The 72,089-nt window shown below is 36.2% G+C and overlaps 2 protein-coding genes across 3 annotated transcripts; both read right to left on the reverse strand.

The window, feature by feature from the left end:
• Positions 1–36,724: 36,724 nt before the first annotated feature.
• Positions 36,725–40,017, reverse strand: LOC141667180 (protein involved in starch initiation 1). Its single transcript, XM_074473573.1, has 2 exons — positions 39,742–40,017; positions 36,725–39,167 (listed from the first exon to the last, which is right to left on the reverse strand). The coding sequence occupies exons 1-2, from the start codon at positions 39,787–39,789 to the stop codon at positions 36,945–36,947; spliced, it is 2,271 nt and encodes a 756-aa protein (XP_074329674.1). The 5' UTR covers positions 39,790–40,017; the 3' UTR covers positions 36,725–36,944.
• Positions 40,018–45,857: 5,840 nt separating this feature from the next.
• On the reverse strand, positions 45,858–49,350 carry LOC141667181 (uncharacterized). 2 transcript variants are annotated; one of them, XM_074473575.1, is made up of 3 exons: positions 46,969–49,350; positions 46,331–46,485; positions 45,858–46,246 (listed from the first exon to the last, which is right to left on the reverse strand). In XM_074473575.1, exon 1 carries the CDS (start codon positions 49,313–49,315, stop codon positions 47,000–47,002), a length of 2,316 nt encoding a protein of 771 aa, XP_074329676.1. In that variant the 5' UTR covers positions 49,316–49,350; the 3' UTR covers positions 45,858–46,246; positions 46,331–46,485; positions 46,969–46,999. The 2 variants fall into 2 exon arrangements, with proteins under 2 accessions (XP_074329676.1, XP_074329675.1); XM_074473574.1 differs by having other exon boundaries at positions 46,938–49,350.
• Between the last annotated feature and the right edge of the window lie 22,739 nt (positions 49,351–72,089).

The raw sequence follows: 72,089 nt of genomic DNA on the forward strand, positions 1-72,089 counted from the left end.
ATAAAACGAAATAAAGAAGGGGGCAGATTATTTATCGGGTATAACCCGTTTGTTCATTGCAGTTCATGTATTTCCTTAATCAATCATTCATCTCTCTTGCTCAATCCTCTCTCACGTTCTCTTCAATCTCTCTCTCTATTTTCTTCTCTCTCCCTCTTTCTTCTCTAATTTCTTTTCTCCCCTTCCATTGTTCTTTCTGTCCGATTACTCGATGCTCAGGTACCGCCTTGTTTCTGCGTTTTCCGGCGACGGTTGCCGCCGTTTCTTGCCGCTGTGTTTCTGATATCATTCCTTTTCAATTGAATCTTGCTTCTCAGTCATGGATACATATATATACATAGTTGTTCGTATATGTGCTGTGTGTGTGAATCATATGTGTTGTGTGTGTGTGTAATCAGTCTGTGTGTGCTGTGTTCGGCTGTTCTGGTGCTTCGGTGCGTGTTGTGGTGGTGCGTGTTTAACACGCGGGGGTGTTGCCTGTACGATGTCGCCTGATTTTGGTTCTGGTTGCCGGCGCGTGTACGCGCGTGGCCTGAATTAATTAATTTCTGATTTGTTTTGCTCGGTTATTACTGATGAAAATTATTCAGTGTTTACAGAATTAAATTAAATTAATTGATGGAATTCGTGTCGGATGTCCGTAATAAACAGAAACCCGCGAATTTTATCGCCGTCGGCGATGAGCTTCGGCGAGCCGACGGTGGACAATGATGATTAATTCTGAGTCCTAATTTATAATCAAATAAAAATAATTCATAATCGAGTTGTGTCGGTGATTGGGATTGCGAATGATGGATTGGATTGATTGTTGTGTTGTGATTTGACGTCGAACTGATTCGACGGGTAGGCCGATAAATAGAGGAAACGCTGCCCGATTTTCGGGAAAATTAATTCCGAAAATACGGGAACGTAACCCATAATTATCGGAGACGTCGAACGAAAATAAATAATTATATGAAACCTATTTACGTGACGTGACAAGATATTTCGAGAATAATCAATTACCTTATTTTTCAAAATGATAAATATACGTATTTTCCGAAATTAAATACCGAACCGATTTTCGAAGATGTGAACCATAATTGCTATGTGTATTTCGATAATACATATAAATATAAATTCGGTTATGAAATCGTATGGGTAGAATAGGGTAATGATTTGATGTTAAGCTTAAGCAGTTATTTGAATTAGGGTATTTCAACCCTGTAGGTTTTAGACGGAAGACCCGAGACGTGACATCGGACTAGGAACGATCTAGTGATTAGACGTCGAGATCAACAAAGTTCCAACCGAAGGATCTGAATATTGGGATCGTGTCCAGAATAGAATAGTAGTTTGACGATAAAGCCAAACGATCAAAGTCGAACCAAAGTCAATAGCGGTTAAAACTTATTGAGGCAAGTACCCCTAACATCACTTATTGTTCAAGTGATATTTATTTTAAATTTTATCATGCAAGTATTGCTTTCCCTATTCTCAGTTTAGAATCGATAAACATATCGCTTAATTAAATAATTCTGTTTATGCAAGTATTCCCGAACTTTCTTTTAAATACTGCAAGTATTCCTAACCTTTCTCCTTAAATACTGCAATTATTTATTCGCTCCTATTATAAGTTCAGAATAGTTAACTGTTCTATATTTCGCTGCAATTACTCTTATTATGCCAGTTCTTTTAAATTCTTGTTCCTATAATTTGATTGCTCTCTTGAGCAAATACCCATTCGTTCGGGTTATTTGCGAACCCTAATTTGGGATGTTTTGAAATCAGAATGATTTGATATCAAAATACTCTACGGGCTGGATGATTTTTATGAGGACCAGTGATGAGCTGGATCCTATGGGCCGGAGATGGACCGGACCCTTTAGGCCATAGTTGCCTGGGTGCCCCATATGTTGGTTGGGTCTATGCAGTTGGGTATAGATCCGCACTATCTCCTGACTGATCAGCAGGTTATAGTGCATATGTTGGTTTCTAGTGTTCAGTCCAATTTATTGTTGTTCGCCATTAATGGCATTCCCTCTTGAAGTAAAATGTGATTATGGGTTAAAGTTATTCTTTCTTAGCCCTCAGTTTCGGGAAATTACAGTGTTTATAAATGAATTCGAGGTTCAGAGTGTTGCTGCAGCATTTGTTGCTCAGTGATATTTAGAATCTTGAATGAATTGGGATTTTCTTAATTATTCAACCCGTCCTTATCAGGCTGGTTTAGCAGGCTAAGTCTATGGAAACTTAGTCGATAATGATGGATACTGAATAGTTAGGAATTTCTTGAACGTCGTTTTATGAATAGTTATTGCATCCATTGCTCAATTATGAGATGATACCAGAAGCTATTTGGAAAACACGCGATCTCTAAAGTTCTTACAAAAATGTCATTATGTCCTAAGTGATTCATAGCAATGCAAATCAAATTGATTTTTAGATAACGAGATATATCCTTCAAATGATTTCGTGTTTCGCCCTTCAAAATATTTCAGAGATTTTGTCTGAAAGTTTTCTTTAAAATTAATATTTGAAACTCAAATTATATGCTTGCTGGGCATTTTTGGCTCACTCTTGCTTTGTCAATTCTTATTTCTGCCAGAAACAGATAAGGACTAAGGTGAATAGCTTTGATAGACAGCAGAAGTTAGAGAAGTTTCCGTTGCGAGAGGTTGAAGGTGTTAGAAGAATGTGACAAGAGCATTAGTTCAAAGGTATATATATACTTGTATTATAGTTGAAGTGAGTTGTAGAAGGTTAAATTCTTGTTTCATACCATGACCTGTAAAAGATCCGGACTTAAGGGGTTATTTATTTATTTCTTTACTTTATGTAATAATGGTTTAGTAACACCAAATCTTGACCCCGGATTTGGGGTGTTACAGTTTGGTATCAGAGCCGCAGGTTATTGGTCACTGAAATAAGAATAGATGAGAGTAGGATAGAAATGATAGGTCGTACAAGATAGGAAAGTCCCTAGGCATATTCAGGACAAATTGAGTTGAGTGCGAATTAGGGTTAGCAGATCCGATAAGGAGTTGGTAAGATAGGATTGATGAGAAAGTGTAAGGCGAATATCACAACATCATAGGTATATTGAAACCTCAGATCATACAATAATGAGAAATCGACTGATCGACGGAGACTGGGTATGTTACCCTACTTTTCATGTGATTCGAAGGAAATGCGGATGATCTCGTAAGCATTTGTGTAAGGGAAACTAGGTGAGTTTTAGTACGAGTTGACTTAGGTATTAGGACGAGTTACACGTCGAAAGCAACTAGTGGATGGAAGCTGATAAAGAACTAACGTTGCGCGTTTCGAAGAAACCACCGTTGCGAGAAAATTCTTATCACTTATCGGGAGCTGCATGAGGAATAATATTTACCTTCCTAGATATAGGTAAGATTAGCAAGAAGATGCGACCCTATTCACATACAGAACGTCGAATTACGTGTGTGGTTGTAAGCATAACGTCGAGGACGATGACATGAATATGAAAGACAATGGCAGACGTCAGCGTTGAGTCCAAGTTAGGAATAAAATGGCATATAACGGTGACTGAAGTTTCGTCGGCTAATAAGTGCATGTATAATCCAAGGAAAAGTGGAAGAAGTACCAAAGTAGAGAGACCTTATATGGACATTCTTTTAATTAGACATTTTATTGGTAAATCAGGAAGATAGTAAGTAATTTATACAGTAATAACGACCAAATATTTGATTTTTAAAACTTTAAAATTAGATTTCGGAAAAGATTTTCTTCATCAACTTTCAGAAGATTTTTACATGAAATGAGTTTTACAAATGATTTGTCAAACTACTTATGTTCTTGTTATTATAAAGAGGAAATGATTCAAAAAAAAAAAAAAAAAAATAATAATAATAATAAAAAATAAAATTAGACTCAGTGTTGTTATTCAAAGGGCCAAGTAGACCCATCAGCAGGAAGAAGGTTTAAGGTTGCTGTGAAGAATGAAAGTAAACGTTGAATCAACGTATTAAAATATTATTTCCCCACTTTATAAGATTAATAAAATTTAACAAGATTCGTGAATCGAACGAATGAAGGATAATTGAAGGAAAAGGCAGAATCTTCTAGATGGTGGAAGAGGAATCATTTCTATCAATGGAATAGAGGCATTACGTGATCAATGGGTATTTTACACGACATAGATGAAATCTGAAGCCGTGATTTTAACTTCGGAACAACGCGATTAAGATCAAAGTATTGAAATAGTCAATGTGAAGGCGTTTCCAGGAAGCATTTTAAAGCAATGATGTGACTTGAATCGTGAACCTGTGTCCGCACGATCCTGAAGGCATACGTAAGTGAATCGTGGAAGGTAATCGGCATTGATATTCTTTCTTCTAATATGATAGCATATGTTTTTCTCGAGTTTGAATATGTATGAGCTTCTTCTGTTAATAAATCATATGAGGCGGAAACGAAAGAACATTCTTGTATCCCTCCTAAATTGTTGCTTTTCTTAAATTCTTGATTCCCAATTGAGACAACAGTGTTATGATATGACGCTTTGTCGAAATGACGAAAAGTCGGGTGGGACGCCACCTAATCATGTGCTGTATACCATATAGTATGAAAGACTGGCCATCTTGAGTACGAATATGGTTGTCTCATTCTTCACTCATTTTTCTTCTTTCAATTTTCTGATTTACCAGTTCTCCCGATTATCTGTGGCATTGTTATTTCTTATTCAATTTTCAATCAAAATCATATTCATAAACTCTCCTCTTGCGTAGAGTCTGTTCTCTGACGATTTCAAAAGAAATGAAATAGAGTGATACGTGGAACCATACAACGAACATAGATACGACTGCAAATCGATGAATGGTGGACATCTGCGAACGAGGAAAAATGTATGCACCGATAAATGTGGACATGACAAAGATATCAAGTAAGACAGTTGTTCGTGTTACAAGGATCTCATGAGTACGGTAGATTACGTTAATGCGATACACTTCGAATTGGAAAATTTTGATAAGGAACGAATCGTTAGTGAACCGTAATAATTAGATCAATTATAAAATAAGGAAGTAAAGTTGTGTGCGTCAAACGGAGCGAACGAGTATTGGGACGACGAAAAAAAAAAAAAAAAAAAAAAAAAAAAAAAATCAAGGAAATTCTGAACAATGACTCAGACATGCAATTACGACGTGAAACATTTCTTCGTCGCTGAAAGATACCTATCGTGAAGATTCGAGATGGAATGACGCAGCTTAATTCTTAAAAGTAACTGTACACAATGGGTAATGATAAGAAATAAGTTAAGATACTCGCGAAATAAAATTTTGAAAAACGAGACAAATTTTAAAGTTTACTAATAGAAATTTTATAAGATTTTGAAAGAACTGGAAAGGGAGTGATTATGTTAATCCTTGTTGATTTAAGACCTTAAGTCTTATTTTAAAAAAAAAAAAAAAAAAAAAAAATATATGATATGCCAGTCAGGTGCTGATCAAGATGATAAAATGTGAATGGTGGAGAAATTGATAATTTTGGTTAATAAAAGTGGGTGGATATGAATGTGGATGATCTGGTTGATTGATGATGTCGGCTTGAATCCGACTGGTAGTCAATGGTATTGGGGAAATGCTGCCCAAATTTTCAGAAATTATCCTATAATTAAGAACAAAGAAATATATTATTGTTCTCGTCAGTACTTCAAATAATTGCAATCTCGGTGCTTGAGAAAGTTGTTACGACCAAAACCAACTTTATGTAATTGGTCTTTGATTCCAATTAGCTAGTCAGCACTTGGTTTAAGTAATCATTTAAAGGAGTTAATTGATCCACTTTGCCAACTAATGGTTAGTTAAATGGAAATCGATTCCAATTAGATTGAGTCAAACTCTAACATGATTTCCAGATCCAAAATTAGAGTGATAAGAAATTTGGAGAAAGTAATGGCGTTAACGTAAATTAAAAGGCCTAGTTCAATTAACGTGATGTTATTGTAATCAGGGGTAAGGTGTGATCCAGAAGAATATGCTCTTTTTGATGAATAGAAAGGAATAGGAAGTTATTGATTCATGCTAGTAAGAAGAATATTTCAAGACCGGAAGATATGAGATAAAACCAAGAAATTATATCTTATGTAATAGCATTCCAGGAAAAACTTGGGTGGGTACCCATATCGAATGACGAATTAATAAAATATTTGAATGTACACTTCTTTTGAACGGCGGTTGAATAGAAGTTGTTGTAGAATAATGGAAAGCTCGCAAATTCAAGCATCTAATGAAAGACGGAGATTGATGAAGTCCGTAGGTGAACTCAGGAAAAGAGATGATAGTCAAGGAAGAGAAGTCAAACACGCGATTTGTGATACACCAAGCAAGGATAAGAAACTAGCTACCGAGGAAATTCGATAATTCTATTAGTAAGAATTTAAATAGTACATATAAAAGCCTTCATTCCAGTGTGAACTTCAGAAATGACCTATCTAATAATAAACATAGTAATATTACTAAGAAAAAGAAATTTGTTATGTATGAAAAAGATAATGAATAATGAAAACGAAGAACTAATCAAGACAAGAAGTGGAATCAAAAGGATGATAAAGAAATTTTATAAAATAATCCAGAAAATATATAAGTTGGGAACGTCGGTTGTGCCAGAATTATTAGGAGAATAAGATGGAACGTCGATAGTTGAAAATAGGAGTTCGTTCCAAGAATGCATGTAAGCAGGGGAATGAATAAAGGGATAGGAAAAGTTAGAAATTGAGAGCAGGTTTGATCCGACTTCTGGAATATACTGACACTTATTTTGTTGTTAAATATCAAAGGTGGTATTAATATAGATGATTGGTGTTGACTTCAGTATGGAACGTTGTTAGCATCAAAGTTCATATTTATATCTAATTTAATATGACAATAAAATTAGTATTAGTACCAAGAGTTCGGTTTTGAATAAAGTTATGGTTCATTCTATTACCAAATTAATATTCTATTTAAAGAGTAAAAGATTTCACTTGATGAATCTATTTGTGTAAAAAAAAAAAAAAAAAAAATGAAAATGAAAAATACTATAAAATGGTGAGTTAAATATGATGGTCGAGATTGCTTTTTAATTGTTAGTTTTGATATATTTAAAACATTTCTAAGCATTAAACGCCATGAGTTAGTATATCGGGCGGATACGGAGTGAAAGTACAAGAAACCAACTAAAGGTTCTCGAATACGATTAAAAACAATTATAGGCCAGATTAACTAAACAGAAGGAGACGCGAGAAGTAAAGTTGAACAGTCAGGAAAATAGAAGGTGCATAATCGCAAATTGTTAAAATTAGAAAGAAAATCAGATTGGTATAACTCAAGTTAATCCATCAAGACAATGAGATAGATAGAACGGTTACGAATGAGCTGACCCTTTTGTTATAGGCATAACGAGTTCATAAGACATTTAAAATATATATGGCTGAGAAAGATAATTTCGTTCCCTACGTATAAAAATGAAGGGTGATTCAGGTTATGTGAGTAACTGACAGATTTAATGTCAGTAAAAGACCGCTAAATTGTGATTAAAATAATGAGACCGAGGGATTATAGAAAAGGTGATTGGGGAATATCCTAGTTAACGTCAGAAAGCCAATGCGCCCTAGTTCCCGTGCATCATTTACAAATGAAGAAGAAGATTACAGGAATGATTACCTCCAGTGTGATAGGAAGTGATTACAAATTAGATTATTTGAACGAAGAAACATATGAGGACGAGATTCAACACCGAGTAACAATGGGAAATGCATGTAGGCACGAGATACTAGAATTAGAAAGAAAAAGAGAATTAAGATGTGTTATGTTGCTTCTCCTAAGTAGTAAATAGACATGATAAGTAGAAGTGAGTTGGCTTCACCGTTACCCATACAGCGTATTCATAAGGCGTTTATCTGTAGATATTCGGAAGGAGTAGGTTAGCTCCAATATATATAGGAGATAGAGAGTTGAATTGAGTTATGCAAGCAATAAATAAAATATGATGTTAGCAAGAGGCTATAAAGGAAAGATTGGTGTTATACGTTAAAGTTATAAAAAAAAAAAAAATTATTAATTATTATTATGAGGTTGAGAGATTAACCTGAGAAAATGAAAGTTATATATTTAAAAAATAATGGTATTATTCCTTAGCGTTATTCTGAGGACAGAATCCTTTTAAGGGGGGAAGGATGTAACATCTGGGAAATATCGTATAATTATTTATATCAATATATGATTATTATGTGAATATTATATGAATTTTTGGTGAATTATCTGGTGTTTGATAATAATATTTGAATGTTTGTATGTAATAAAATGTGAGTATGTTAATTTTAATATGTTCAGAATAAAATATAGATAATTAAGGTATTTTTCTGGTAATTTTTGGAATGTTAGATGATTTTATAATAATTTATGAAATTATTAATTATTTTCTGAATAATTACAAAATTATTTTATAAAGCCGGGAATCAGCCGACTTCAACCGTTTTTACGTTTTTATAACCCGCAACTCTTCCGAAAACTCCTTCCTAACCTAATCTGGTAATTCCGGACATTTTCCGTGTTTCGACTTTTTCGATCCGGGTTACGATTTGACTTGTAGGAGTACCGGTATGAAATTTTCGATACGCAAATCATTTCATATATCGATAAGAATTTATATTCTCAAAAGGCGAGACATTATCACTTTAATTTCGTATAAAGTATTTTATAAGAAGCTCTGTTTTGATAATTGTCCAATTTTGATATTAAAATCGTATCGTCTTTTCAGTTACTTAGCGACTTAGTAACCTATTTTCAGATCCAAAAGGTAAATGTAATTATCAAATTATTAAATAAATCCAATGTGTGATGATTCGGTCAGCTATGCGATGTGTAGTATTAATTGTTTGTGATTTGTTGGACGCGAAGATTAATGTCATAATTAATTATCGAATTGTATGAATTTAATTTAATTTAAAATGATTTCCTGACCCCATTTAATTATAAAATCAATATTTAATTCCAGAATGCTGCAAAAATCATGAAAATTTTATTTATTTAAATTTTAATTACTTCGATAAATTTTAAATGTTATTTTGGGGAAAATTTCGGAATTATGATACTCGTAATTACTCGTCAGATATTCCAAATTTTGAGTATCGTGTTGTTCGTTAATTCAATAAGTAATAAAACGAAATAAAGAAGGGGGCAGATTATTTATCGGGTATAACCCGTTTGTTCATTGCAGTTCATGTATTTCCTTAATCAATCATTCATCTCTCTTGCTCAATCCTCTCTCACGTTCTCTTCAATCTCTCTCTCTATTTTCTTCTCTCTCCCTCTTTCTTCTCTAATTTCTTTTCTCCCCTTCCATTGTTCTTTCTGTCCGATTACTCGATGCTCAGGTACCGCCTTGTTTCTGCGTTTTCCGGCGACGGTTGCCGCCGTTTCTTGCCGCTGTGTTTCTGATATCATTCCTTTTCAATTGAATCTTGCTTCTCAGTCATGGATACATATATATACATAGTTGTTCGTATATGTGCTGTGTGTGTGAATCATATGTGTTGTGTGTGTGTGTAATCAGTCTGTGTGTGCTGTGTTCGGCTGTTCTGGTGCTTCGGTGCGTGTTGTGGTGGTGCGTGTTTAACACGCGGGGGTGTTGCCTGTACGATGTCGCCTGATTTTGGTTCTGGTTGCCGGCGCGTGTACGCGCGTGGCCTGAATTAATTAATTTCTGATTTGTTTTGCTCGGTTATTACTGATGAAAATTATTCAGTGTTTACAGAATTAAATTAAATTAATTGATGGAATTCGTGTCGGATGTCCGTAATAAACAGAAACCCGCGAATTTTATCGCCGTCGGCGATGAGCTTCGGCGAGCCGACGGTGGACAATGATGATTAATTCTGAGTCCTAATTTATAATCAAATAAAAATAATTCATAATCGAGTTGTGTCGGTGATTGGGATTGCGAATGATGGATTGGATTGATTGTTGTGTTGTGATTTGACGTCGAACTGATTCGACGGGTAGGCCGATAAATAGAGGAAACGCTGCCCGATTTTCGGGAAAATTAATTCCGAAAATACGGGAACGTAACCCATAATTATCGGAGACGTCGAACGAAAATAAATAATTATATGAAACCTATTTACGTGACGTGACAAGATATTTCGAGAATAATCAATTACCTTATTTTTCAAAATGATAAATATACGTATTTTCCGAAATTAAATACCGAACCGATTTTCGAAGATGTGAACCATAATTGCTATGTGTATTTCGATAATACATATAAATATAAATTCGGTTATGAAATCGTATGGGTAGAATAGGGTAATGATTTGATGTTAAGCTTAAGCAGTTATTTGAATTAGGGTATTTCAACCCTGTAGGTTTTAGACGGAAGACCCGAGACGTGACATCGGACTAGGAACGATCTAGTGATTAGACGTCGAGATCAACAAAGTTCCAACCGAAGGATCTGAATATTGGGATCGTGTCCAGAATAGAATAGTAGTTTGACGATAAAGCCAAACGATCAAAGTCGAACCAAAGTCAATAGCGGTTAAAACTTATTGAGGCAAGTACCCCTAACATCACTTATTGTTCAAGTGATATTTATTTTAAATTTTATCATGCAAGTATTGCTTTCCCTATTCTCAGTTTAGAATCGATAAACATATCGCTTAATTAAATAATTCTGTTTATGCAAGTATTCCCGAACTTTCTTTTAAATACTGCAAGTATTCCTAACCTTTCTCCTTAAATACTGCAATTATTTATTCGCTCCTATTATAAGTTCAGAATAGTTAACTGTTCTATATTTCGCTGCAATTACTCTTATTATGCCAGTTCTTTTAAATTCTTGTTCCTATAATTTGATTGCTCTCTTGAGCAAATACCCATTCGTTCGGGTTATTTGCGAACCCTAATTGGGATGTTTTGAAATCAGAATGATTTGATATCAAAATACTCTACGGGCTGGATGATTTTTATGAGGACCAGTGATGAGCTGGATCCTATGGGCCGGAGATGGACCGGACCCTTTAGGCCATAGTTGCCTGGGTGCCCCATATGTTGGTTGGGTCTATGCAGTTGGGTATAGATCCGCACTATCTCCTGATTGATCAGCAGGTTATAGTGCATATGTTGGTTTCTAGTGTTCAGTCCAATTTATTGTTGTTCGCCATTAATGGCATTCCCTCTTGAAGTAAAATGTGATTATGGGTTAAAGTTATTCTTTCTTAGCCCTCAGTTTCGGGAAATTACAGTGTTTATAAATGAATTCGAGGTTCAGAGTGTTGCTGCAGCATTTGTTGCTCAGTGATATTTAGAATCTTGAATGAATTGGGATTTTCTTAATTATTCAACCCGTCCTTATCAGGCTGGTTTAGCAGGCTAAGTCTATGGAAACTTAGTCGATAATGATGGATACTGAATAGTTAGGAATTTCTTGAACGTCGTTTTATGAATAGTTATTGCATCCATTGCTCAATTATGAGATGATACCAGAAGCTATTTGGAAAACACGCGATCTCTAAAGTTCTTACAAAAATGTCATTATGTCCTAAGTGATTCATAGCAATGCAAATCAAATTGATTTTTAGATAACGAGATATATCCTTCAAATGATTTCGTGTTTCGCCCTTCAAAATATTTCAGAGATTTTGTCTGAAAGTTTTCTTTAAAATTAATATTTGAAACTCAAATTATATGCTTGCTGGGCATTTTTGGCTCACTCTTGCTTTGTCAATTCTTATTTCTGCCAGAAACAGATAAGGACTAAGGTGAATAGCTTTGATAGACAGCAGAAGTTAGAGAAGTTTCCGTTGCGAGAGGTTGAAGGTGTTAGAAGAATGTGACAAGAGCATTAGTTCAAAGGTATATATATACTTGTATTATAGTTGAAGTGAGTTGTAGAAGGTTAAATTCTTGTTTCATACCATGACCTGTAAAAGATCCGGACTTAAGGGGTTATTTATTTATTTCTTTACTTTATGTAATAATGGTTTAGTAACACCAAATCTTGACCCCGGATTTGGGGTGTTACATTCCCAGATATGTTTGGAATCTTTACAATTCATCACATGTCTATTCATCAGGGGATTAAGGGAATCTACTAAGATTAATTGAAGGCTAGCATCCAGGGAAGCTTCTTCTATTTCAGCAGGAGAGAAGTCCTCAGGATCCTTCACATAAGTACTCTTTTACCATAACAATCAAAATCATCCTAATATACAAAGTAAAACTAGGGTTTGGAGACGTTATACCTTCCTTGAAGTGATGTGAGTAGCTAGGAAGCCTTAAGAAGCCTTGAGATGTCTTAGGGATGCTTGGATCTTAAAGGAAAAACTAGAAAAATCAAGTTAAAAATCTTGAAATCACTATTCATTATCTTCTTCATTGATTTCTTGGAAGAGATTGAGAATGAATTGGAGGCTTAAACTTATAGGATAGCCATATCTATGCATAAGGAGTACTAGATAATTACCTTACTAATTAAGGAAGCTTGGAACTTGAACTTTGAAATTTCTTCTTCTTGAAATGAAGAAAAACTGAGAGCAAATGTTGAAGAAGAAAGGAAATGATTTTTGTGTTTGTGATTTTTTTAGCTTAGCTTGGTTGCTTTTGATTTGATTTTGGTTAATTACCTTATTAACCTTGAAAATTGTGTGGTTAAAAACCAACCACACCTCCTCCCCCCTATGTCATGCTTATGTCACCTTTGCTATGTCATCACCCCTTACTTGCCCTCTTCTTATTGGTTTGATGACCTCATCATCCCTAACCTCCTTGATTAACTCCTAATTGTTTGCCTAATGACCGCTGATCTGTTATACGGTTCGCTTAACTTTCGTTCTCGTTTCTCGTTTGAGGGATCATACTCAGGATCTTATTACTTGGGTTTCCTTAACCTTTATCAATACATTATATTCCTTTTATGATCCTCTCTTATAATCCTTTAATTTAAATCCTTTTTATCCTGTTACCTTATACTCAATTCTTTCTGTATCTAGTGGATTCCGGGAAAAATCAAAGTGTTCGGAATTGGATTCTGACGATCTTTACATACACTTATATACAATATAGAGTACCAATAAAATCTCAGAATATCAATAACAGATGCTGTTAGGTCCCAATTTGTTTGTAGAAGGGGGGGTTGAATGCAAACAATACCGTTTAGTCGAATAAAATGCGGAATAAAATTGTGAAACAAAATTCAAGTTAAATAAAACTTTTATTAAACTTGAAAGGTGTTACAACTACGGTATCGGTTACAAGGGATTAATCTCAAATCAATTATTACAAATCTAGAATAAATTCGACATGAACTTTTTCTATTTTTGTAATTAAAAGATCAAATGCTAAATGCGATTTGAGATTAAGTTCTAGGGATTTTAATCCGCTAGATTGATACACAAGAACAAGAGAGTGATTTCTAGTTGATTGGATTTAACTTTACAAGCTAGAAATTGTAATCTTGAATTAGCAGATAAGATGAAATATTTGGCTGCTTGTTCTCTTTTTGTTCTTGGCTTCTGTTTGATTGCTCTCTGTATGTGTGTAAGTTAATTGGATGCTTCTTCTGCTTTTTAATCAACACAGCCGAGATCAAATGAACTGGTATGACAATCCTTTGTCCAATAATGCTTTCGGTGTGACAATCTTTTAGAGCTAGCAAGACAATTAAAATGAACTAGCAAGACTTTCGGTATGACTATTGATTGTCATACCGATTGTCATATTAGTTCAAATGAAATTGTCTTACTGAATTAATAAGTGATTTTAATCTAAATAATAATTCTATCAAGACAATCAACTGAATTAGCATGACTTTCGGTATGACAATCAATTGTCATACCGATTGTCATACTAGTACAATCAGTTGTCTTTTTAGAATTAAAACAGATTTTAATCAATTAAAATTCTGAAAAACCTTAATATTAATTCAGAATTAATTAATCAATTAATTTAATTAATCAAATAAATTAATCTTTGCAGATATAATTTATTTTCATAATTAAATTATATGACTTAATTAATTAATAGAGAATTAATACTAACCCTGAGCAGCATCCATTCTTCTGACAATCTTCTGAAAGTCACTGAGACTTATGAATCAATTCCGCCACTTCAATGCTGACACTCGATGTACTGTCTGGTTCATGAGTGACTAACTTTCGTGACGTTTCTTCATGTCTTGACTTTGTTGTTCTGATTGAATCCTTGTAATAAATGATACCCTGACGAGATCTCTGTCACTTGATTAAATCCACGATCTTGATTTATATCACTGAGGCATGATCAAATTCTTGAACTTCTTCCAGTGAATCACCAAGTCTGCAGATGAACAATGTTTCTTTATTCTTTGACAGATGTTACTTTGTGAGATCTCTCTGATGATTGATCCACTATTTACTTATTACATTCTTATTTGAGTTGAGTTAAATACTCGAATAAACGAGTAGGCTATGACATATGCCTTTCAGAACCCCTACATAGTGTGGCATGAAAAGTTTTCTTGTTCAGAAATATCAGCAAAAACACTATTCATAAGGGTTACAAAAAGTTTAAAATTTTGGGGTTATTACAGTCTCCCCTCCTTAAAAGGATTCTGTCCCGGAATCAAATAGAAAACAATTGGGGTACTTTTCTAGCATTGCGCTCTCTAGTTCCCAAGTTGATTCTTCCATATTATGATTCTTCCATAGCACTCTGACTAGCTTGATCACTTTGTTCCGAAGCACCTGCTCCTTCTTATCCATAATCTTTACTGGTTTCTCCACGTAAGTCAGATCTGGTTGCATATCCACATGCTCGTACTCCACTATGTGTCTGGCATCCCGATGATACTTCCTTAGCATTGACACATGGAACACATTATGAACTTACTACATGTTCGGGGGTAGGGCTAGCTCATATGCTAACTTCCCAATACGTCTTAATACCTCAAAGGGTCCAACAATTCGTAGGCTTAGCTTTCCTTTCTTTTTGAACCTCATCAATCCTTTCCAAGGGATACCTTTAACATTACTAGGTCACCTATTTCCTATTCTTTGTCCTTTCGTGTCAAATTAACATATTTATCATGTCCATCTTGGGCTACTACCAGCCGTCCTCTGATTAGATCTATCATATCCTTGGTCCTTTGGACCACTGCTGGTCCGAGCATCTTGCGCTCTACAACTTCATCCTAACATAAGGGAGATCGACATTTTCTTCCCTCAAAGATCTCATAAGACGACATCTCGATACCTGACATACGATCTATTATCGTGAGAAAACTCAATCCGCGTTAAGTGATCATTCCAAATTCTCTCAAGTCTATTGCACAGACTCTCATTATAGCTTTTAGCATTAGAGCTTTTGCTTCTCAATACCCATTCTTTTCCAGTTTATAATCGCTACTACCTTCCGTTCCTAATATTATACTGGTTATACTTTTGCTCGTTAGCGTTCTATAACCTTTTAATAACCACGTCAACCTTAGTATCACTAACGCGTTAGAATCGGAATACCATCATACTGATACTACTTCCTTTAGCTGCTTCCATCTTCGAAAGCTTGATCCATCATATAGAAGTAAAGGAATTTGTTGAGAGATCACTATGATCATGAACATTTGTTCTATTGCATAGTTAGTACAGAAGGTGGTCAGCCTTTAGCACTTGACAAGCAATTAAACGACATGTGGTATCCTACTAGGCTTCTATCACACAGATAGATAGTCATTCGACAATACCTCCCCTTCTGGAAGGGTTGTTCTTCTCAGCTTACATGAAATGAAAAGAAGAGAAAAGAACGAACTGAAGAGAATTGTATATATGTAAAAAATATTGCCATAAAATATCTGGCTTGGAATCTACCTCTGAACTATAGAGGTTTGTCATAGGAGAACAAAACATATATGTATTTATATCAACATCAAGTATTATAGCATCGTATTTCACATGCCTAAATATTTTTGCTATTTCGTCCATCATTCTATGGACCCATGCTCTTCCTCGAGCTTATACATAATCACCTTTGAAACTCCCTCGACATCAAAAATCGAATCTGGGATCTCATTCTAGACACCATCGTTACTAGAATTCTATGCTTGCATCGCAACCTTCCTCGTATAGTAATACGACTCTCAATTGATAAGAAGGAATAAATATTTAATAGGTAGATAATCTACTTAACCAGTCTATTCAACGGTAACTTATACATCACCACAACCCGATTAGGGGTACCCAATCTCAACATCCATTACACTACAACTCTCACGGTTGTAATCGGCTCATTATTCAAAGAATCGTTGCTGCATTACTATGGTCCACCACTGACCTACTGTCGTCATTCATTTTCCTTGGAATCTTAATAGCTAACCATACGAAGTCCATACATGTCGTATCAAATTCTTCTAAGGAGTTAATATAATTACCATTCATCATTCATGAAGAACACTCCAGATCCTGACGTACTTTCATGACATGAAGCAGATAAAATTGCAGAAGTGTTTCAATCAAAGCAACGATAGCAGGTTAATACCATTCTTAATCATATGCCTTCAATAGAAGACTTAACTCAAAGGTTCGTCTAGTCCTTTTTGAAACATGGTCCTGGCTTATCTCAAGATAGTACCTTCTGAGATAGATAGCCCGCTCATGGCGATTACACGAATTAAACCTTTACCAACTACTATTACGGTTGGGTATTGCACAGTCATCCAAAGGAATGTCAATCTTCCAAACCATAATACAACCTTCACAGCTTTAACCATCATCATTGTATTCCTTTGGCACAAGCGCCTATAATTATCCTCTTATCTTTAAAGTGTCGGCCACCTCTTTGGCCTTTCCTGATAGTAAAATTTCCTTACAGTCAATGTCATTTTAACCACCTCCAAATAAATTTTCTAGCTCATTTCAATCACTGCTTATGTGAAGATGTTTTCCTTAAAATCTGATGAGAAAAAAAAAATATCACCATTTTTCCATAAGTTATTGCCTCAGTCTTTAGAGGTTAATCACTGTCATGACTGACTCTCAATCATACTTAGAACATCTTTTATCTTAGGTCCTAATTTCCCTGAAGAATTTCGACCTTTACTGGTTCGATCCATACTTTCTCGTGGTTTAACACGTGCCCCACTTGGCATCATTATAATTATGTCATATTTCCTTTATCAATATTTCTATTTTTGAGAATTTTGAATATTACCTTTCTCCTTGTAAAACCTCTAAGGTTATCCTTGAATCGTTCCTCCTGTATTCCCTAGATACAGGGCATATCAAAATACCATTTACTAATACTAGAACCATTGTCTATGTACTTCTGAAAAATTTCTTTACTGATCTTTAAAGGTTGTTGTTACCTTGATCCTTTCCAATTCATACTTGTCAAAACTCATGTTATCCCTATTAAGGGTGAAATGCCAATCTTTATGCATTCCCCTAGGATTCGTTTTAAGTTACCGATGTTCTATCCTTAATTCCACCTTTAAAAAGGTACATGCATCCTTCCATGGATAAATCAAGTCATATATCCCTGATGAGGGTGTCTTTATTCAATCATTCCCACCTCGATAGTATATGCCTAATTTCATAATAATATCCTTATCCAAAATGAGGTCAATCCATATGGCCTCCAAAAGACAATAACGGTTATCCACTTTTTTGCCTGATTCGGTAATGATAACAAGGATGTCCTGGAAGATATTGGCCGTGTTTAACGTGAACTTCTTCTTAATAATTCCGTATTTACTTTTGTTGTTTATCTCAACAGTCATCTCAATGTTGGGATATCTCTCATTCCTGGCGTCTTCCTTCCTGGGTATCAAGCCACCGGTCTCACACTCCACCTTCTTGAAGGTCACTTCCTTCATCCAATTTTCCTAATTTCTTACTTTCTTGTCTCCTCGGTCTATCCGCGTCTCATTATTTATCCTTCGAACTATCTCAAGGTTTCCCGAATCCTTCCAACTTGAAGGGGGGACAACATATATGTATCTCTTATGCCTTCAACCATCAATTTAACTCATGGTAAATCACCCTCATCCTGACGATTACTTACTTTTCTATTTCTATTGCTACGAGTCTTTAGGGTTTCCTCATACCCAAATTCCTTATTATTCCTCAAACTCTATTGCCTTTATATTCCTTTCCATTTCAATTTCTTTTTATTTTCCTTTCCCTTATCATTATTTCCTGAACTAACACAACATAAGCATTGATTTCAAACATCCCGTCATTATGGATTCGTGTCCTCAGAACGAATCTTGACAACTTTTACAACTTAGATCCATAATTCATCATACTCGTCCGCCTTTTTCTGGCTCTAAAGCTTTTACACTATCTCCATAACCTTGGGAAGTACTTTCCTGAAAACAATTGACTGAACTGTAATCGGTTTATCATAACCTCTTGCTCCGTGCCTTTCTTGGTCTTTCACCAGTGGGTGGTCTCTCTCTTAGGAGGGTAAGTGACAAAAACACTATTTTCTGATTCGTCAATCATTTAGAATCTCAAATGATTCCTGTATTTCCTTTAGCCAGGCTCTTGCCTCGGCTGGGTCAGCTATTCCCTTGGAACTCTGAGAGCTTAGCGACTTAAAGGTCCTGAAAGAATTTTACACCACATTGTTTCCTCAAGGTGGTGGTTAGGGTAAAAGTATAAGTTTTGTTTTAGGCAGGTCCATGGATTGCCCAATAGGAGTACCATCCTGGTTCTTCCTATCTTGCTCAGCTTCTGTTTTCTCAGTCTAAATATTTCTTCCTACTCCCCATAATTGGGGTCATCTTTTAAAAAAAATCTTCATTTTCCACTTCATTATATTATGGGTTCCTTATATCTTAATTACGACCTCCCTAATTATCACATTCAAGGTTTGCCCCTAATCTTATTCCTCATGGGGGCATAATGCTTGGAAAAATTTTAAGAATCTCTGGATATTTATTTTACTTACTTTGCTTAAGTCTTTCCCTCGTTCTGTCCTTGCATGATTGCAAATTATGAATTCTCAAGTTCTATAAACTTCATGACACTCTCTTAAGTGTTAATAGTGCAATTAACAATATGAACTTATCACAAACAACTGATCTGAACTGAAATTAACGAATATATACATAACCATTTATTCGAGGGTACAACTACTGAACACATTAAAGAGAATTACATCATTTGATCTGATCGCTTATATCCCAAAAGTACTACCATAGATAATCATCTCGTCATTAAAACTAATCATTCATAACTTAGGCTAATCCTCCAAAAGCGGTGCTACATGAAACCCTTGTCTGATCGCTCTGGCTCTGCACACTACCATGGATCAAGAAATGCGGGCACGCACGACATCCCTAACCTGCTCCATCACAGAGGTGATGAGGTCTAAGATAGTGGCAAGTAGAGCTGGATCAATCTGACCCTCAAGATGGCCTCTAGCTGTAACACGGGTGATAGCCTCAATCCTTTCCATGCTATGAGCTAATCCTGCCGGAAGTACCCGGCCCTCAATCCTTGGTGCAGTAAGTCGATCCAACAGATCACTCCTAACATTACGGGCCTCGGACAGGCCACCCAAAGTCATGTAATAATCGGCGATAAGAGAAGCCTGAGTGGTTGCATCTAGCAGTCCATGGGGTGCAGATGGTGCAGGCCCAGGGGATCCAAATAGATAACCAAGCACGGTATCAGGTGACAATGGTGCAGGAGATAAAGGTGGCATTTCCTCAGTAGGTGCTGGGCTCTGTATAGGGGAGGGAACAAGAATTGGTGGAACCTCATGGATGTCTTCAGGAGCCTCGGGAAGAGGGTCTAATACTGGTATAATTGGTGTCATAGAAGGCCCTACTCCTTCTGCCCTCATTAACCTTTGTTCCATTGGTAACTCTTCATTCTCTAGTGCCACCCTCGCGGCCACTCTTGCTCTGGTAGTCGCCCTGACTACGGTCATCAATTCCTCAGCGGTCCTCTCTTCATTCTCGTCAGGATCCTCCACGAGATCCTCATCGGCAACAATCCCTTCTGGGATAACATCATCAACCGCAACATTCTCAATATGAATCTCATCCGATCCCTCGTTAGGGTACTCTATCAGATTCACAATTTGAACTCTAACATGTAATAAAACATCCTCATGCTGATGCTCCTGAACCTCAGGGTTCGGTGCCCCGCTGCCCTATACGAGAACGAACTATGTTACTATCACGATATTTATAAGGGTTCACATAAGGTTTTTAACTGTCCATACTACGTTAGATAGTCCGACTATGAACTTGGCAAGAGTTCTTATTATCTTAGTGAACTTATTATCTTAACGTCACATCATCTCTAAGGTTTATAACGCTTAGCTCTGATACCATTTCTGTAACACCCCCAAATCCGGGGTCGGGGATCCGGGTTGTCACGAGTTCCATTTCCCTTAATAACACCCAATCTTAATAATTAATCAACTATTCTATACTGTGACCCCACCATAAACACACACACCACAAGTTATAGTCTCAGAGATGAATATCCAAAAATAATCACAAGTCGTTTTATTCCACAATTATATGCCAATACACCTTAAAAGGGTTTCTGAATAAATTTACATTTCTTTGCCATTATTACAATTCATAAATATACATAAATCTGGTTCATCAATAGTTGAAAACCTAGCCTATTGGTAGCTCCTACCTAGCTACGGCGGCATCAACACTTCTAGAAAACTGCGGAACATTTTCTAACCGCTTGCAAATTGGAAGTTTGGTCCTGTTCATCTTGTCTAGCTGATGTTGTGTGATGAAAGAAGAAAGCAAGGGTGAGCAACAAGCCCACCAAAATAATATGTATAATGATTTACAATATATGAGCATTCTCATAGTACTCATGAAAGTCTTGGTCAAGAAGAAATGAACCAAGTTTGATATCTTACCGCGACCAAGTCGCAAAATATTCAGTATATATGTACATATATACTTTTCACAATCTTTGAAATCCTCTGACATGTTTAATATACACAGAGTTCCCTTTTATAACTGTATAAAATATCGTTGCAAGGTGATCTCATATATCTAACCTTGTCTCAACGTTTTTCCGAAAATCTTTGACATGCACAAGATAATCATTTACTAGATATAAGTTTAAAAGATGAAGTTACAAGATACTCCAATATACTTATATCCGAATACTACTTGAACTACCACCGTTCAAATTATAATCAGCTTCAAAAGTTCATCACCCAAATGAGACTACAAGATAAGACTTGAATAGATTCAATCCTTGAAATATCATTATAAATAATGAAGTTATGAGATACTTCATTAAGTCCCGATATATATACACACCTATATATATATATACATTTCATACACTCCTTGAAAACCTCTATTATGAAAATTATAAACAGAGTTGCAATATCCAATGAATTTTGGAAAGGAGAAAACCTTGGCATAAACCTGATATCTTGCTGATCAGGCAAAGATACCAATAAGTAACCTTTTCTACTAGTAGATGGACGAATTCCCTACTGGTCATCACCCTGGTCGCAATAGGACCTTATGCTGGACTGCCACTCAGCCACTTACGCATTTGATGGACTCCCACTGAGCCACTTACACTATCATGGACGCCCACTGAGCCCATGTTGCTTATGCCGACTCGATAGATGGACTTACTTCCCGAACTTTGGGTAAGTAATCAATTCATTTACCAAAACTGCAACCTTGTTGCGAATATAAAATACACCACAGAGCCGGATCCCTCTGGTTTTGAGCGAGTATTTAAATCCCCTTTAAAAAGGAAGATCTTAAATATATAAAAAATTTGAGTTTTGGGATCCGCTCTAACTTTTGAAAATCATTTTAAGGACTCGAAAACACTTTAAAGAGTGTTTGGAGTAATGCTGATTTAATAAAGTAAATCAGTCTCAATATATTAGAAAATATCTGAATATTATTATTTAAATAATATTCCCATAAAGAATAATCTTTATACAAATAGTTGAAGTAGAAGTTGTAAAACTTATACTTGAAACGAGTATTAAATAACCAAAGATATACTTGTACGAAAGTACTATCTTTATTTGAATAATCAAAAAAAATAAGTTTGATTATCGACACCTTGTTTTTTAATAAAATAAAGAATATATCTCAGCAAATAATCGGAGTCATAGGCCCTTAAATGAATATTCAAATAATATTCATTAAATAATATAAACTGAGTCATAAGCCCTCGAATGAATATTCAAAATAATATTCATAAATAAAATAAAAGGAGTCATAAGTCCTCGAATGAATATTCAAGTAATATTGATTAAATAATATAAAGTTATCGAATAAACCTTATTCGATTAATAGTTTTAAAAACTATTCATATATATATATATATATATATTATACTCGGGAGCCTCGCCTCCCGGTTTTAGAAAAAATTCACCTTTTTTATCCCCTATACTAAGGGTATACTCAAATACCACTTATCTCTAGCATAGATATTATGCAACTAATAAGCATTTGAACAAACAGATATATAAATCAAGAATACGAAACAGGCATGCATATATACCATAGCACATGCTACAATATATCGCAAGAATTTGCTAATAACAAATATGCATTTATCTCAAGATCATGCATATACACATATACATCACAACAACAGTTATACGGGTAGAAAACTTGCCTGAATGACTGGGGGTTACAAATGGCTTGGGACGAGTCTGGTAACCTATAAACAACATATAAGTTGGAATTAAACCAAAGTCACTTATAAATCTATACTTTAACCAATTTAGACTCTAACGCTCGCTTTGCGCTTAACGATTCACTTAAGTCGCTCGAGTACCCTCGGCTCCACCATTTTTAAGAAATTAACCATTACGAGTTTTAAGGCGATCCTTTCGCGAGTGTCTTACCAACTGCCTATTCCACTTAACATAATTGTTTCATACTCCAATTAGTCCTTTAAGGTCTTTAACCAAGGTTTCAAAGTAAGGCGAGGGGTAATGGTTCGTTCGCGAAACGTCGTTACTTAAAACGGCCGTTTCTCCTAAACCGTACATCGGAATCAAACGAACCTCATATCCATACGAAGCTCGTAACATGAATTATCTAAACATGGAAATGGTCAAAACCTAGCAGTGAGTTCACGGGTCCTAATGTGAAGAGCAAAAACAGTCTAAAGTAAATCGGGCATTACGACGGCTATGTTTACGCGATTTCCCAAATTTATACCATTCCAAATCAACCACCAAGCAACCCCAATTCATTCATATAACCAAAATCCATCCATACCATACTACAACAGCCCCAACACCTCAAGTTCTCCAATTTATGTTATTCTCAAATATGAATTTAAAACTATACTTAAGTCCTTTAACTAATCAATAAGATTTCAACATCCAATTTACTACAACTCCAACCCAAACTCTAAACATGCAAGCATCAAGCTACTCTTTTACCATAAAAATCAAAATCATCCTAATATACAAAGTAAAGCTAGGGTTTGGAGACGTTATACCTTCCTTGAAGTGATGTGAGTAGCTAGGAAGCCTTAAGAAGCCTTGAGATGTCTTAGGGATGCTTGGATCTTAAAGGAAAAACAAGAAAAATCAAGTTAAAAATCTTGAAATCACTATTCATTATCTTCTTCATTGATTTCTTGGAAGAGATTGAGAATGAATTGGAGGCTTAAACTTATAGGACAGCCATATCTATGCATAAGGAGTACTAGATAATTACCTTACTAATTAAGGAAGCTTGGAACTTGAAATTTGAAATTTCTTCTTCTTGAAATGAAGAAAAGCCGAGAGCAAATGTTGAAGAAGAAAGGAAATGATTTTTGTGTTTGTGATTTGTTTAGCTTAGCTTGGTTGCTTTTGATTTGATTTTGGTTAATTACCTTATTAACCTTGAAAATTGTGTGGTTAAAAACCAACCACACCTCCTCCCCCCATGTCATGCTTATGTCACATTTGCTATGTCATCACCCCTTACTTGCCCTCTTCTTATTGGTTTGATGACCTCATCATCCCTAACCTCCTTGATTAACTCCTAATTGTTTACCTAATGACCGCTGATCTGTTATAATTCGCTTAACTTTCGTTCTCGTTTCTCGTTTGAGGGATCATACCCGGGATCTTATTACTTGGGTTTCCTTAACCTTTCTCAATACATTATATTCCTTTTATGATCCTCTCTTATAATCCTTTAATTTAAATCGTTTAATTTAAATCCTTTTTATCCTGTTACCTTATACTCAATTCTTTCTGTATCTTGTGGATTTCCGGGAAAAATCAAAGTGTTCAGAATTGGATTCTGACGATCTTTACATACACTTATATACAATATAGAGTACCAATAAAATCTCAGAATATCAATAACAGAACCCCTACATAGTGTGGCATGAAAAGTTTTCTTGTTCAGAAATATCAGCAAAAACACTATTCGTAAGGGTTACAAAAAGTTCAAAATTTTGGGGTTATTACAGTGATATTATCTCCTGATAAATATCTTCTGATAACTTAAGTTCTGATATCTTAAGTTTTGTCTTCAGTATAAGTGTTGATTTCCAGTTAAGTACTGATTTGTCCTGTTAGTTAAGATCTGAAAACTAAACACAAATCATATTACACATGACATTATCAAATATATCTTACATCTATTATTACTGCATATTAGCTGGTCATCAAGTAAACAGATAACAAGGGAAGCCAAACCATTATGAACTTATTGCATTAAAAACAATTTAGCAGGTCAAATTTATAGTTGATATATGTTGTTTCAATCCTAGTTTCAGAAAATGAAGTTAATTATTTCTTAGAAAGAATTTTGGTGGAGCCTCAAATGATCGCAAGAGCAATTGTGGATATGCATCCATGAAATGTTTTTAGTCATCAAAGCAATAAAACTAGTTGTTTCAGCATGAGGCACGAAGCTGAGCATACAACCGCAACAGAAGCAATGTATCAAAAATCCAGAAGAAGAATTTTTGAGGAAGGTTGTTCCTCACAAAAGAAGTTCCAAACACGTATGAGGAAAGAAGTCAACACAAACTCTGTTAAATCACTTTCAAGGCTATCACCATCAGCATCACATAGCTTAAAACCTGCAGAAGGGAGTATTACGAAAGAGCTTTATATTCCTAAGCACGTACTCACGTAATTTAAGCAAGTACAAATAGGTTTTTAATGTTAATGCACAAGGGGTATTATTGTGATTGCAGAAATTGTTTAAAAATTACCACTATGCCATTAAAAATATACTACGCACTCAGGAAAAATGGGGTGTTAGACCTAAATATTACTTTGGGGTTAAAAATGGCCCAAAATGTCACTTCTGAAAATAATTGCCTAAATGTCACTTGAAAACGGTACATCGTGTGACGTTTATGCAGAAGGCCCAAAACGCCTTGTAGCGTTTTGGCACTTTAGTTTTGTTATGGATTAAAAACTAAGGTATATAATTTATGTATTTATTACTAAGGATTGTGAGCTTCGAGGCTCGATTTGACTGCTCTTGTGTTTCGTGACTCAATCTGCCTTAACAAGATGCCTACGTACCTTGCTGATTGCCAAGGATCAAGTCAAAAAACGTAGTTCTGATTTGAGGGGTGAGGCCCCTTATATAGATGTTGGGAGTCCTCGAATTGGACTTGGTATAGGAGACTTGGTGGTCAAGTCTCTGAATTAGAATGGACTTTGGAGTCCTAGGAAGTAGAAAGCTGATTCCTTATCCCATGAGGTTCCTTGGAGGCCAATCTACAAGGATTTATATCCCCACTAGGACTTATCTTAATAGCTGTTTTTCTCCCTTATTAATTAATTACGAAATTAATTAATATTCAGGGTTTTGGGCCTTCTTTGTTCCATCAGGCCTGATCTGGTCCATCAGGCCTGATCAATGTGTTAACCTTTTTGGTCTGAATGTCATACATCTTCTAATTGGGCCTTGTAGCCCAAATCATGTGTAATTAATGCAATATTAACTACGTAATCAGGATTTATTTTCTTCCCTATCATTTGCCCCCCAACTTTTGGGAAACAGTGATTAGGTTTCGCAGAAGTTACGTTCATTTGTTCCCTTACAGGGTACACATTTACAACGATCTACACATTTTTGCGTAAAGTGTGGAGCGACCTACACATTTACAACGATTTACTTTTATCCCTTTTATTTAGGAATTATCTTAATTTCCAGGAATTCTCCCTGAATTCTAGGATTTTTTCCTTGATTTTCTGGATTTTTCCCTTAATTCTAGGATTTATCCTTAATTTACAGGAATTGTTCCCTGAATTCTGATATTTTTCCTTAATTTTCTGGATTTTTTCCTCAATTCTGGGATTTTTCCTTAATTTTCTGGTTTTTTCCCTCAATTCTGGGATTTTCCCTTAATTTTCTGGATTTTTCCCTCAATTCTGAGATTTATCCTTAATTTCCAGGAATTTTTCCTTTATTTTCTGAAAATATTCTGAATATAAAATTCTTTTTCAGAAAACATTTTTTCTCCCTCTTTTTTTTTTCTTTTTCTTCTTTTTTCTTTCTCCTTTTTTTTTACACCTGGTTCGACCAGGAATCCTGTTCGACCAGGATCCTGGTCGAATTGCCCTTCATTGTGCCTTGGTCGACAGCATTTCGAGGAGGATTCTTTCGAGCAGGAATCCTGTTCGAATTTTGGCCAGGATTTTCATATATATTTTTTTTTCGAGCAGGAAATTTTCGGTCAGGATTTTGGGTCAGAATTCCTTGTCTTGACCGAATTAGCCATCCTTTTAAGTCCTGATTGAAGCAATTTCGACCTCAAGAGTTTCGATCAGGATTTCTATACAATTCCTGGTCGAATAGGTTTAAATCCTGGTCGAAATAACCCTTTTCTTCAGCCCTGGTCGATAGAATTTCGACCTCAACTCATTCGACTAGGAATGTAATGCAAGTCCTGATCGAATTAGGTCAAGATATCAACCTTTTATTCCTTTTTTCCTGGGCCTTTATATGGGTTTTGTATTTGGGCTCTTATTCCCCAATTAATTAGGCCCTTTTCTGGGTTTACCTCTTATTGGGCTGATCTTTGCCCTAAACCTGGGCTGGATTTATTGGACCTTGTATTGGGCCCATTGCTTTTAACTGGGCTTCTCTTCCACCCTTCTTTCTTTTTTTATTTTCTCTTAAAAAGTTTAAGCTTGGGCCCTGAGCTGGGCTTGCTTTATTTCTAGGCCCAATAGGATTTGGGTTGGGCCTCCTTTTACATCCCAAAATCCAGATTTTTTTGGGTTTTTCCAGAATGTTCTAGAGTTCCCTTAATTCTTCTATATTCATTTTATATATCATGTATATATATATATTCCCTCTCCAGATTTCTCTAGATTCTCTGGAATATTCTAGATTTGGGCCTAATGGGCTTTTTTCAGGCCCATTTAAAGGATAATTGTGGCTATAAAAGGGGAGGGGAAGTAAGGTGAAGTCTCATACTTCACTTTCACATTTCTCACCTCTTCTCTCCAAAAGTTTCCTTCTTTCTACTCTTCTCTTTCCAACCTTCAAAAATCCTCTCTCTAAAGATTTTTCGGCCTTCTTCCCAAGTTTTCAAGGTCTTTCAAGTTCTATCAATGGCTGATAAAAAATCCGAGAGAGCGGCCAAGATAGCCTCGGCTTCAAAACGAAGTAAGGATATCGAGATCCGCTCTTCCTACATGTCTTTGATTGATATGATTAACACTAGGGGGGACGAATATCCCTCCACTGCACATCTCGACTCTTTTAATCATTGTAACACTTGGCACAACATAGATTACGATAAATTAAATGCACGTTATAATGTTCTTCCTCCCCTTAGATTAGTTCCAGTTTCTGGTGGTGACCGTACTTGCCACTGGAAACCCGACACTCTTTTTATTTACACAGATGCCCTCGATGCTGGGCTTAGGTTCCCTTTTCATCCCTTCATTTCTCATCTTCTAGCTGATTTACAAATTAACCCATGTCAGCTTCCTCCAAACGCTTGGAGGAACATTTTATGTTCTATGGTTTGCTGCCTTAGGGAAGGTTTTCCCCTATCTGTAGTTGTTTTTAGGAAAGTTCTTCATTGTTAAAACAGTTATTCTGGCAACTGTGGTTGGGTCTATGTTAAACAAAGGCCCAAGTGTAAGCATATCTTTAACAGTGCCTCCATTCCCGATAATAACCAAAATTGGAGGAATAGTTTTATCGGGTTAAGGTGGGAGAATGGCGACTGGGGCACACTCTTCAGACCTTCCTTCGGGAAAGTTAGTGATGGTAGCCTCAAATCCATTCACTTAACCCCCGAGAAAACTATCATTTATAATGAGCTTACTCGGGATGACGGTACTACTACCAGCTGGACTCTTTTAGAGGAGTTTTCCCTCATCCATGTGGGGTTATCCTCTGTTTCTCAACAGGGTATTTTTCTCCCCTTCTCAATTTTATTTCATTTCATGCATTATTGACACCACTTATTTTATTTTTTATCTTGTCTTGCAGCTGCCAAGGAGATCAATGAGGATAACGTGCCCCTCGTTGAGAAAACTGCTAGAATGAAGAAGGCTCGTCTTGCGGGCCTAGATACTAGAGGAAAGGCTACGGAGCCTAGCTTCCTAAGGAAGCACAAGGAACCAATGGTGGAGGTTCCAGCTGAGGGAGTTGAGGGCCATAGTGCCCCTATCATTACTGCTGCTCCTGTCCCTGCTGCCACGGGCGTCTTTCAGCCTCTCTGGGGATTCTGCCGAGGGGATACCGTGGTTGGATCCACGAAACACGCCTGGGATTGGTCTTACAACGGCGTAACTCCCAAAGACTTCACGGATGTGGTGGCTACTCCTGACTTGGAGAGGATCAAGCTCAGGGGAGCCCAGTCCTTAGTCTCAATATGACTATTTCTTGGAATTTATCTTTTTTGTAGCATTCACTTGCCTTACACATTTGTCTATTATTTCATTTCAGTCTAACGCATATTTTCAAGGCGCTGTGAGGCAAGCCGAATCATGGAAGAGGGCTTCTGACAAAGCAGACAATGCCCTCAGGAGGTAGCAGAAGAAGTATGCTGCTCTAGAGAAGAAGTTCAAGCGTAAGGAGGAAGAGCTCGGGGAGTCCAACAATGAGCTGGTGGTGCTGCGGGCTGAGAAAGATAAAGAGATTGATAACTATCTGGACTCGAATGAGTTTACTCAGTCCATGAGAGTGAGGGATGACTCAGTCTTCCCTGGGTTTTTTAGGACTGGCTGGGACACGGCCCTTGGGATCGTGAATGAAGCCTGCCCTGATATTAACCCGGCAGACTATGTATGTCCTGATGATGAGACTTTGCTGCAGAGGTTTCGTACCCGAGTAGTTGCTCAGATCATATACCTATCTTCCAGGCCTGTTGCGGATGATAGCTCATCCTCCTCCTCCGAGACGACAGAGACTTCTAGCGAGAGCGGAGGGGATGACGATATGGATGTCGAGGGCACCTCGGCTCCTTAGAGCTTTTCCAGCCTTGCTTGGCTTATTTACTTTATCTTATTTTCGAGACTTTGTTTATCAAACTTTTGTAATATTTATTTGATCCATTTCTATTTATCTGATTTTATGCTTGCATTTCATACACTTAGTTTACTTGCCTTGCCATAGAGATTCAAATATATTTCGAAAACTTTCTGAACTTCATAAATTATTGGGATTCATCCCTTACACATGTCTTAATAAACCTCAAAATAAAGCTAAAACATGTAAATCCTAAGCAAGCAAAGCTTCAAGGTGCTTTTCAACCTACTTGTCACCTTGACAAGCGAGTTGCTTCACACATAGTAAACCTTCAGGTTTTGTGCATGCCAAGTTCTCGGGACTTCAAAACATCTATAGTCTCCAGTTTGTAGGTTCCTCTATCTTGAACACTCTTGACCTTGTATGGCCCTTCCCAATTTGGGGCAAGCTTCTCTTTCTGCCCTACACCAGAAGCTTCTACCTTCCTCAAGACTAAGTCACCCTGTTTGAAAAACCTTTCTTTAACTCTTAAGTTGTAGTAGAATGAAGCCTTTTTCTGATATTCCACTATCTTCGCATGTGCCTCATCTCGCACTTCATCAATTAGATCCAGGGCTAATCTTTGCCCTTCCTCATTCTCCTCAGCATTGAAAGCTTGAATCCTGGGAGAGGAATATGATATCTCCACGGGAACAACTACTTCTACCCCATATGCTAACATGAAGGGAGTTGCTCCAGTCGTGACTCTACAGGTAGTCCTATAGGCCCATAGTATTGGGAGTATCTCATCCACCCAATTATTCCTCAATTTCTCGATCCTCTTCTTTAGTCCATCCAGGATTATCTGATTTGCCACTTCCTCCTGCCCATTGGCTTGCGGATGAGCCACAGAGGTGAATCATAATTCAATTTCATTCTCTTCACAGTACTTCTTGAATTCCTCGTTGTTGAATTGTGTCCCATTGTCAGTGACTAGGATGCGGGGAATTCCATACCGGCACATGATATTTTCCCACAGGAATTGTGCAACCTGCTTAGTTGTGATTTTGGCCAAAGGTTTGGCTTCAATCCACTTAGTAAAATAATCAATGGCTACAATCAGGAACTTCCTTTGTGTCGTGGCCATGGGGAAAGGCCCAAGTATATTCATTCCCCACATAGCAAAGGGGATAGGTGAGTTGATAAAGGTCAGCATCTCGGGGGGTTGTCTAACGACAGGTGCATGCTTCTGACAGCGGTCACACTTCTTTACATATTCTTTGGCATCAGCCATCATTTTTGGCCAATAGAAGCCTAAACGGGTTATCTTATGAGCTAATGCTCTGCCCCCCAAGTGTTGCCCACAAATACCTTCATGTACTTCTTCAAGAGCCAAACGTGCCTCATCGGGCCTGAGACACCTTAAGTAAGGAACCACAAAAGATCTTTTATACAAAATCCCATCTATCAAAGAGTATCTTAGTGCTCGAACAGCCAACTTCCGTGCTTCAGTAGCATCGCTTGGCAACCATCCGGTTTGAATATGAGTCTTAATGGGATCTATCCATGAAGTCCCCTGTCTTACAGGAGCTACAAGCTTAACATCAATGCTCCGTGTCCTTAGAATGCGGAAGTATACACTTCCTGAACTTTTCTCTATCTCAGATGAAGCAAACTTTGACAATGCATCTGCCTTAGCATTTTCCTCCCTTGGAATGTGCTCAATATTGCATTCATCGAATTGGGTCATCACAGCCCTTACTAGGCGGACATACTTAGCCATCGTATCATCCCTTGCCTCAAACTCCCTTTTCACCTGGGATATAACCAACTTCAAGTCTCCACAGACCTTCAAGTTCTTGACTCTAAGTGTCCCTGCTAAGCCGAGGCCAGCTATCAGAGCTTCATATTCTGCCTCGTTCGGGAAGTCTAACTTCATGGCATACTCAATCAAGAACCCGTCAGGGTTTTGTAAAACCAAACCTGCTCCACTTGAATTTATTTTTGATGTTCCATCAAAATAGAGAAACCAATATTCTTTCTCCTTATCATCCTTTTCTTTGTCCCCCTTATCAACTTCCTTGTCTTGAGGTATAGTATATTCCTGCCCCCGACTTCTTGGTTGGATATGGTACATTCCACCACAAAGTCAGCCAATGCCTGGGCTTTTATTGCCGTTTGTGGCTTATACTTGATGTCGAATTCTCCCAGCTCTATTGCTCACTTGATCAACCTCCCACTAGCCTTGAGACTATGAATGATATTTCTCAGGGGCTGATTTGTTAGTACCTCAATTTGATGAGCCTGAAAGTAAGGACGTAACTTTCTTGAAGCCATCACCAAATCTAAAACAAACTTCTCAATAGTTGAATAATTCAACTCGGCTCCATGCAGAATTTTGCTGACATGGTATACGGGTTTCTGGATTTTCAGTTCCTCCTTAACCAACACAGTGCTCAAGGCACTCTCTAAAATGGCCAAGTACAAGTATAAGACTTCATTCAAAGCTAGCTTGACCAACAACGGGGTATGGGCCATATATTTCTTTAATTCCTTGAATGCCTTCTGGCTTTCCTCACTCCATTGAAAATCTTTGACCTTCTTTAAGGACTTGAAGAACGACAAGCACTTGTCTCCCGACTTGGAGATGAATCGTCCCAGCGCAGCAACCCTTCTTGTGAGCTTCTGAACATCTTTGACAGTTTTTGGTGGCTCCATGTCCAGGATTGCCTTTATTTTATCGGGGTTGGCCTCGAACCCTCTCTTGGAGATCATCAATCCCAAAAAATTTCCAGATCCTACTCCGAAAGCACACTTCGTAGAATTTAACATCATCTTGTGGTACCTCAGGACCTCGAAAGCTTCCCTCAAATGGGTTATATGATCAGTCTTTACTAGACTCTTGACTAACATGTCATCAACATAGACTTCCATAGTTTTGCCAATAAGATCCTTAAAAAATTTATTTACCAACCTTTGATAGGTGGCTCCTGCATTCTTGAGACCAAATGCCATAACAAGATAACAATAAACACCAAAGTCAGTGATAAATGATACCTTTGGAATGTCGTCCTTATGCATCTTGATCTGATTGTATCTACTAAATCCATCCATGAAGCTCAGCATCTCATGCCCAGCAGTGGCATCTATCAAAGTATCGATCCTTGATAACGGGAAACAGTCCTTAGGACAGGCATCATTTAGATCAGTGAAGTCCACACACATCCTCCATTTTCCATTGGCCTTCTTCAATATTACAGGGTTTGCTAACCACTCCGGAAATTGAATCACCTCAATGAAACCAGCTTCTAAGAGCTTTTCCACTTCCTGTTTTATAGCTTCTTGCCTTTTTGGAGCAAACCTTCTTTTCTTTTGTTTCACTGTCTTCCGATTTGGGTCCACATTCAGCTTGGAGTAATCAGTTCCGGGTCTATGCCTGGCATATCAGCTGCTGACCATGCAAATACGTCACTATTTTCTTGCAAAAATTTCACCAACTTCCCTCTGAGGGGCTCCTCGAGCGTGGCTCCAATAAAAGTCACCTTCTCAGGATATTCGGGGGCTAAAGGAATTGAAACCAAGTCTTCTGCTGGTTCTCCTCTTTTCTCATCATTCTGTCGGATATCCAAATCTTCATTAGGAAGAACCTGCCCCCCAACTCCATATGCCCTCAAAGAGGCCACATAACAGCTTCTATCCATTTTTTGATCTCCTCTCTCTTCTCCGATCCCATCCCGGATGGGAAATTTCATAACTGAATGGTAGGAAGAAGGGACTGCCTTGAAGGCGTGTATCCCTATTCTTCCCATAATAGCGTTGTAAGTCGAACTAGCCTTCACCACCACGAAGTCCAACATCTGAGTTGCTTGCCTTGGTTCTTGTCCTATGGTTGTTGGTAACTTGATTATCCCTTCTACAGGGCATTCCACTCCCGCAAATCCATATATCGGCATGTCGGTTGGGGTCAATTGGGAGTCGTTATATCTCATCCTCAAAAAGGTGTCATGGAGCAAGATATCCACTGAAGCACCATTATCCACAAGGACCCTTCTCACTGGGATGTTCCCTATTATCGGGGTTATGACCAACGGGTCGTCATGGGGAAATTTCACACCCTCCATATCAGAATCATCAAAAAACATTGTTACTCCTGTCCTGGCCCTCTTCGGGGCTTCCCCAACAATATGCATAAATTCTCGGGCATACGCTTTCCTGGAGTTCTTGGATAACCCAGCAGCAGTTGGTCCTCCAAAAATTGTGTTTATCACAGGCCCTCGGGGTCGTAATCCTCCGAAGATTGTATTTATTACCGGTCCCCTAGGCTGAGGATTCCGCCCCTAATCGTCTTGGTCCCTCCTACGATCTTCAAAGTTCTTTCTTCCATTGTTATTTCTATCCCCTCCATCTCCAGTGTACTTGTTCAACCTCCCTTTTTCTAATAAGGAACTCAATTTCATCTTTCAGTTGCCTACACTCATCGGTGACATGACCAACATCCTTGTGAAATCTACAATACTTGCTCTTATCTAGCTTGGCAGGACCAGCCTTCAAGGGCTTAGGCCAACGAATATTTCGATCTTTCTCAATTTCCATCAAGATCTGGCTTCTAGAAGCATTCAGCTTAGCGTATTCAGTGAACTTTTTCCCAGGTCCTCCCTTCTTGGGGGTTGAATCAGGGTTTTGCTCGGTTCTAGGATACTTGTCCTTAGCGATATATTCCAGGTCAGTTTTCCGCTTCTTGCCTCCAGTGGGCTCACTACTTACTACGGTCTTCCTCATGCTCTCTTCCACCTTGATGTACTTCCCGACCCTATCTTGGAGCTGCAACATGTTTTCAGGGGGCGCTTGGCCAAGGACATCTTGAAGAACTCATCCCTAGTTCCTTGTTGCAGTGCTATCATGGCTACCTTATCGTCAAGGTCCGGGACTTTTAAAGCCTCCTTTGTGAAACAATTCAGGTAGTCTCTCAAGGATTCCTTTGTTCCCTGCACAATGCTCATAAGAGATGCTGAACTTTTCTCATGCACTCTCCCACTGATGAACTGCTTAATAAAAGCCTGACTTAACTGAACGACCCAATAGAGTTTAGGGGCAAACGACTATACCACCTTTGAACCATACCCGACAGGGTTTGAGGAAAGGCCTGACACTTAATAGCATCATTCACGGGCTGCAACAGCAGTGCATTAGAAAATGTCCTAGCATGATTATGATTAGCGGGATCTCCCGTGCCATCATAAGTTTTGATAGTTGGCATCTTGAACTGCCTTGAGATATGGGCATTCATTATTTCTTCAGTGAAGGGCGGAGTAGGATCATCAGGATCTCCAAGGGGAAGAAGATTGCTTGGATCAGCCCTTGGGATAACAGCCCTTCTCTGTATTGGACCATCCAGGTCTATGATAGGAGGAGGATTTCTCCCCCTAGGGGGTAGTGGGCGTCTGGTGGTCTGGTGAACCTCCGCCTTTGAATCTCAGCCTCGTGTGCCCTGATCCTTTCATACACTTCTTGGGGATTCGTCCATTGGGTGCTTCTAGGACGTTGGCTTCCATCACCCATCGGCTCTTTGCCAGTACGTCTCCTTCTTGGGGCTACTTCATCATCCGAAGATTCGGAGTCTCTCTCAGTGTAAGGACCAGAAAATTCCTGATCCTCAGGGATAGGAGCCAAACCTCTTATTTAGGGGGTGATCGCCCTCGTGCTTTACTCCGTCCAGCATGTCCACTTCCTCCAACCTCGGGGTAAAGGGGCATCCCATAAGGGGGGTTAGTAGTCACAAAAGTTGAATACTCGTACCCGATGGGTCGAGAATTCACAGGTGCATGTAGTTGTTGAACTTGGGGATTCGTACCTTGAACAACCGAGAGAATCGTCCCTTGTGGCTGAGGTTCAGTTACCCCTATCTGGGCTTCTCCTTGGGTGACTGCATAAGTTGAATGAGGAGGTACCTCCACGGTTGACGAAATTACTTGGGTTGTCCCCGATGGTGTTCCTTCCTCAAGAGCTCTAATTATTCTCCGTGTTCTCGCCATGGTTGTTGTTGTGTTTTCCCACAGACGGCGCCAAATGTTATGGATTAAAAACTAAGGTATATAATTGTTGTATTTATTACTAAGGAACGTGAGCTTCGAGGCTCGATTTGACTGCTCTTGTGTATCGTGACTCAATCTGCCTTAACAAGATGCCTACGTACCTTGCTGATTGTCAAGGATCAAGTCAAAAAACGTAGTTCTGATTTGAGGGGTGAGGCCCCTTATATAGATGTTGGGAGTCCTCGAATTGGATTTGGTATAGGAGACTTGGTAGTCAAGTCTCTGAATTAGAATGGACTTTGGAGTCCTAGGAAGTAGGAAGCTGATTCCTTATCCCATGAGGTTCCTTGGAGGCCAATCTACAAGGATTTATATCCCCACTAGGACTTATCTTAATAGTTGTTTTTCTCCCTTATTAATTAATTACGAAATTAATTAATATTCAGGGTTTTGGGCCTTCTTTGTTCCATCAGGCCTGATCTGGTCCATCAAGTCTGATCAATGTGTTAACCTTTTTGGTCTGAATGTCATACATCTTCTAATTGGGTCTTGTAGCTCAAATCATGTGTAATTAATGCAATATTAACTACGTAATCAGGATTTATTTTTTCCCTATCAGGTTTTTTTTATATGTACAAAACGTTATATAAAATAGTGTTTTAATTCCAAAACGCTATATGATATACTGTTTGGAGTCAAAGCGCTACTTCAACTAACGTTTTGCACATTATAAAAAAAATAAAGTGTCAAAACGCTACACGATGTACCGTTTTCATTTTTAGAAAAAAAAATCAAAACGCTAGACGGAGTGCCGTTATGAAGTGACATTTCAAGTCATTATTTTCAAAATTAACATTTTGGGTCATTTAACACGCAGAAATGACATTTTGATCCATTTCTCGGAGAAATAGGAGTTTCCATGTTTTAAGACAATCTTTAACCAATCGGTTGCTCATATAAATTTTCATAACACCACCTCTCCAAGAGCAACACAGAAACTTAAGTAGGAAGAGCACAAGTTGCCAATTATGGATGTTGATGCCAATTTTCTTTATCAAGGAAACATCAAAGTTACGGGTTTTCGTATAAAGATATGAATATAGAGATTAGATTTCCGTGACTTTCTGGAGGAAGATTAAGGATTTTGGTAAGTTTTAGACCGAGTTTGAGAGTTTACTCTAAGAGATAGCCTTTAGAATTTTGGGTGTCGATCACTTTCAAAATGTCTACATATCTTTATATTTTTACATAGTGATAAGTCGGGGAACCCAAAGCTAATTGGCTTAATTGGAGCAAAAGGGTTCTACAAACAAGTATAATGTATAATTATCTATTCGACCATTCCTGACTTGAATTTAAGCAACCCAAGAATCCGTGTATAGTCAACATATACAGAACATCTAGTATAACAAATAATAATACAAGATACATCGATAAACCCTAAAATTAGTAGTACAATACAACATCCCAATGGCTAGATAACTAAACATGATGTAGCCACTAATTTCCAGACTATATCCGTTAAAGCACATCATCAACTATACCGGCCTGTTTGACGAGCTTATCGGTTAAAGCGGAGAACTGAGCAAGTTCAGCTTGCACATTACTGAAGGATTCCTTGTTCAAATTAATCCCATGTTCATGGGTGACTTTTTTAATGTTGTAATCGACCTCCATGTTCAGATGAGCTTGATTTATAAGCTGTTGACTCATTTCAGTCAGTTTTCCTAGTGCACAAGCTGCATCTTCAATTTCTAATTGTGCTGCCTCCAACTGTAGCTTCTCAAATGCCAAGTCTTCAACACTTCTACCACCAACTTTCCCCTGTGTCAAAGTGTAGAGGTCCTGAAGATGGTCAACATCACGGTCTAATTCTTCCTTCATCATCCTTAATTCCTTCTCTCTTTTATCTAATCTTTGCAGTACCATTTCAAGCTCCCCATTTTTTATTGTGAGAGCCCTCTGACCAGCAAGAACTTCCATTTCTTTTAAACTAAGACTTCCCCGCGTGATCTCAAGTACAGTCTCAAGCTGTTCTTTTTTCCATCTAGAAACATCAATAGATTTCTCAAGTAAATGATGAAATTTTTGCTCCATCTCAGAACACAGGTTCAGACTCAGTGTATCACAATCTTCATCCTTAGTAAGCTCTGCAATCTGTTCATCAACAATTTCTGCTTCAGAGAATCTTATTTTTGCATCACTCAGCTCATGTTGAATTTTCTGACCATGTTCCTCTGTCTCCTTCAGCATTGTCGTCACTTGATTAAGTTGGTCATCTCTTCCATCCATGAAACTCCTTAGCTCGGTCATCTCCTGATTTACATCTTCCAACATATTCCTTGTATTAGAAAGTTCCAAAGTTTTTTCTTCCAGTAAAAGCTGAAGAGAAGCCTTCTCAGAGCTCAAATGCTGAATCTTTAGTCTACCTTCTACCAGTTCTTCCTCCTTCACTTCGAGAAGCTTTTTTGTTGCTTCATGATCAGCAATTGTCTTGTTAAGACGCTCCTGAAGAGAATACATCTCTCCTATTGCATGTTGCACTGAAGATTTCTCTTCATTCAACTCCACTTGTAACCCCTTGATAAGCTCCTTGTTGAGCGAAAGGTATAATTCAAGCTCCCGGTTCCGTGCTTCTGCAGTTCTAAGCTTAATCCTTTCACTCTCTACTTCTATTTGAGCATCTCTTAGACTTGTCATATAGGTAGCAACATTGGACCTTTGCTCTTCAAGTTCTATGAGCTGTTTTTCTAGCAGCTGTTGTTGTTCATTCCTTTTTTCTCTGGATGAAGAAAGAGCTTTTTGAGTTGACACCAACTCAGACCTTACATTAGCAAGCAGCTTCTTTACGTTTACAAAATCTGCAAGAGTTTCATTTGCTTCTCTTCCATTCTTAGATGCTTCGTATGCAAGCTTCTTTAGTTCTTCCTGTGCTAATAACCAAGCTGTTGTCTGCTTCTCCAGATTGGTCTCCGCAACTTCCAGTCTCTCCTTTTCCACTTTACGCAAATTCAATAATACTCCAGCTTCTTTTTCCTTCAATAGTATTCCTTGTCGAAGCTCCTGAATCTCAAGTTCTTGCCTTCTCACAGTATTGTCTGAAGCATTAAGAAGCGTAGTCCTGGACCGAAGTTCAATTTCTAAACTTGCAGAATCCTCGCTCTTCCTCATCAAATCATTCATCATTTTATTAATTTCTTCTTCTTTCAAGGACAATGCACGCTGAGACATAGAGATCTCCTGATCTCTATCCTTAACTTGCAGCTTAAGATCTGCGATCTCAGTTGCTTGGGTAGTCAAGTCTAGATTAGATTGCTTGAGTTCCTCCTCAAGTTTTTTGTAACTGAAAGAAGCGGCTGATAATTCCTCATCTCGACTATCCAGTTCCTCTTTTGCTTGGGTTAATTCATTGTATTCTAAAATGATCTTCGTTTCAGCCTCTCTTAGATCTTTTTCTTTTTTGTTTAATACTGCCCAAGCTACCTGAAGAGCAGACTCCAAGGTCCCAAGTCCCAACTGAAGATCCTGAGTAAGATTCAAATCTTCACTCGTCTGGTCTTGCATTTTCTGTTTCTGATTATAAAACAATACAAGAAGACTTCTGGAAGGTTCAGCTGCTCCGCTGTAATTAACACGTGGATTCCCTTCGTGTGAGACAGATTGTATCCACACAGTGCGGATCCTTGGGTGGTTTGTCGCAAGTGCAAACATCTCCGGCATCCCATCAAGCCTGACGAAGCAGAACTACAGGAAAATAATACCCATTTCAAACAAAAAAAAAGAAGTGACCTTAAAATTAGAGATGAAGAATATTAAAACGGACTTAATAAATTGAAATGGTTTGACTTTTAAGAAGCACAAAACCAGAAGTCATTGCCACTATTCCTGTAAATTCAATGGTACTAGTCAAGGAGTAATTGCACATATGACAAGGAAGGAGGATACTGTTATTAATTGATTAATTAGATCCCGTGAATATCCAAACATGGATAATTTATGAGCTTAGGGATAATTCAGCTATTCATTCTACAATATCTAACTATCATAGCGATACCAATCCCAAATTAGTCAAAACATATTGCAGATATATATATATATATATATATGACTTGAGGATATTATTTCGAAAATCATATATGGTGCTACAAAATCTGATGTTGCAAATTGTCATCAGAACAATAAGCAATTGTTCGACATTTACTATATAAAAAACCTCTGTAATCAAATAAATACGCAAGGTCCGCTTACATTTTACCTCTGTATGAATCTATACAACACCAAACCCAAGCACAAATATGTATACATACATATAGAGTACCTTTGATGATAGTCTGGGTCTGGGCTGAAGAGCCGCTAAAAATGCCATAATTCTCCGCTCATTCGTGATTACTTTGCGAATATACAACCGACAGACAGAGGGCACAAGATAATGTGATGATGTAAGCAAGTGCTAAAATGCGCCGGAGGGAAGACGGTGTTTCTAAGGCACGGAAGAATATATCTAGACGGTGTTAAATGCTCAAAGATGCTAGCTTTATTTCTTCTTCCGGTCACTTCAACTATATCCACAACTTTTGTCTCTCCAGGTGTCTTTCATACTACGTTTTTTTAAAACCTAGTCACCATTTTTTTCAAACATGTTATGTAACTAAAGATATTGTATATAAATATTATAAAATTTATTATTTTATTTAAAATAATAAATATTTCTATTATATATATTTAGTGTGCAAAATATACAAATTTTATTTATTAAATTTAAATTATTTTAAATAATAATAATGATATACTTTATATAATATAATTTATAAAATAATATATTTTATAATATTTTGATTCCGTATACATTGTTTCGTGTCGAATGGTTTTCATAAAATTTTCCTCCAATTTCATATCCAATTATCCATCATAAATCTGGGGAACATTTGTTATTCTAGAAGGATTATTAGTAATTTAATATTTTTCATATAATATTTAATAAAAGTTCAAAATATTATTATATATGCGATTTACTGATCTTAAAAGTAGATATGTATGAAACTTCTTAATAAAATATAATGTTTAAATATTAAAAGTTAGAGCTAACTAAATATAATCATCAATCAATCAAGTTTGCAGATATTGTTTTACAATTTTTAACAGAATATTTTTTATAATTTAATATAATAAATTTCATAATAATATTGAAAGAACATTGGTGATTTACACGGGTATGGAAGCTAAAACTTCTTAGGGCCGTTTGGTTTAGAAATCGGTATGGGTTTGGAATCCGGAATCAGGTTAAACTGGTACGGGGATGAGGAATGATTCCTGATATTATGTGTTTGGTTCAGTGCTGGAATGAATCTGTTTTATTTTAAATATAATCGATATTTCAATTTTGATTCTAATATTATGTGCAAGTATACATTGTACATTAAAATTAAATTTTTACACAATTTACAAATGAAAATTTACTAAAAAAGTATATGATTAGTAAAATATAATTTACACAATTAAATAATAATTTAATATTTTTTAATAAATTAAATCTTACAAACTGGCATTAGATAAATATTATTATAATTTTATTTAAAATTAAATAATAGATCAAATTTAAAATATGTGTACATAAATTATATTTAAATGTAGAAATAAAGATGAATAATAAAAATAAATCTGATACATCATACCACTTCTCCATACCCACATTTCCACTAAGGTATCAAATCTCATTCTAAGTGGGTTTTATGGATTTCGGCGAATACAAATCATGAACCAAACATCAGGCATGGGTATGGATGGAACAAAACTCATACCTGATACTCAAATTTTCTGAACCAAACGACCCATTAATGTAAGTAATGTAAGTAATAGTTACTCCCTCCGTCCCAACCATTTGTATATAAATGTTTTGGGGACGGAGGACAAGAAACATAATAAAATAATAATACTTTTATTAAGGTAGTGGAATGAGAGATAAATAAAAAATGTAATTTAGTGAAAAAAGTATAAACTTGGTTAAAGTGGTGGGACCATTCAATATTTTATGAATAAAGTGAGTGTAGTAGGAGAAAGTAGTGGGTGTAGTTGATTTTTATATTATAATTTTTTTACTATTTTTGGTAAATTTGAAATGTATATAATTGAATGGGACATCCAAAAAAGGAAAGTGTATAAAAATGAATGGAATAGAGGGAGTAGTAATGACTCAGATTGTAATTTTTTGAAGGAGGCTCATTTTAATATTGAGCACACAGAGAATTGAACCCATGACACACTAATAACAAATATATGACTTCAACCAACTAAGCTAGAGGCTCTTTTGATTATATTTTGATAACATCGACTATTAAGTTACATACTTTTTTCTTTGTTTTCGGTGACTAAACCTATATAATTCAATATTTATACAGGATAAAATTATTCCAAAACTTGAGTAATTACCTGATTACAATATAATAACTTTATTATAATTATTTTTTTAATTTATAAATCCAATAAATAATTTCTTGTTGATAATATCTTATCATATAATAATAATTTATTAATTATCGAGACTTCGGTAATTAACTCGTTTCGAGATACTAACTTTATACTCGTGTAACAACTAAGGGTATATATAATCAATCCAAGTCGAGTCAAAAATTGTTAGGCTCGAACTCGATTAAAAATATTTGGGTTCGAGCACGAACTCGAGTTCAACAAAACCTTAAATTTCAAACTCAAATCTCGGGTCATAAAAAGTTCGACGAGCTCAATTTTGTAGGAGAAACATATAATTCGAAATTACTATTTTGTGCACGTATTTGAATAAATATGAAAAAATATTGCTAGCTTGTAAAATTGAACCCCTGACACATATGTCCAAACATGTGCATTCAATCAATTGAGGTAGATGCCCATTTGATTATATTTTGATAATATCAAATACTGAGTTATATATTTGCTAAACCTATATAATTTAATATTGATATAAAATAAAATTATTCTAAAACTTGCGTATTTAGCTCACTACAATATACTAACTTTATACTCATGTACAACAACTGGATTATAATTTTTTTTATTTATAAAAAATTTACAACCATTAAATAAATAACTTGTTGATATTATGTTACCATATTAATTTGTTGATAATATATTACCATATAATAATTTATTAATTATCGAGACTTCTGTAATTAAATCACTTCAAAATATTAACTTTATAGTTGTGTACAATAACTAAGATTATAATCAAGCTGAGTCGAGTCGAAAATTTTCAGACTCAAAATCGATTAAAAATGTTCGGGTTCGAGCACGAGCTCAGTTTCAACCAAATTTTAAATCAAGCTTGAAACTCGGGTCGTAAATGGTCCGGTCTCCTCAAGTTCGGCTCGAAAGCTTGAATCAATTTCACCAAATATTGACAAAAACTCGAAATATGATAGGTTATGCTCAAAATCGCCTCTATTAAATATATAAAATATAAATAAAATATTAAATATTTACATACATATATATTTATATTAAAAAATAGTAGCGGCTCGATAAGACTCGTGAGCCTGATGAGCCGAGTAATTTCAAGTTTGAGCTCGACCGCGTAAAAAAATTTACTATTTTGCCCCCATATTTTGATAAATATGATACATAAACATTATAGTATTTTTGGTATCTCCAATTGAAAAAATCACTGAAACTTGATAGAAAACCATTATTTTCAATGGTACGAGTACATTCTAAACTTTATATTTGTGGCATAATATAAATTTAGGGATATTTGTTGTTACATTAGTCCTTTTAACATGAACCACGTAATATTATATGAAACAACTCACAAATATGGTAAAAATACATAAAAATAATAGCAATATTTTTTATAAATAAAGCTATCCCGCACCTTACACGGTTATAATAACGCTAGTTAACACATGTAGTAGAGATCAAATCAACATTTTTTTTCATTACAACTATTATTGTCTAGCAATTTTGGCTCTTGTTCACTGTAGGTGAGGAAATAAAAGCAGTGGAAATTGACCTGACACGAAGGAATCCTAACCATAATTTGGGAATGCGTTTTTATTTTCCTGGTGCAGAGAAACAACTAAAACATCATTATTGCAGCTATGTTGTATAGTTTTTTCTTTAGTTGGGCCCAGTGCCCCTCATAAATACTAAAAAAATATTATTTTTGTTAAAATATTTGAATAAATATAAAGTGATTGTGAAAGTGTATCGAGTAAATCTCTCAAATCTTACCGAGGAAGACTTGTAAAGTTTATCGAGAAAGACTTGTAAAGTTTATTGAGGAAGTTTTATAATCCTTAATAAAGAAAATTTGAATAATTTAATTAGTAAGTCTTGTAAACCAACTACTATAAATAGCTCATTTAGCTAATGAAATGAAACACAACTTTCTCTTCATCTTCAATTCACCTATACTTCCTCTACATTAAATATAACTAATATTTTCAATTCAAGATTTATAACAAAGGTTTATAACAGTTTTCTAGGAGATTTTTTATTTTTAATAATTGGGGTGTATTCCTTGCTCCAATTTTTAAGACACAAGGATATTTTGAATACAATCTAACTATTTGAAAATCATATATACATGATTTGGTTAATAAATATCCCGAATTATAATCACGTTAACATACAAATCCTTACCAATAAATAATTATTACTAACAAAATACAATTAAAACAAAGTAAATATTTATTTAATATAATAAAAATTAAACTCTACTCATAATATGAGTAGAATTTTTTTTATTACACAGTAGAACTACTATCAATCATAAAATTAATTTATTAAACGAAGTAAGAATCAAATAAAATAACAGAAGAGAGCTTATAATCAATCAAAAAGGAGAGTAATAGCCCCTAAGTTAATTAAAATTTTAGGTTTCTTTAGGAATAAAAATAAAGGGGGCTCTTCTTTAAGTTACAAGTAATCCGCTTATGAACTTTGTAACTAGATTATGGTGAAAGACAATATTTTGATTTTAACATATATAGTATAGTTGTTATGTAATATTTTAATATTACTTTCATGAACAAATATTTCATAACTCTCTTGACCTGTAAATTTCATTCCATGAATATACTCAATCTGACACTTTTATAAAACCCCAGTAGAAAGTTAATTGATAGTCTACCAGTAGGAAAGTACTAATATCTGGCATGACATGATTTACCCCTCGGAAAGTACTAATAACTGGTTGTGTACGAAGATGATCAGTTGTTATTATTCGTAGATGGAAGAACATGTTGCTGGCATTTTATTTAGGAATCTTTATCAGGTTTAGGTGGTTCATCCAATCGATATTTGTCCGATGTACACCAGTTTTGACCATATGGGCTTGATTTAAATGGATGCATAAAACGAATGGAGTGGAAAGACAACACTCATTCTTGTATATTTACTACTGGAGATGGGAGCACTTGAAAAAACTTCTAGAGTTTTAAATCAGTTGTCAACATTATCGTGGCTTTCTTCACAAATCCAGCTTCGACAACACTGCCTTCACATCGATTATCAATTAACAGAGGTACTGTAACCCTGGATTTGTCATAATCAATGTGCTAGATTTGTCATAATCTGTGAGTACTATATTAATACACTGTTGTCATAGTATGGATTCATTTTCTATATATGCATGTTCATATACTCTGAGAAGTTGGGAGAAGTATTCAACCTAAAATGACAGGACCTGCAATGACAACACCTACAAGGGAAATAAAAACACAAGATTCTCATAAGATGACACCAGAGGAGCCCAAGAGACAAACACTGCAAGTTAACAGACCAAAAAAAGGAGAAGGCAGGCAAAGCAAGGTCAAGAACACTAACAAAGGAAATGTGGTTAGAGAAGAACCTGAAAGGAATCATGTCAATAACAAAGGTAAAAAAGGCTACAAAAGAAAGGATAAGTTGCCATTTCTATCCTTTCTGCCCAAGAAGAAGCTCCCTTTTGTGTCAAACAATGATCAAGGTAAGGACCATTGTTTGACAGGAACTCAGTCTAGAAGCTTGGAGGATACACTACGGGGGCCATTGGGGTATCAAGCTGTTTTCATGCCAGCACCTGGTCAAAGCCCATTTTCGCCAGCACGAGGAACCACGCCAATTTCGGGACAACTTTCTGGGTGCTCTCAATCTGAATCAGTGAGGTCTTCTCCCTCAGCCAGGAGTACAAGGTCAGTGTAAAAAAACAATTCAACATCAGAATTTGTCAAGGTTACACAATGAACCTTGCAGATGATTAGCCTATATGTTGTCTTATAAACAAGATTATCTTTTGTTATACAGTATTCTTCTGTCAATTACTTTTATGGTCCTTTTTAATGTTCAATATTAACCAGTTCATCATTTTGTGACAAACTCATGGTCATGTTAACTTTTGTCATAATCTTATCTAATTATCAATGCTACTGTTAAACTTTATTACATGCTTTTACTGCAAACGTGTAAAACTGTCAAACTTCATTCATTACATACCTCAACTTACAAAACTACCACAGTTTACTACATGTATTAATTACTTTAACTGCAAAAACCATTTACAAAGCATTAACTTCAGCCAAAATATCTTAACTGTATTGTGATACTTCTTACCAGATCACAACCATTACTACAGCCACATTAAAGAAAATCACCATGTTATGTTGCTTTTCTTCTCCAATAATCTTTTTCTTCTTCTCATAGACTCTATGGTGGATTTCTCTCTCATCCAACAGAAGTCTGTAATCCTGGTTAGCAATTTTTTTCTCTGCAACTTGCAACTTCTCATGAAGACATTTGTTCCTACTACTGCTCAACCCACTTCGGATCAATCCACATTACAAAATCACAGAATCCTTCCACATATAAATAAAAATATAACCATTATACACTTCCTTTTTTAAGAAAATGAATTACTACTATTCAAGAACTCATAATACCTTCTATATGGAGTGGAGCAACAATGGAACCGCCTACCAGGGTTCTTCTATGTCTATGCAGTCATTCATACCCTCTTCTCAGAGTTATAGAAACAACGATCAAATTCATGCATTGAATCCATAGAAGATGAGATGGACTATTCGATATATGGTTTCTGCTTTACACCAAAATATAATGTTAGACAATTAACTGAAAACTGATTAATAGATGAAGTGATTGACATTAAAGCTCAAGGACCTTTATCCATATAGATGTGTACACACAAACATATATCCGACAACTAGAATCAAACTAATGGAGTTTCATTATTCTTTAATTTAATTGACCATATTAAGACAGCGAAAACTATATAAGGACTTTTGATACACGGCCCTGACGTCATTGAACAATTTAATATTTGACCTGCTCTTCCAACTTGAAACTTCCATATTGAAATCCCTTCATGCATACAAAATTACGCACATATGAATATATACTGGTTCAGATTATAAGACTCAACAACTATACAAGCACTGAAATTTCTATCATTCGAAGAAACAGGTAATTTTCATTTTATCAAGATTCAAGAGAACTAAAAGTAGAATTTCGAGCAAAGACCGTTCTTACTCGAAAAAGTTACTGTAATAAAACCAACCACCTTGATTATCGGGAGTGCAATCAATATAGGGTCATCTGCTTGCCGCAGTACTATTTTCACCCTTTAAGAGCCCACTAATCAAACTGATGTATGTGGATTTGTCCAGCGTAATGCCCCTACATGACAATTCTCCAAAAGTTTGAATTGCATCCTTGTATTTCCCCTTACTGCATAGCTCATTAATTTGTTCTGAATAAGCAACAGAGCTTGAATCCAATTCTTTTTTAGTTTTACAAGTAACATCTTGCTCTTTATCCAAATGAGGAGACTTTTCAGATAACTTATCCATCGCAATCATTTTTGAAACTAAATCCTCTGCTTCTTTCATCCTCCCTGCATCAGTAAGTGCCAAAAGAATAGCATTGTATGTGTACTTATCAGGACCTAGCTTCTTTTCACCCATTTCAATCATGAGGGCTAAAGCATCATCAATTTTCCTATCTTTGCATAGAGCTGTTATCAATGTGTTGTATGTCACTGCGTCTAACTGCTTTTCTTTCGAGATCCAAGTTTTAAAGAGTCTGAGGGCTTTCTCCAGCATCCCTTCTCTACAAAGCCCCTGAAGTAGAATATTAGAAGTATACATATCAGGTTTGAAACAATTCTTAACCATCTGGTTATGAAACCGAAACGCTTTCTCAACATTCCCCTCCCCACAGTACCCATTTATAATAGTATTGTATGTTGTTTCATCAGGGAACAACCCATCCTCGAAAAGTTCATTTAACTTGTAAATTGCTTGTTCAGTTTTTCCTGATGTGCAAAGTCCTCCAATGATAGAGTTGTAAGTAATAAGACTTGGTCTGATGTCTTTGCTCTTCATCTCATCCCAAAGATTTAGGGCAATATCAACTTTTTCATCCCTGGAGTAACCTACAATTAGAGTGCCATAGCTAACCTCATCAACAGTGTAACCTTGCCCTTTAGCACTTTTCAATAATTCATAGGCCTCGGAGAGCTTCTGCTCCATGCACAGAGCATGAAGAACTGTGTTTATGGAAAAGGTATCCATCTTGAGACCTTTTTCGCTCATTTTAGTCATCAACTTTAAAGCTTCTCCTAGATTTCCTGCTTTACAATACCCATTGATCAAAGTATTATAAGTAACAGGATCAGGTCCAAATCCATCTGCATCCATCTCTAGAATAACATCGCCAACCGCATCCATCGTTCCTTCCTTACAGTGCCACTTTATAATTATATTGTGAGTAACTGCATTCTTTTTTATTCCTTTTTCCATCATTTCATCAATCAATTTCATAGCCTCTCTCCGCCGTTTCCATTGCAGGCATCCATTAATCAAAGTGTTATAAGTAACGACATCAGGCATCAATTTAAAATCACACATCTCAACTCGAAGCCTCAACCCCTCATCAACTCTCCCTTCACTACACAAGCCGTCAATCAAAGTATTATAAGTCCAAAGATCAGGCGGAACACCATTTAAACTCATCAACTCAATAACCTTAGCAGCATCCGTTAACCACCCCATTTTACAATACCCACGAACTAATATATTATACGTATTCCTACTAGGCAACAACCCTCTACTCTTCATATCCGATAACAAATCTCTAGCTTCACTCAACCTATTTTTCTTACACAAAGCATCCAACAAAGTATTAAACGTGACATTATCCGGCAAACAATCATACTCTCTCATACTCCTCAACAATTCCATCGCCTCACTAAACTTATTCGTCAAACAATAGCCATTAATCAAAATATTAAAAGTCGACGTACTCAACGAAACACCAAGCCTAATGGCATCATTAACAATCTTCTTACACACCAAAATAGAATCCGAATCCGCATTATCCGCCTTACTAACAAAACAACAAAGTAATGTATTACACGTAAGCAAATTAGGTCGAAACTTTAACTTAGTCATTCTATCAAACACCTGGCGTGCAAGAACAGGGTGTCCACATTGTACATACGCCCCGACAGCCGTATCGAGAAGGGCTTTGGTGGGTCTAGGCAATGTCTTATCAGGATGCAAAAGCTTGAAATGAAGAAGATGTTGCGAGTCGGAGGCAATGTGTTTGGTGAGAAGCGTTTTGGCGTCGGAGAATTTGTTGTGGCTGAAGAGAGGAGGGAGGAGAGTGAGGAGAAAAGAGGTGTGGGTTGTGGGAGAGAGATGGGGAGTGTGGGAGAGAGTGAATTTGTAGAAAGAGAGGAGAGAGTTGGGACGAGAAGAGAGGGTTTTGGAGGAGAGAATTGAGAGGACTATGGGTGGGGTGAGGTGTGGGATGAATTGGGAGAGGGGTTGTTGGGGGTTTGAGGTTAGGGCTGTGCTAATTTTTTGGATGATTTGTGATGGTGGTGGTGATGAATTTGAGGACATTTCGGTGGTTAAGAGATCAAAGGGTTTAAGCACAAATTATATACTCTTACAAATTTTCCCTCTATGACGCTAATATCACATAATTCCAAATATATTTAATAACATTCACCTCAAAGATAGAACCGATAATTTTAAATATGACATGATTTACATTATATAAAATAACATAAAAATTAAATATTTATATTTGCGTTTTTAGTACATGAACAAGAATGTACGCAGTCGAGATTTAGTATCGATTTTGTGTTTGCCATTTGGATAACAACACACAAAGTTTACGGTATAAATAAATGTTATAATTAAATATTAATATTTATAATGAATATATATTTATAATATTATAACCTTATGCTTTTATTCATTTATTTAATTAATTACGATTTTAATATATTTCAATTTTACACAAAAAAACATGACACAAAACGAAAGTACACGAATACTAAATTAATTAAAATTGAATATTTTGGTACAACATCCATGTCGAAATGAGTTCTCGAAAAATCGGCATGACTATTAAAATTTTAAAGACATCGTGGACTAAAACTTATTTCCTAGTTTATAAACTTGAGTAAAAATAACTTACATTTTATAATTGTATTATGTGTTTTAATAAAATTTAGCATTTTTTTTTATACCTGAAAGTTGAAGAATAAAAATATAAAATTATTACATTATGTTCAGAAAAATATGAACCAGATGCTTAAAATTTAGAAAGGGCTATACCATAGATATACTATTTAATATAGTAGGTTAATGCATCATTTATGAATGTCGCGAGTTTCAGAAAATGAGGTAAGGTTATTACTGTAAGTTGTGCTTACTGCATGGAGCAAAAAATTACTGCATTTACCAATCATGTTTATATATCAGGCACCCCGACCGGAGTCCACACTCATGGCCTTTATATATCGAGCCGGCCCGGTTCCGAACTCGAGTTTGAACTTTTATCGAGTCTTCCAGTTTATTGATTTTTTTAATGAATTTTCGAGTTTATCGAGTTATGTAACAATTTTCCGGGCTTTCAATTTTTATTGAATTTTTGAACTCATCGTATTCTTATTGAATTTACGAGTTTATCGATATCTTATAAATTTTCGAGGTTTTACTTCAACAATCCAATAGGCCATAACTATTCGGTTATATAATTTTTATTTCAAGTTTCGTATACTTTTTTTTTTATTTTAAACGGAAAGAAACTTTCAGAATAACATACTTAATGATTTCGATACTTAGCTTTTCCAATCAATTAAATATTTTTTTATATCATCAATTTATTCTTCTTTCATACATTAAATATTATCTTCATTACAAATTATGCATTTTAATTAGTGTATGATGATAATGACAATAATAAATAAATAATGATCATTTTTTATTTTGAATGTTGTGCAAGACATGCATGTATATAACAACACTAAATCATATTGACAACTCTAAGATTAAATTGTTTGATAATCTATATTTGTATTTTGTAATTATATCTTTTGAGACTGTAAAAATATTTAGTAGATTAGACTGTGGGATTTTTCTGTGAACAACCTTCAAGCTAAGGAATAAACTCTGGAAGAATATCAAATCATGATCATGCCTCAAAGATAAGTGTAGCAGCTTGGATTTGAATATACTGTTCTACGAAAAATATTCTAAGTCAAGATATCGATAAGTCACAAATCAAGGGATATAGAGAAGTCTGTCGAGAAGTCCAAAATGACTTGTAGAGAAGTCCCACGAGATATCGACAAGTCATTTCTCCGTGTAGAGATCTCAGAGATATCGATAAGTCATTTTTTCATGTATAGATCTCAGAGATATCGACAATTCATTTCTTCATGTATAAATCTCAGAGATATCAAAAAGTCAAATTCCTTATGTAGAGATCTCAGAGATATCGAAAGTTATTTCTCCATGTAGAGATTTTAGAGATATCGACAAGTCAAAATCTTTATGTAAAGAACTCAAGATGTCGACAAGTCAAAAGCCCATGTAGAGAACTGAAGATGTCGACAAGTCATTCTACATGTAGATGTTGTGACTCAGTACGAAAATCAACCAAGGCTGCTGACTTATGCTAGAAATAGGCCTGGGGGCAAAAGAGTCTTACCATAAAAGCAAGGAGGTCAAAATAGTCCTAACACAAGAAAAGAAGGATAAGACTGTTTGGAAAAAGGGGATAGGGTTTTATGCATTATGGTTGTGAGTAGGGTCTGAATAGGAAAGCTCCAGCCTCTCGAATGTTGGTCTAGCTTCAATTTGTAATCAAGAGTGAGATTCGTGTTTACATATTGATTCATATCATAACACTCGTGTATTTCTTTCAATTACCAAATAATCGATTTATTACTCCCTTTCGTGAGCTGTGATAATTATTTATTGATAAGTAGAAGTCTCTATCAAAGTGGTATCATAGCAGGTCCGATCTATGCTCCACCATCACATACAGAACGTTTAGATATGTTGGAGACTCAGTTGGAGGTGACTCATGTTTCAATTAGAGAGACCGTGGCCAGAGAGGTCTCAATTGCGATAAAAGGAACGGTGGCGGCGATGCAACAAACTCTAATTAATCGATTCACCACAAGTCTGGATGAGATTACAAAGCATCAATAGGACAAGATGATAACTTCTATTGCTTGGTCTCGAAAGAGAGATCAACAGATCTAGAGAGGCCCATGAGTCTCTCATCTCAACGATGCGAGATAGTCAGATTCACTTCCAATTATAGGTCAAATCAACCCTCGCGACCTTGCAATCTCAATAGTTGAAGCAACAGGAAGCTCCACATGAGTTTTTAGAGAGTGGGGTAATTGGAGAAAGCATCATATATGGGGGAAAGAAAAACGATGGATTTCAGATGGGTTTGGGTGTTGGGTCCGGGTCGGGTGGAGGACCCGGAGGATTTGAGTCAGGTGAAGGACCTGGTGGATTTGGGTCTGTCACGGAGTACAAAAAGGGCTGGCTAATGGGGGAGGGAGAGGCCCATGGCGATATAAGAAGTTGGATCTGCCTCTTTTTGATGGGTCGAACACGGATGTGTGGATATTCAGAGCTGAGTGTTCTTTAGCTTCTATGGGCTTACGGAAGAAGAGAAAGTGGAAGCTACTGTAGTTGCACTTGAAGGCCAAGCCCTCTCATAGTTTCAGTGGGAACATCGTCACCGACCTATAGAGCGATGGGAACAAGTCAAAGCCCTTTTGTGCAGACAATTTAGGTCCCAATCAGCGGGCACGTTGCAAGAGCAGTGGTTGGCTCACCGTCAAGGGAGAATGGTAACAGAATACCGTTTAAAATTTATAGAGTTACTGGCACCACTTGATAATTTTTCCGAGGAGCTGTCATTGGGGCAATTTTTGAACGGACTGCGAGATGATATTCGAGCGAAGGTGAGACTATTGGGGCCACTAACTGTTGACCATGCCATGAATCAAAAGGTAGAAGATAAAATCAGAAGTGGCAAAAACAAGGGAGAAAGCAGAGTAGCAGCAAGCCTATCTTTTAAGGCCAACAACTTTATGGGCACGACATCCTTATCGCCACGCTCTAGCAGCAGTAGTTACTTTGTCTCCCCAAAATCATATACGGGGTCTTCAGGAATATCAACGAGAAGTAGTCCTTTTCCAAGTAATAAGCCTACAGGGGAATTATGGAGGTTAAGCGAGAAAGAGCTTCATAAGAAGCGTGTTAAGGGCTTATGTTTTAAATGCGATGAGAAATGAAGTATTGGACATAAGTGCCAAAGGAATAAGAGGAAAATTCGGGGGATAAAGACTATAGAGGGTTAGGGGGTGGTAGAGAAGATGAAAATGAGCAGGAAGATGAGGTACACCTGGAAATATCTTTGAATTTGGTGGTGGATATTACTAGCCCGAAAACATTTAAGCTTAAGAGAGAGGTTAATGGGAAGGAAGTGATAGTCATGTTTGATCCAGGAGCTACGCACAATTTTATCTCCACTCAATCCGTAGAAGAATTGGCAGTTAATTTTAAGCCGTCAAGAAATTCCGGTGTCTCTTTGGGTACGAAAGAGAGAGTGCAAAGTCAAAGGGAGTTCAAGTCGATAATACTCCAAATACAGGGCATTACAATTATTGAGGACTTTCTACCTATTACCCTGGGAAATTCAGATTTAATACTCGTGTTGCAATGGCTTGATAAGCTAGGAACGATGACGGTGAATTGGAAATCTCAGAAAATCAAGTTCCGGATGGGCAATGACATCATTATATTGACAGGGGATCCATCTTTGGGCAGGATTGGGATTTCGCTCAAGGAAATGATGAAAACATTGAAAAAAGCAGGGCAGGGGTTTCTAGTGGAATTCAATTACTTGAGGGGGAAGACAATGAAAGCATCACAAGCAAAGTCGAAAAGGAGGTGCCCAAGTTTTTCAGCCTGTCGTGCAACGGTTTACGAATGTATTTGACTTGCCATCGGGTTTACCACCTGCTCGATCATAATATTGTGTTAAAGGAAGGTACTGACCCGATAAATGTAAGACCCTATCGATACCCACAAGTGCAAAATGATGAAATTGAGAAGCTCATACACGATATGCTTATGGCTGGGATAATTCAATTGTCAAAAAACCCATTCTCCAGCCCTGTTCTTTTAGTAAAGAAGAAAGACGGGTCATGGTGCTTATGTGTTGACTGCCGTGCTCTTAACAAGGTGACGATCCCTGACAAATTCCCCATAGCCACTATAGATGAGCTTTTAGACGAATTGCTTGGGGCCATGCTGTTTACAAAATTGGATCTTAAATCTGGGTATCATCAGGTCCGAGTTAGAAGCGAAGATGTCCCCAAAACCGCTTTTCGGACACAAGAGGGTCACTACGGGTTCTTGGTGATGCCGTTCGGTTTGACGAACACACCTGCTACTTTTTAGACCATAATGAATGAGGTATTCCGCCCCTACCTTCATAAATTTACTCTTGTCTTTTTTGACGATATTCTCATTATATAATACAATCGAGAATGAGCATATAAATCATGTAGAGACAGTGTTGACGCTCCATAAACAACAACAGTTATATGCTAATTATAAAAAATGTGAGTTTGGGTATTTGGAAGTAGCCTACCTTGGTCATTTAATTTCCCAGCGGGGTGTGGCTAGGGCTGAGCAAAAAACCGAACAAAAACCAAAACTGATCCGAAATCGGTAAAATCCGTAAAAAACCGATCCGCAAAAATTCGAACCGATCCGAAACCGAAAAGTTAAAAAACCGATCCGATGATAATTTTGCGGTTCCGATTTTAGGTCCAAGCCGATCCAATAAAAACCGAACCGAACCGATTATTTAAATAAATATATATATGTATATATATTTGGAATTAACAAATATATGTAAACTACTGAGTTGATTTGTGATTTGCGCAATATAGACAAATATTTCGATTAAATATATGTGTTGATTTCCTGGTACCTTAGAGATCATCCAACTCTTTAGCCAAACCAAGCTTAACAACAATATGGATATCACGCAATGTGATGCTCAATATTTGTTGTACAGAGCTACAAAAAATAATACCTATGCAAGTTTCTAGGATATATCATGGATTTGCTTGATTATTACTATAAATATAAACTTGATTCAACACTTTAAACATCTTTTTTTCCTCTCTGCTAATTACCGTTGTCCTGGTTTTGTGTGGTCATAAACGGAGGGGGGAGTACATTTGCGCACACCAGATTTTCATGTCTGGTGAAATGCTAAAATCTAATTCTTCAAAAACCAATTTTCCAAAGAAAAGGTATGCATTTGTATAGAAGCCAACTCAATACATACAGTTTGATTGTATAATATATGAATATAAAACCTTGGAATAATTGTTTTTGTACACGATGCCTAAACATTATGCAATATATTTTTTTGACCGGTTTTGTAACCGAAACCGAACCGATATAAATCGATCCGGAGTTTTTAAAACTGAAACCGATCTGATGGATCGGTTGCGGTTTTTAATTTTAAAAACCAAAGACTTCCGGTTCCGGTTTTATATAAAAACTGAACCGATCCAACGTTTGCTCCCCCTAGGTGTGGCTGTTGACCCCTAGAAAGTACAATCGATGATAGATTGGCATGTTCCAAAAAAATATTAAGGCTTTGCATAGTTTTTTTGGACCAACCGGGTATTACCGGCGGTTCATCAAGAATTATGCTCATTTGGCTTTTCCCCTTATGGAACAATTAAAAAAAAGAGTGTTTCGATTGGACTGCTCGGGCTACTCAAGCTTTCGACGAACTTAAAACTGCCCTTATGTCAACACTAGTCCTGGGAATGCCTAATTTTGATCTTCCATTCATGTTGGAGACGGATGCCTCAGGTTTCGGGTTGGAGGCTGTCATCTTACAAAATGAGCATTTGTTAAGTGGCATTTATGTCCACTTAGAATGCTCTATAAAGGTTTGAATTGATGTTTTATACTCAAGTTATTTGTGTTTTTGACGTGTTTTGTAGTGTTTTTGCATTTCAGGCATATAACAGGGATCGAGGTGATTTAGCATTGCTTTGATGCTAAAATGGTGTTAGGAAGGTGTCCTGGGAGTTTGCTCGTGAAAAGCCATCAAGAACCTCCGAATTTTACCGCCGTCGACGATGAGCCTCGGCGAGTCGACGGTGGACAGTCCTAATATGAATAAAAATGTAAAATGCGAATAAGAGTAATAGTTAAATAATATCGGTGATTGGGATTCGTGCATTTGGATTGTGATTTGGGTTGTCATTGTAGTTGTTGTGAATTGATTTGACGTCGATATTGTGTTCGACGGGTAGTCCGATAAACAAAAGAGACGCTGCCCGATTTCCGGGAAATTCACCTACGAAAATACGGAAGCGTATCTGACGATTATCGGGACGTCGAATGGTTATATAGATATATATATGTGTCTTATATGGAACTCGATTGCACGATGTGATGAAATAATTTGCTAAAATCCATAACCCTGATTTTGTGAAATTACAAGTATACGTATTTTCGGAAAGCGAACACCAAACCGATTTCTCGAGAATGTGAACCCTGACTGTTGGGTGTGTTGTTATATTATAATAATCCATATAATTACGAGTCGGGTTTGAATATCGTTAAGTAAAAATTAGTATTGAGGATATGTCAAGCATACCTAGACGTCTAACGTAGGGTATTTCGACCCTGTAGGTTATAGTCGGGAACCTGAAAGTGGACGATGGACTAAAGATAACATAGTGGTCAGTCGACGAGCTCAGTAGAGTTTCAACAGAAAGACCTGAGTGTCGAAGTCGAATCCAATGGGATCTAATGGTTGGGCGTTAGAACCTGAGCAGCAGAGTTGGCTCAGGGTTGATCAGTAATAGTTGTAAAGCCTTGTAAGGCAAGTATTTTTGAACTTTTCTTCAAGATATGTTACCAATGTTTCAAACTGTTTTATAACATATTGTTATCATTAAACATAACTCCTGTTTTATAATGCATATGCTTCAAACTATTTACCCTTAAACCCTGATTCTTTCTTGATCTTGAGCCGTAAGCCTTATTCTTTACAAACCGTACTTTGTTGATCCTCAGACACCAAACCACACAAATATGATACTACTTCTCAAATGTATAACTACCAAACTTCAAACACTGGAACGAAATTGCTTGAAAACACAAAAGTTTTTATATCTCAACCATTTCTTACAACATCAAAGAACTATACCTCGAACAATCATTATTTGTTTAATACCTGATCACTTTACAAACTGAAAACCGTTTCTTATACGTACCTTGATACACCCATGTGATGCATCTTGAATTGCATTATGTTTTAATACCGATGCTTTATCGCTGTTGAATATGATCTTGTTCATTGAATTACATTGTTATTACACTGAATTGTTTTAGAATTGGATAGTTTTCTTTATATGGACCAGATTCGTGGTCAGACCAGATTCGTGGTCAGACCAGATTCGTGGTCGAATTAGGCCAACGTGTGCCTTGGATCCAGTAATTAGAGCAGTGCTGTGTGCTTTGCTCGGGGTTGTGTGACTGATCATCAGCCTAACCTTGGTTTTAAAACTTAAAATGAATATCCAATTCTAATGACTAGTTAAAAAGAAACTTGATTCATCTGAATCATCTCACTTGATCATTGTTTAACCCCAGTTTTTGTTATTATGACTTGCTGAGCTAGTTAGCTCACTCTTGCAAATCTTTTTATGTATTCTACAGTTAAAAAGGGATACGGTTGATAGCGAGGTTTCCCAGTTCAATGTATGAGCTAGGATTCCAGATTGAGTTGGATCAAGCTAGCAGAAGCTTATGGAGGTAGTGAGATAGTAAGATTGTAAGAATAATTTTATTATCAGCTGTAAGTTAAATTAGTTGGGATTTGGTACGTTGTAATAAAAATTAAGGTCGTGACTTGTTTTCATACTTTAACCTGTTGCAATCCATGGTTTTGTGAAGCACGGTCATTATAAATAATATTTCTTATACAGGTTGATATATTGTGTTTGTGTTATGGACCCCAAACTTCTGACCCGGGTTTGGAGGGCGCCACAGGTTGGTATCAGAGCTACATGTTATAAGTCACTGAAACAAGCCTAGATTGTCAGGATTGGGTAGAGGGTTAGGATTAGGATTATGATTAGGATATAAAAAGCTAAGACGTCGAAAGGATGAGTGCGATTACATAGTAGGTCTCCGACACGGTTCGTGTTGCGATTCGGGATTCTCAGCTTGTGACGTGATTCCCAGACAACGACAATGGCAGGTCTTGATTCCCCGGTGTCATTGGATCATTTGGAGCTTTCCGTTCGAGGATCGTCACCTTCTCCCATATTGGATTTGCACCTTGTTCTTTCACCAGCATTAATGGTACTACCTTCTGGTATAACGATTGCACTTCTTCAAGTTATTCTACGCTAATTTTCCGTCTCTTGATGCGAGATTACCTATTCAAGAACTTCTATCTGTTTATTCTTGTTTCATTGGACATTCGGCTGTGAGTGTATCTCTTTAGTTACCCTACATCCTGTTCCATACCCCCAGTTTAGAACTTGTCCTATGAAGCGATTGTACCTACGAGGATGGATTCGAGAGCTACAGTAAATGGTGAGCGCTTGAGTTATAAATAGAGGTGAGAATAAGTTTAGAGAGGAGATTTAAGTGTTTCAGAGGATAGCTGTTATCGGGTTAAAAGAAGCCCTTAGTGACTAAGCCACCCGTGAATAAGTATGGAATGAACTAGATGAATTTTGAAAGAGTAAGAGAGAAAAGTATAAACCTGGGATTTTTGTGAAATTAAATGATGATGATATGATAAATGCGATATATAAAGTAGTAATGTGATGTGATACGAGCAAACTTTTTTCTATGAAATAGACTTATTAACTATTGGATAGCCTGTTTTACTTAACTACTGCAATGATAATGTCGGGAGTATCACCAGTATGGGAGCCTTGATGTGAAACTACGAATAAGATAATGTGCGACAACAATTGAATTTTCGTCGATTAAGGAAGGTAAGTGGACACGATGAAGAAGAAAAGGTAGATTGAAGCGAATGGACTTTTATATGATCGATCCATTAATTTGGTACCTTGTTATAGGTCGGAAGAACAACAACCAACTCATATAGTAAGGACAACCAGGTTTGTGATTCTTTTTCAAACTTTTTTAACAAATTTTTGAAAAAGATTATTCTTTACAAATTTCTAAAAGCCTTTTTGAATAAAATTATTTTTAAACATTGGTTGTCAAGCTACTACTTGAGTTTCTTATTTGTTAGAAAGCCCGGATTACCTGGAAGGATGCTGTTTCAGACTTAGTATTGCTAATTTCGAGAACGAAGTAACCTATGATTATGAAGAAGTTGATTATTGCTAATAGTAAAAGTGCAAGTATTGTTCGATAAAATTTACAACAGAATCAGCGTACGGAGTAACTATACATTCAATTACTAGGACTATCAGAGTTCTAAGAACTCATTGATTTAACAGAAGCCGGAGCATGATCGAAGAAGATTGGAAAGATTTCCAGACCTCTCTAAAAGCAGAATATTATCAGCAAAAAGATCGTGATATTGAATGGTATGTGGTTATTTTAAATTAAAAGAGGAATCTCGAAGTTACTTGATAGGAACGCCATTATGATCAGATTGTTAAGATATTATACGTGTAAGTGCGATGTTAAAGATGCAAAACTTAGCAAGTAAGAATTCATTATAATGCTTGGTTGCGACGACATTTCAACAGACTTTCTAAAATTGTATATGATGCAATCGGGATATGATCGAACAAGTTCGAAAAGTGAATACAAATGAAATATGGATGGTAACCCACAGTATCGTTTTTGTCTTCAATATTACAGCGTATATTCCTTCTCAATTCCTAAAAATGTATGAATTTCTTTTCTCAAATAAACTCTTTTCTATGATATCGAAAAGGAGGATATTCCATTCCTTTCAAATTTAATTTTTCCCTCAAGTTTTGCTTTCGGATTGGGACAAACAGTGTTATGGTGAGACACTTTGTCAGAATGACGAAGAGTCGGGTGGGACGCCACCTAATCATGTGTTGTGTGCCATATGGTACGAAAGACTGGTCATCTTAAGTACCAATGTGGTTGTCTCATTCATATTCAAATCCTTACTTCTTCTTTCTTTTCAACCCTAATTTCTATGAATTTTGAATCCTTCCAGTCGTTTCATTGTACTGTTGTTCTATACAAGAGGTTTTCAAACAGAAATCAACGTATTCTGAATCAAGCGGATGAAGTTCCATCTACGTCTTATGCATGGGAAGGAAATAAGGGTACCTGGCGAGGATTGCAAATCACTAGTCCCAGTGAAGAATCCACTAAGAATTAAGGGAATATACTCCAATAAGGAATACATTTTCGAGAACGAGAATATGCGATTTTCCTATACAATATGTTATTCAGAATGCGGACGTGATGATATGGATGATCAAGGTGAATACCTTACGCGATAAAGTATTAAAAGATGTGGGAGAAACTTAATTGTTTATCTCTTAAAGTTTTGTTGATAAGATGAATTACCCTGTTGAATTTATAAGATTGTGATTAAAGGGTTAGCAAGTCAAGAACGTGTAATTGTCAAATAAGTGAGTACCATTGGTGGAATTGAGATTCCTGGCAATAAGTGGTGTAGAATTGATTTCCTGGAAGGTAAGAAGATTTGATATTATTCTAAGGAATGGATTGACTACTAAAGTGTAATGTCCAGACAGACCGTCGTGACGAAAAGATAATTCTGAGGATGCCAAATGAGAAGGTGAGGAGGTTCAGAAGATGAAAGAAGGTAACGAATTTGTTAATAATAATTGCGGTGATCAAGATACGAGCCTTATGGTGATTATGGAATATATAAAAGTCGGAAGCAAACAAAATTTGAAGATTTTATAACGATTAAAGAGTTTCAAGATATGTTTTCAAATGGGTTATCAATATTTCTTTCGATAAAGAAGTGAAGCTCGCGATTGACTTAACACTTGAAACAAAGCCAGTGACCAAGGCCTTCCCCAAAATGGCACCAGTTAAAATGAGGAAATTAGCAAAGCAGATGCAAGAGATGTTAGAAGAAGAAGCGATTAGACCTAGTGTACCCATAAGGTGCACCGATATTAATTATTAATAAAAAAGATGGAATTAAGAGATTATACGTCAACTAGCGGAAGCTCAACAAGTCTACTATCAAGAACAAGTATCTGTTACCTCAACCCAATGATTTGTTTGATCAAACGAAAGAAGCAAAGTACTTTTATGAGATTGATTTAAGACTTGGTATGTCACCAACTAAAGATTAAACCTATGGATATATCAAAGATAATTTTCAGAACTAAGTACTGTTCTCGTATCGTCAATTGGATTAACCAATATACCAGTAATATTTGAACTGGATGGACAACTGCTTTAAGAAATATCCGAGTAAGCTATAGTTGTGATACTTAAAGTTAATGGAGGACCATGCAAAGCGTTTAATGATGACTGGGAAGTTGGAGAAGAAAGAAGTTGAATGAAATATAGTTCTTAGCATAGATAGTCAATGTAGAGAAGATCAAAAGAGATTCAACAGAAGTTAAAATTACTATGAATGAAAAGAGACCAGAACACCAACAAAAGTAAGAAATTTTATCATGGGTCGGTTACTATTAGAACTTTGTGCAGGATTTCGTGAAAGTTGCAATATCTTGGACGAAGCTAACCAGGAAAAGCAAGAAGTTTTGTGAAGTGGAGAAGGATGAAGGGAAAGTTTTGCGGAGTTAAATGAAAGAATGGTTTCAACACCTGTTTTATTAATTTAAAAGTATCAAGGAGGTTTGGTAGTTGATAGTGATGCTTCTCATTAGGGAATAGGATGTGTCTTGATGCAACACTATAGGGTTATTGTATATGCATCCAGACAACCGAAACCTTATGAGCAGAAGTATCCTATCTATAATTTGGGAGTAACAATAATAATATTCGTTTTGAAAGATTTGGGAAACATAATATGTATAGAGAAAGGTGTAAGATCTATACGGGCTATAAGAGGTTGAAATATATATTCACGAGGAAAAGCAAAGATAGAGGAAGGCAATAACGGACATAGAGACTATATCAGAAGAATTTTTTTATGAAATTTTAGAAGTTGAAATTGGGAATCAGAGTTTATAATCCAAGCAGGAGCAAGGGTGAATAGTATGACCTTTCAGTCGAAGTTGTTAAGGGAAAGATAAGGAGATGTCAAAAGAAGATGATGGATCGATATTAGCAGTAGTGAGAGGAAATTCATGCGCCCAGGAGAATGATCATGATATCCCCAGATTCTCCTCTAGCACTTGGACGCTACAAGCAGAAGAATTAAGGAATGAGATCCCATAGGGAATTCACAATATCGAGTATTTAATCTATTGAAGAAATGCCAAGATATATAAAAACTTAAAGAAAAATAGTAATAACCGGATATAAGAAGGGAATTTCAGAATAGATTGGGAAGTGTTAGACATGCCAAAGAGTTAAAGCGAAGTATTGGAGGCCTAGTAGATAAGGCAGACCCAGGAAATGGTTTTACAAGAAACAAATTATGAAGTGTATCAATGATGTTAAGGGAGAAAAAGGAATGAAAGTATAAAAGTATGTACTGATTATCGGGAGTTTAACAAAACAATGAATAAGAAGAAGTGAGACCCTATAAAGAATTGATTACTTATGAGACCTAATTTAAGAAGTGTGTTATGTATTGAGAATTAACTTAAGATCTGACCTGAGAAAATATCAGAGATTACGATCAAAGTGAGTTCAGAACATGGCAAGCTCTGATGATATTATGTGAAATGACAATTGTATCAGGTGGCTATAAGGAATTAAGGATCATGGTGTATAAGGAGTACTTAGATAAGCAAATTGCATTTATTGATAACATCCTCAGCTACTCAAGGAATAAGAAAGTCTACGTGGGATGCCCAAGGATTTTTCTCCAAAGATCAGAAGGAAAGCAACTATACGTTGAGTCTTCAAAACTAAAATTTTGACCGAGGTTAACAAAAGATTCAGAATTAATCCATTAACGACTACCTAAACAAAGCTGTATGGTAACAGATGCCTTATATCGACAGAAATGATTGGTTACAAATAAGACCACCGAGGAGTTAGTAAACGAATTGGAAAGAGTAAGAGATGTTTAACTGTTTGGAAACCAGGTTGAAAACGAGTACCGCCTATCATCCTTGAATAAAAAGTCAAGGTACGAAAATAACTCAGGAAATGTAAGATATGTTGAGAGGTTGAGTTTTAAGGAAACACTGGAATGATCATTTATCATCAATGTCAGTTTTGGAATGCTACTTTATCAAGCTTCATGCGAACGCAAGTGTAAGTTCCCATTTTTTTTATTGAGATAAAGTGAGAGAAAGGAAGTTGTTAAATTCTAAGTTAATTCTACACACCAAGAGCGTAATGTTATTGGTTAAAGCAGCTCGGAGTAGACAAAAAAAGAAGACGAAATTATATTGAGAGAAAGTATGAGCATAGAAATAGGACCAGTAGTGTTAGTAAAAGTGTCGTCTTGAAAGAGATTGGATAAGTGTGAGTAGAAGGGACAAGCTAAGTCCTAAAATTAGTGAACCATTCGAGGTATTGATAAATATAAATAAAGTTGTTCATAAATGATATGACCGTCATACCTGTGTGTACACTTAATGTATTTTACTTGTCAATGTTAAAGTGATAAGTATTGAGTTGGAATTAAATGTTTGATCAGGAGCCAATGGGCTCTTGTCCAAGTTATTCTGCATATAGTGATCAATCTAAATTCTTGATCGTCAAAGGCAAGTCCTTGAAAACGAGTGCATACCTATTGTGAGTACGTTTGAACCCTCGAATAGAAGGGTCTACTTAGAAATTTGAGTCAGATATGCTTGATAAATATCCTCACTTAATTAGTTAGACCAGATTTTGAGGACATAATCCTTTTAAGGGGGGAAGGATATAATGACTCGTGTGTTTTTGAATTATTTAAATATGTGATTATTACGGAAATTATTAAATAAAATATGTGTATTGGTTTTGATCGCTCTGTGTTGGTTGATTATTATATAGGTGTAATTTATAATATGCCGGGTTGTTCATGTGATTAATTATAGAGTCGTATTGGATTGTTTTCATTTTCAAAACTGGATTTGGTGCAAATTTATTTGCATAAATATTGGGAATGTTTCAAAAAAATTATTTTTATGATTTTATAATTATAATAATTATTTTTAGGATTTTATAAAATTGAGAAATTAATATTTTATTAATTATTTATCTTTAAATGATTTTCTGAATGCTTTTATTTGCAAAATCCATATTTAATTCTGTAATTCTTCAAAAATTATGAAACCCATATTTATTTAAGTTTGGAATATTCTGAGAATTTTAAAATTATTTTGGAAATTTTCGGGATTAGTTTCACGCGCTCGTCGTTTCGTTTTATTGATAAAAGCGGGTATAAGTGACATTTCAAAAATTGAGTTAAAATTTTGAAACTTACGTTTTTATTTACTTCGGGATATTTATAATATTATAAGATTATTTTCGCGATTTTCTAAATTTGTTTTAAACGCACCTCGGTTCCTTAAATGAGAAATGCGGGTATAAATTGCGTTTCAGAAATTATTTTAAAATTCCGAAATTTATGTTTTTGTAAACTCCGGGATATTTATGACATTTTAAAATTATTTTCGTAATTTTCGGAGGCTGTTTTATTCGCACCTTGTTCCGTTAATTTCAAATTGTGGGACAAAATAGATCTTTAAATCTTCGTAATTATCCTAAACGAAACGTGCCAGTTTTATAGACGATGTATTGCCACGCATTTCCTGCTGGTATTTTACAGAAAATAAAAAAAAACAACAACAAGCACGTACAGTTCCTCTGTATCTCTCTTGATCCATTTTTCTTTCCTTTCGGTTTAATTTCTCTCGGTACACTCTCTCAAATCCCTCCTGTTAATCTCTCATTTCTACCTTAATCTCTTTATTCCTCCTCCTTTACTCCTCTTTCTTGCTGACCGTTTTTCTCGGTTTCTTCCTTTCCGGCACAAGGTCGCCGCACCTGTTCCTTTTGTTCCGTTGATGCTAGTGTTAATTCCCATGGTATTTCAGAAATATACATATATATACTCACATACGTGTGTTGAATCTCCCGTGTTTCTCTGTGTGTGTGCCACCTTGTTCTCTCCTCCGGCCTCCGTGATGCCGCCTATTTTTCCGGCGAGGTGTCATTGGTGCGGTGGTGATTGTTAAGTGTGTGTGTAAATATTGTGTGTGTAAATATTGTGTGTGTGTGTCAAGTGTGTGTGCGTGCAGTTTGTGTGTGCAGCGCCGGTGGCGCGTGTATTACCTGAAGTGTGATGGTGTGGTTCGAGTGTGCTTTGCTTCTGTTGCTTGGTTATTAATTAAATTATTATGTTTGTTTTTATTTTCTGCAGAGGCATATTTGACGGATTTTGTGAAATAAAAATATTGAATTCGTGCGGGAAATTATTAAAAAATAATCGGTGAAATTCGTGATTGGAAACCCGATTCGGGTACCTCCGAATTTTACCGCCGTCGACGATGAGCCTCGGCGAGTGGACGATGAGCCTCGGCGAGTCGACGGTGGACAGTGATGATCCAATTCTGAGTCCTAATATGAATAAAAATATAAAATGCGAATAAGAGTAATAGTTAAATAATATCGGTGATTGGGATTCGTGCATTTGGATTGTGATTTGGGTTGTCATTGTAGTTGTTGTGAATTGATTTGACGTCGATATTGTGTTCGACGGGTAGTCCGATAAACAAAAGAGACGCTGCCCGATTTCCGGGAAATTCACCTACGAAAATACGGAAGCATATATGACGATTATCGGGACGTCGAATGGTTATATAGATATATATATGTGTCTTATATGGAACTCGATTGCACGATGTGATGAAATAATTTGCTAAAATCCATAACCCTGATTTTGTGAAATTACAAGTATACGTATTTTCGGAAAGCGAATACCAAACCGATTTCTCGAGAATGTGAACCCTGACTGTTGGGTGTGTTGTTATATTATAATAATCCATATAATTACGAGTCGGGTTTGAATATCGTTAAGTAAAAATTAGTATTGAGGATATGTCAAGCATACCTAGACGTCTAACGTAGGGTATTTCGACCCTGTAGGTTATAGTCGGGAACCTGAAAGTGGACGATGGACTAAAGATAACATAGTGGTCAGTCGACGAGCTCAGTAGAGTTTCAACAGAAAGACCTGAGTGTCGAAGTCGAATCCAATGGGATCTAATGGTTGGGCGTTAGAACCTGAGCAGCAGAGTTGGCTCAGGGTTGATCAGTAATAGTTGTAAAGCCTTGTAAGGCAAGTATTTTTGAACTTTTCTTCAAGATATGTTACCAATGTTTCGAACTGTTTTATAACATATTGTTATCATTAAACATAACTCCTGTTTTATAATGCATATGCTTCAAACTATTTACCCTTAAACCCTGATTCTTTCTTGATCTTGAGCCGTAAGCCTTATTATTTGCAAACCGTACTTTGTTGATCCTCAGACACCAAACCACACAAATATGATACTACTTCTCAAATGTATAACTACCAAACTTCAAACACTGGAACAAAATTGCTTGAAAACACAAAAGTTTTTATATCTCAACCATTTCTTACAACATCAAAGAACTATACCTCGAACAATCATTATTTGTTTAATACCTGATCACTTTACAAACTGAAAACCGTTTCTTATACGTACCTTGATACACCCCTGTGATGCATCTTGAATTGCATTATGTTTTAATACCGATGCTTTATCGCTGTTGAATATGATCTTGCTCATTGAAATACATTGTTATTACACTGAAATGTTTTAGAATTGGATAGTTTTCTTTATATGGGCCAGATTCGTGGTCGAATTAGGACAATGTGTGCCTTGGATCCAGTAATTAGAGCAGTGCTGTGTGCTTTGCTCGGGGTTAGTGCGTGACTGATCAGCAGCCTAACCTTGGTTTTAAAACTTAAAATGAATATCCAATTCTAATGACTAGTTAAAAAGTAACTTGATTCATCTGAATCATCTCACTTGATCATTGTTTAACCCCAGTTTTCATTATTATGACTTGCTGAGCTAGTTAGCTCACTCTTGCAAATCTTTTTAGGTATTCTACAGTTAAAAAGGGATACGGTTGATAGCGAGGTTTCCCAGTTCAATGTACGAGCTATGATTCCAGATTGAGTTGGATCAAGCTAGCAGAAGCTTATGGAGGTAGTGAGATAGTAAGATTGTAAGAATAATTTTATTATCAGCTGTAAGTTAAATTAGTTGGGATTTGGTACGTTGTAATAAAAATTAAGGTCGTGGCTTGTTTTCATACTTTAACCTGTTGCGATCCGTGGTTTTGTGAAGCAGAGTCATTATAAATAATATTTCTTATGCAGGTTGATATATTGTGTTTGTGTTGTGGACCCCAAACTTCTGACCCGGGTTTGGAGGGCGGCACACACACTGTGTAAACCACCAGTTAACTAAGTTATAAAGTTAACACTGGTCCTTTAGTCAGTTGTAACAATTTAGATAAAATTTCTTGTAACACTCTCAAGAAGAAGCTAAGCTCTTTATCAACAAAGAGCCTAGAAATTTTGTAGCAAAACAGTCTTAATTTTAATATAAAATTAAGTGAGTTTTGAAGATTTGTGTTCTTTATTTTCTACTAGCTTAAGTTCTGCATGAACACATTCTACTACAAGATTTAATTTACTTTGTTCAACCATAAACATTCAAGAAAAGCCCAAAAATAGTAAAACACATTCACCCCCCCTCTGTGTGTTATTCATTTCCTAACAAGTGGTATCAAAGCAAAATCTGAAAGTAAACAGATTCAAGATCTTGGAAGAATGAATACACAGAAAATCAGTAGCATCAAAATTCCTACCTTTGACAAAACTAACTACACACTTTGGAAAAAGAAAATGATGTTGTTTATCAGGATGACCAATCCCCTTTACATTCAGATCCTCAAGAATGGGCCCTTCATTCCTATGGTTAGAGTTGAGGAATCTACAGATGGAGACATGGTTATCCCAGCTCATTATGCTCCAAAAGATCCTTCTGACTATACTGAGCCTGAAAAGGAGAAAGTTTCCCTGGATAGTAGCTTGCAATTAATATTGATTGAGTCACTTGACAATGTGATGTACACCAACATTGTCAACTGTGACACTTCCAAGCAAATATGGGAAAAGATTGAGATACTCTGTGAGGGAACTGAAGAAGTTTGGTCAAACCAAAGAAGAATACTGATTTCACAGTATGAGGGTTTTATGGCAAAGCCAAAGGAAAGCATTACTGATGTGTTTGAAAGATTCAATAAGCTGATAAATGACTTGCAACTTCATGACAAATACTATGAAGCTGAAGAAGTGAACCTAAAGTTCTTACTTACTCTCCCTGATCATTTGGAACATAAAATCTCAGCAATCAGGGAACAGAGAGACTTGAGTAGAATAACACTAGAAGTTCTATATGGAATTCTCAAAACATATGAACTAGAGATAATTCAAAGGCAATCATTGAGATCTAGTCAATGACATGTTGTGGATGGCTTGAGTGCTTTAATTGTAAATTAAAGCCAAACATCTAATGATGAACCAAGATCTCAAACTCCAGTTGCCTCAACAAGTGAGCAAATAACAAATGATTCACAGGAACAAGTCATTCTGGAATTGGAAAAAGATGAGTTCTACACTCTTGAACTGGATGAGCTAGATCAGTCAGTGGCCTATTTGGATAGAAAATTCTCTATATTATAGTAAAGATGCCAAGATACTTCAAGAGTAAAGGACAATCTTTCAACAAAGACAACAACTGGAAAGAAAAAGGGAAGTACAATTCTAATAGTAAGAATGACTACAAAAGTGGATCTGTTGACAGATCTAATATAAGGTGCTTCAATTGTGATGAACTAGGCCACTTTGCTACAGAATGCAGGAAACCCAAGAAAGCAAAGAAAGACAAAGCTTACCTTGAAATGGGAGCAAAGTATGAAGCTCTTCTGAAAAAGCAGCAAAGCAAAGCTTATATTGCAGAGGGAAAGAGTTGGGATGATTCAGATAATGATGAAGATGGGGAAGTTGAAAACTATGCTCTAATGGCTTTAGAGCAAGGTGAATCATCCTCATCAAAAGCACATGCACCAACTATTACCACCATTGATTTAAATGTGAATTAATATAAGGAAACTGTTGAAAAGATGAGCACAAAAATGTTTCACATTCACACAAGCATGGTTGCTGCTAATGAAGAAGTTAACAGATTAACAAAGATAAATATGAAGTTTAGAAGTGAGAAGCAAGAAACTGAATTATTGTTGGTGGAGCTTGAGGCTTTAAAATAAGAAAATGCATATCTAAAGAACAAGCTCAAGTGTGCAAATGAAATTGAAGTAGTGCTAAGGGAGAAGCTGGAAAAGAATGAAGTGAAGATGAAATCCTTCAGAAATGCATCTGTACTGTCCGAACAGTACCATGAGAAGAATAAGCGATGTGCAAACATTGCTATTGGCCTTGACTATGATGCCATGATTGACAAAAAGAAGACTGTAGGTGACAAAGGGAAAGCAAAGAAAACTGAAAATGCTCCAACCTTTTTGAAAGATGTTAATGCACCTATATCCAAAGCATGTGAAGTCAACTCCAGTGAAGAAGAATTGATTATCAAGCAAGAAATTGCTGATGAGGATAAAGAGAAGAAAACTGAAGAATCAGTTCAGTCTTCCAATACTGAAGAGAAGCTTATGAACAAACAAAGTGCCAAGACTCATGTTAAAGAAGCCAAAACTGGAGATGCAAGAAAGAAAAAGAAAAATAGAAATGGAAAAATAGGGATAAACAAAAGCAACAATTTTGTTTATGTTGCAAATACTCCAAGAAAGAAATGTGAAAAATGTGGCCCTGTGAATCACCTAACTCACCTTTGTAAAAAGGCAGTTAGCAAGCCAACTGAAGGAGCTTGCAAATACAATGAAGCAAATGCAAATGATCCTTACTCATTCTGTGACAAGTTTGACTGCATCTCTTGCAATTTGAAAGTGATGAAAAGCTGCTATAAACTCAGAGTAGATGTAATATCCGGGATATATCGTGTAATTATTTTTGCTATTATATAATTATTATGTGTGTTCAGTATCTATTCTGTGAGCTAATTGTTAAGTGTTATCTGTACTCGAATATTCAAAAATAATATTAATTGAGTATTTTAATTTTTATATGTCCAAAATAAAATATAAATAATTGTCATATCTTCCTAATTATTTTTATGTTGGTTTATGGATTTATAAGAATCATATGAAATTTCTAAAATCTTTTTCCGGGTAATTAAAATCTATTTTATAAAAACGGGAACCAACCGACGTCAACCGTTACGTTTTTGGAACCCGAAACTCTTTCGAGAACTCTGTAATAACCCCAAAAATTTTGAACTTTTTGTAACCCTTATGAATAGTATTTTAGCTGAATGAGAAAACTTTTCATGCCACACTATGTAGGGGTTCTGTTATGGATATTCTGAGATTTTATTAGTACTCTATATGGTATATAAGTGTATGTAAAGATCGTCAGAATCCAATTCCGAACACTTTGATTTTTCCCGGAAATCCACTAGATACGGAAAGAATTGAGTATAAGGTAACATGATTAAAAGGATTTAAATTCAAGGATTATAAGAGAGGATCATAAAAGGAATATAATGTATGGAGAAAGGTTAAGGGAACCCAAGTAATAAGATCCCGGGTATGATCCCTCAAACGATAAACGAGAACGAAAGTTAAGCGAACCGTATAACAGATCAGCGGTCATTAGGCAAACAATTAGGAAGTTAATCAAAGAGATTAGAGGGGATGATGTCATCCAACCAATAGAAAAAGGACAAAGGAGGGGTGATGACATCACAAAGTGATGCAAGCATGACATAAGAGGGAAGGAAATGTGGTGGAATATTAACCACACAAAATCAAGGGTAAATGGGTAATTGACCTAAAACAAAACAAAAACAACCAACCAAAAATCAAATCAAAGCAAAAACACCAAAATCTCTCTTTCTTCTTCTTCATGCTCTCGGCTTTTTGAAGAAAAATAAGGAGGAGTTTTTCAAAAACTCAAGCTACACACCTTCAAAAATTATAAGGTTTGTTTCTTTAGCTTCCATAATTCATAACTTAGTTATGCTATAAGTTTGGATCCAAGAATCCAAGATTTACCTAGTTAATCAATTCCTAAAAGTTTAGGGTGAATAGTAACTTTCAAGAACAAATTTTTGATTTTTGATTTTATTTGTAAGGACAAGGTAGCTTAAGCATAGATCAAGGCTTCCATGGGCATTCCAAGGATCTTTCATTGATTAAAAGCTTCAAGAAGGTATAAAACTTCAAACCCTAGCTTTACTTTTGAGTATTAGGAATGGTTTTGATTGTTATAGTTCATGAGGGGCATGATCCTTGTATACTTAGAGTGTGGTTGGATTTGTAATGAGTTTGAAGTTGTAAATCTTGATTATTGGTTAATGAACTTAAGTATAGCTTTTAGTTCATGTTTGAGGGTAGTATAAAGTTGATAATATTGGGTTTTGGGGCTGTTAGGATGTGATATGGATGGACTTTGATGGTATGAATGGATTGGGGTTGTTTGGTGATGGAATTGAATGGTATAAAATTTGGGAAATCGCGTAAACATAGCCGTCGTAATGTCCGATTTACTTTAGACTGCTTTTGTTCATAACATTAGAACCCGAGTCCTCCCTGCTAGGTTTTGACCATTGCCATGATTAGATAGTTCATGTTACGAGCTTCATTTTGATATGTAGTTCGTTTGATTCCGATGTACGGTTTAGGAGAAACGGCCGTTTTAAGTAACGGCGTTTCGCGAACAAAACATTATCCCTCCCCTTACTTTGAAACATTGGTTAAGGACCCTAAAGGACTAATTGGAGTATGAATCATTTATTTAAAGTGTATTAGGCAAATGGTAAGGCACTCGCGAAAGAATCGCTTTAAAACTCGTAATGGGTAATTTATTAAAAATGGTGGAGCCGAGAGTACTCGAGCGACTTAAGTAAATCGTTAAGCGCAAAACGAGCGTTAGAGTCTGAGTTGGTTAGAGTATAGATTTACAAGTGACTTTGGTTTAATTCCAACTTACTTGTTGCTTATAGGTTACCAGACTCGTCCCGAGCCATTCGTAACCCCTAGTCGCTCAGGCAAGTTTTCTACCCGTTATAACCGTTGCTGTGATGTA

Source organism: Apium graveolens, chromosome 6, assembly GCF_009905375.1.
Source record: "Apium graveolens cultivar Ventura chromosome 6, ASM990537v1, whole genome shotgun sequence".
Lineage (NCBI taxonomy): Eukaryota > Viridiplantae > Streptophyta > Magnoliopsida > Apiales > Apiaceae > Apium > Apium graveolens.

What these genes read in the sequence shown, in the direction of transcription:
- LOC141667180 (XM_074473573.1), bottom strand. Translation starts at nt 39,789, where the DNA reads ATGGCATTTTTAGCGGCTCTTCAGCCCAGACCCAGACTATCATCAAAG. An exon ending in GACCCAGACTATCATCAAAG is followed by an intron (nt 39,168 to 39,741) that starts GTACTCTATATG and finishes ATTTTCCTGTAG; the next exon opens with TTCTGCTTCGTCAGGCTTGA.
- LOC141667181 (XM_074473575.1), bottom strand. Translation starts at nt 49,315, where the DNA reads ATGTCCTCAAATTCATCACCACCACCATCACAAATCATCCAAAAAATT.